At 41.0% G+C, this 67,313-nt stretch overlaps 1 long non-coding RNA gene across 1 annotated transcript; it reads right to left on the bottom strand.

The window, feature by feature from the left end:
* Positions 1-6,593: 6,593 nt before the first annotated feature.
* LOC127533693 (uncharacterized) lies at positions 6,594-10,538 on the bottom strand. The gene is made up of 4 exons (XR_007941451.1): positions 10,280-10,538; positions 8,873-9,069; positions 8,726-8,753; positions 6,594-6,622 (listed from the first exon to the last, which is right to left on the bottom strand). It is a non-coding gene; the product is annotated as an uncharacterized LOC127533693 (long non-coding RNA).
* Positions 10,539-67,313: the final 56,775 nt, after the last annotated feature.

Here is a 67,313-nt window from a genome sequence, read left to right as displayed (position 1 = left end):
AACATTATTTTTGGCTGACTCTGTATGATGGGTTTCTGACAGGTCACCAGTCAACATCTTTTTATAATAATGACAAACATACCTGCATTCTACAGGAGGGATTTTCCTCACGTGCAGGTAAAGATGTGTGAGGAGCTTAGAGATGACAGGAGCAGGAGTCATCCTCACTAATTCAGCTTCCACCTAGAAACAGAAAGACCACAAACAAACACACTGATAGACTCTCAAATGTCCAACCTCACAGCCTTAAAATATCTGTTTAGGAAGTGTTGTGTTTCTAAATTCTGCTGAAAGCACTGACAGACAAAGTGAACAAAGTTTCGACGTGTAAATCGGTTCAACAAAAACTAAAGCCTCAGTCAGAGATAACAGGTATCGCAAATTATAAACAATTTCTTTGTTAACTCAAACTATTTGCTTCAACCTCACATAAAAAGGGGAAGTTTAACTCGTCAGTGCCTGAATATGAACGGCTTGTGCAGTTCGAGATCACAAGTAGGATGCTTCAACTCATGTTTCACTACAAATACATGCAATAATTGTTAAATACAATGGCTGGCTGTTAGTTATTCGCTATTAATGTCACTTTATATACTGGATTGAACTTGAGCAGTGGAAGAGAGAAGGAATTTAATTGAAATTATGAGATCAGTAAGGTAATGTTGCGCAATGTTTCGTTAACCGTGGTTAATTCAAACCAGCTGAATGTTAAACTTCAATTCGTTCAATCAATGTATATAGAACCAATTACAGTCAAATATCTCAAGATGCTTTACAGAACCCATATGCCTGACCCCAGAGCAAGCCCCAAGGCGACAGTGGCAAGGAAAACACCCTTTAAACAGGGAAAAAATCTTGCCAGAACCCGGCTCTTTATGTGCGGGGGAGCTATCTGCCTACTGCCCGGGCGGGTTGAAAAAAGGGGCAGAACTTTAGTACAGCTGAACGGGTTAAAGCACAATAACCTTTTTTAAAAGCTAAAATACACAGCAGAGAAATACAGGTGAGAAGTTCATTTTATAATGACGGACAGCTGAGGCAGCAACTAACACAGGTGTTCAGCGGTAAGTTAGCCACCCGTGCTAATTAGCCCGCTAGCTAACTTAGCCGCTTAGCTAGCTAACGCGTCTGGACCAACTACTGAAAGTTGGTTAGAAGTATTTATCTCTTACCGTGTCTTACTCCAAAAACAAGGTCAACAGCAGCCAGAGATGCTACCAGACAAGCGGCTGTCTTCCATACATATCTATGGCCTGACCATAGGACCGTGGTCTATGCTAACGTTCCATCCACCTGGAGACTCGGATCAAAACGTAACAATTATTACCCACAATTCCAAGCGTCGGCCTCAGACTAAATTAATCCAGCTGCTCACACGAAAACTAAAGCAATAAAAATGTCAAAACCACCGTGGGTGGTCAGGTTTTCCTGGGGAGATTGTGTTCACACGTGGAAATGCCTCCACAAAATTAGTCAACACCACTGAGTGAGACAAACATCCGGTTCAGTTGACTATATATATAGCTGGAATGCCCTCATAAAATTTGGTAGCAGGTTTGACTTATTGCAGGGGAAGTTCTGTACCACACCAGCACGATTATCACTGAAATAAAGTGCCAGTGGGACACTTCACGCTTGAAGTGGAGGAAGATTGGCCAACTCCCAAGGCCGACGGGAGGAGTAGGTGGCTTGGTGCACCGGGGAACAGAACCTGTAATAAGTCAAACCTGTGAGGTAGGTTACCTCCTTTTTTCTAAATACATCATTTAATTTTTTTTAATAATTTATTTATTCGTTATTTTAGTTATTTTTTAAAATCTATATTTATGTATCTGGAAACATCCAGCGGTTCTGACTGTTTCTGAAATGGAGCTCAATCACTTTTTGAAAATGCTTCAATCACGATTGCAGCTTGAGAGCTTTTTCTATTTCTGCAGTTTAATGGATCTCATCACGCATCAGTCACGTAAACTAACCACGCTTTTGGAAGCACACGAATTTTGCTCATTCTGTAGGTGACGGTAGATCACACACTGACACTTCAGCTCCACCTGAAGACCAGTGTCTTCCACAATCCCACGTCCTGCCATCAATAGCTCCACTCATGTTTGTCTTTAACTGGGTGCAGATTTACCTTTGTTACAGTGCAAATTATCTGCTGATGATAATTTTCACTGAAACAAAAGTAAATCTGTGAAATAAATGCAGCTCGAAACACGGGGAAACGTGAAGTCAAATGACAGACACAGACTGTGACGTAATAGCTCACGCACTCCCTTTGTGTCCTCTCACGGCTTTTTCTTGTCGGTGGCCGAGTGGTTAAAACTGCCGCTTAGACTCGAAGGTCGGCGAATCGAATCCTGTCGCGTCCAATTTTAGATGACAACGGTAGTCTGTGACCTCCTGCGAGGCTCAGCTTTGCTCAACTGACTTGTCGTTAATGACAGCATTTCGATGGTATGTGTCACAGTTTTGCACCAAAGCACCATGTCAAATTCCTCCTTAGTGTAATGAGTTACATTGAGTTAATGCAACTGTCAGTGGAGGGCTGCACAGTGATGTAGTGGTTAGCACCTTTGCCTTGCAGCAAGAAGATTCCCGGTTGAAATCCCGGCCTGAGGCCTGGGATCTTTCTGCATGGAGTTTGCATGTTCTCCCTGTGCATGCGTGGGTTTTCTCCAGGCCCTCTGGCTTCCTCCCATATGCTGAGGTTAATTGATTACTCTAAATTGGGCCTGCATGTGAATGTGAGTGTGATAGTTTGTCTGTATATGTAGCCCTGTGATAGACTGGCGATCTGTCCAGGGGTGGCCCCCCCACAACCCCAGTGAGGACAAAGTGGTGTACAGAGAATGGGTGGATGATCTGAATGTGCATTATAAACAATGATAGCTGACAAGGCCTGAAGGTGGATTTTGTTCAATTGATTCAGAGGTTTGATTTTGGAAAGTAAGTCACAATTTACTTTTATGATGAAACTAAACTGTCATTGACTCTGGAGTCTCACTTGGGTAACTTGTAATGATTGTCCAGTCTGGGCATTTTCACAGTCTTCATGGTAATAGAGCAGAGTCAGAACTTGCAATTTGATAGTTTTACTTGAACTATAGATTATTGTAGACGTTGATTGAATTAAATGACTCTGTAAACCAGCAAATACAGTGGGTATGGAAAGTATTCAGACCGCTTAAAATTTTTCACTCTGTGTCATTGCAGCCATTTGCCAAAATCAAAAAGTTCATTTATTTCTCATCAATGTACACTCAGCACCCCATCTTGACAGAAAAAAAACAGAAATGTAGAATTTTTTGCAAATGTATTTAAAAATAAAAACTGAAATATCACATGGTCATAAGTATTCAGACCCTTTGCAGCGACATTCATATTTAACTCACTTGCTGTCCATTTCTTCTGATCCTCCTCGAGATGGTTCTGCTTCTTTATTGGAGTCCAGCTGTGTTTAATTATTCTGATTGGACTTGATTAGGAAAGGCACACACCTGTCTATATAAGACCTTACAGCTCACAGTGCGTGTCAGAGCAAATGAGATCATGAGGTGCTTTTGTTTTCTCTGCCATTCCACCAAACTATAAACCTTTACTTTTCACTTGAGAGGCTCAGTTTGTTTCCTATTAATAGCACCAATAGGAGCTTTAAAAAAGTAGAGTAAGATGCCAAGTCATACTTTATGAGAGAAAAATGATTGAAATTAACATGTTTGCATTTGCGGCCATTATTTGAGCTTGTATTGAGCAGGTCTGATTGGTGAAACCACTCCAATAGTGTCCAAATGAAGGACTTATATAATACTGTTACTGCGCTACAAGAAAAATCATGGTTTTCACACTCATAGTGTTTCAAATACTTTTCGGAAAAGCGGTAACATGAGCAATCATGTTCATATTCAATTAGATTTATTTCATTCATGTACTATCAAGGGCTGCACAGTGGGTTAGTGGTTAGCACGTTGCCTTGCAGCAAGAAGATCCCGGTTTGAATCCTGGGGTGTATATGTAGCCCGACAACAGACTGGTGACCTGTCCAGGGTGTCCCTGCCTTCGCCCGAGTCAGCTGGGATATGCTCCAGCACCCTCCGCGACCCTTGTGAGGAGGATAAAGCGGTGTATAGAGGATGGATGTAGTATCAAGTGAAAGATTCCTTGTTCAAAGCATGATCATGGTTGTTGTACAATTAGCATTACAGATCAATGTTTACAATATTACTTCCTCTGCTTAAACCATTTTGTCTAATGACAGGTATCTACAAATGATACACCCATATCATATAACATCTGTGTGTTTTGCTGAAAACTCTCTTGTCACAGTAGAGTAAAAGGTTCAAATAACTTGGAAGTGGATCACCTGGAAAACTCTAAAACATGGTGGAGACTCAGCAGTTCATGTAACTCACAGAGATGACTTAAAACATTTAAGACGATTACTTACGACATAGATTGATTCTTGGTGTCTCCGGCGTGTTCCTTCCACACAGTGCAGACTGACAGCTCCTCACTATCGGTGAAACACTTTCACTTTTGGACTTCTTCAAGGAAACTGCCAAAGCAATGTTCAACCTTTTTTCTTTGGTTTTTTTATACCAAGGACCGGTTTCAAGGACCAGTTTTCTTCTGTCTCAGCCTCTCACTCTTTTTAAGAAACTCTCCAGAGAAGTTTGTTTTCAGGCATTTTAGCTAATATATCAGCCAATTTAATCTATTATTATTAAATTATCATTTGTCAGTGAGTGAAAGTACAAAGAGGTCGGGAAGTACATCATGCCTGATCAGCATCCAGAATAATACCTCCTGACACTCTGCTGCCAGACCACTTCAGCCACCGTGGTCAGACGTCTCTTGTCAGAGGACACCTTGTGTCAGAAGAAAGCATTTTCAAAACAGTACAATGATATCACCGCCTGACAAGGATGTTGGAAACGTCCTCTCCCAGGGAGACCCCCACGGCAAGGATCTCCATCCCTGTACCTTCCTCTCCTGCCAGCTCCAGGTAGATTTTAATGTCTTTGTGTCTTTTTCCAGCTTTAGCAGCTCCATCAGAATCAATCCGGTTTTCATTTCAGTTCAACTCTGGATCTCAGCTTGTCTTGTCCTGGCACTACTCTCCTAATATTTACCGGGCTGCATGTTTCATTGTTGTCTTGCACAAATCTGAAACTTTATTCAGGTCACTTCAGAGAAGATTTTTTAAGGATCTCTCTTAATTTGACTTTGTTCATCCTTCAGTCTGACCAGACTCCTATTCTCAGTCATCAAAAAACATTCATACACCATGATGGTGCTATCATTCTCTATTGAGTTGGTGCTGACCAGAGATTAACTGTATCCTTAGCTTAAAAAGAGCAGTGAGATAAAATGGAAACTGAGGTTTTTTTGTTTTACTTTAACCTCATTTAATAATGAAATCATTGAGTTTGTTATCAGTGATGAGACAAAGTTACAGAGACAAGCAACACAAATAAAACCATTTGGATTCATTTGTATTTATTCTTTACACAAAATGTAATCTTAATATTATATTCTGCACAAAACAGCATACTTATTTCTCTGAGCTGTTTTGTTTTATTTAATCTGCATATCTAATCTTATAATGTAATCACACATTTAAACACATACTGTCATGAAACATGTATCTCAAAGCACAGTTACTGTCAGATGACGGGTATCTTGCATTTACATCTCATCAAACAACACATGAACATTTTTTCAGTATTAAAACAATACTAACAGACATATTACTGCACAAGGGCTATCGTTTCTGTAACTACTTTCCACAAAGAAAAACATTTCATAGTAAGTGATAAGGGACAACATATACAGCCTGGATGCTGTGTAAATATTAATGGATAATGTGAGGCTTCAGCTGTCTGAATTCCAGCATTACAAAATCAAATGTTCAGTTCAGCAGCAAAGGAAAAAAAAGATTCCAATTTTAAATCAAGCTTTATAGCAATGAGAAAGATTTTCTCAAGCATCCCATCTCAATACCTCTTTAAATATGAGCTATTCCCACCATACTATTGTCTCTGTCACTTCTGTTTTCCCACATTGTCAAAACCACTTCAATCACTTTAACTGTCATCACTCATGTCTTTCAATTCACTGCAGTTCCGTTGCTCTTTCTCCCATGCTGGTGAGCGTACACCTTCCTCCTCCGCATCTCCACCACATCCAGATGTTCCAAGGACCATGACCAGTCACCTGCCATCTCCTCTTCACCACCAACAGGAGGAGCAATTACACAAACAAATACCCTTTAAAGTTATGTTCTTCTTCAGAACATAATAAACAGGTCTGCAATTTTGTAAAGAATGATGCTAGAAAAGGTGAATCTCCTTTAAAGCAACTCACTTCTCAACTGACCATTTCCCTCTGTTATGTTCCAGATATATCACTGATTTAAAGCCTCACAACCATAATACAGTCACACTAATAATAACACAAGACTGTAGCTACATGTTTACACATTATAACAAGTTTATGCACGTTCATTTCAAGAAAAAAGTATTGTGATATAGCTTACCATCGGTTTGTAGGCTTTCCAAATTCCATACGAAAAAACACCATCACCAACGGTGAAAAATACGCATATACTTATTTTTCATGCCTACAAAAAAGAAAAACAAAGCAATGAGCCATTTAAACCAAACCAACATGACAATAATATTAGTAGCATCAATATTAATAACACATGATCGTTTTGGTCATCAGTCCTGCACTGTTTGTTTATTGTAATCTGATGGAGACAGTAACATCAGTTATATTGATTTTATATTGAATAACATAAGAAGTTAATTATCAGAAGGACTTAAGCCACTTTTTGTCCACTTAAGTCTTATCTTATAAAAACTTATCAATGCAGAATGTTTAAATGATAGACTATACTGTTGATGTTGTTTTGTAGATAAAAGTTTACAAATGGTAAAATAAAATATCATACAATAATACTGACTTTTAATGGACTTTTTACGAAATATTGTGACCCTCACTCATATCATTAAAGTGTCTGCTCCAGTTTTAGAAGTCATTTCCATGAAACCTGGGATTTCAGTGGACATTTTGAATACGGTCACTTTTATTCCTCTGGGGCATTCGACCTCAGTTCAACAAATCTGAAAAAGGTTCCTGACCGACCATCTCATATTTGTCCCATTTTATTCTGAGCACACACATGCTATTATGTAAAACGCTTGCAAAAATCTGGGGTCATAGATAACTTTAGTTTTTGCGTTAACAATTATTGAAGAAGGTGGGGTCATGTTGATTTTTACATTGTTTTATTTGCTTCAATCTGTAGAGAAATGTTTGAAGAGCCACAACTTGAGAAATAATGGAGCTAGAGTCCTGAAAATTTGGACACTCATTGATATGTACACATGGTTCAATGGTAGAACCCTACTTTGTGGAATAATACAAACCGGTTATATGATGGTGCAAATTTGGCCAAATAGAGCTTTCGTTTACTCTGCCATTCCACCAACTATAAAACCTTTACTTTTCACTTGAAGAGGCTCGGTTTGTTTCCTGTTAATAGCACCAATAGGAGCTTTAAAAAAGTAGAGTGAGATGCCAAGTTATACTTTATGAGAGAAAAATGATTGAAATTACATGTTTTGCATTTGCGGCCATTATTTGAGCTTGTATTGAGCAGGTCTGATTGGTGAAACCACTCCAATAGTGTCCCAAATGAAGGACTTGTATAATACTGTTACTGCACTACAAGAAAAATCATGGTTTTACACTCATAGTGTTTCAAATACTTTTAGGAAAAGCGGTAACATGAGCAATCATGTTCATATTCAATTAGATTTATTTCATTCATGTAGTATCAAGTGAAAACATTCCTTGTTTAAAGCATGATCATGGTGGTTGTACAATTAGCATTACAGATCAATGTTTACAAATTACTTCCTCTGCTTAAACCATTTTGTCTAATGACAGGTATCTACAAATGATACACCCATATCATATAACATCTGTGTGTTTTGTAAGAGCCAAGAAGGTCCATCCACATGGTCAACAACGTGAACTTAATTTTGCATCAAAGGTGAATGTACTGGGGAAACCATTTTCCACAAATAATTGGACAAGGAGTACTTTAAATAGGGATTTAATGCTGACATCAGTACACCGTGTATTACTGCAACTAACTTTCTCTACACCACTTTCTGTGTGACTAATTCTTTTCTAACAAGGTTATAATGAAATAAAATCTATGTTTCCTTAAATTTGTTTTTTTTATTATGATTGCGGGGGAATATCAGATAGACAGAAACATTGACATTTTTTGACCAAATTTGCACCATCATATAACTGGTTTGTATTTTTCTACAATGTAGGATTTTACCATTGAATCATATGTACAAATCAATGAATCTCCAAAATTTCTAGCTACATTATTTCTCAAGTTATGGCTTTTCAAACATTCCTCTACAGATCTGTGTGAAGAAAACAATGAAAAAAACTGACATGATCTCACCTTCTTGAAGAATTATTAACTCACTGTTAATGTTACTATTACAGTTGAGTTTTCAAAGTTGATCAGAAAACAAAGGCGATTCTTCTGCACACAAGGGAGGTTTTAATTTAACTTCACAGCAACTATGAACAGGAGCTAAAACAAACCTAAAGCTAATAACTGAGATAAATGTTACAGATTTGAGGAAAATCTCATCTGTAACCTGAAGTTCATCATTACTGTCACACTTACATCTTGAGAAGATTCGGCAGAGAAAGTACTGAAAAGAAAGAAAAAAAAAATAAAACAAAAAGTTGTAATGATTAGTAACAGATTCCAACATGTGCATCATTTCAGATGTGGAGCACAGTGACCTGTTTTCAGTAATCTAGTCTTTACCTGAGAAACTCCAAGAAAGTTGTAGAATTCATGCCACATCTGATCATTGAGGTCACAACTGAGGAGTTTGTTCTCGTGAAACAGACAGTCCACAGTGAGGAGAATGTTTGGATTCTGCACCAGTCTGCTGCTTGGAGCTATAACATGGTGACGATTGAAGGTGTGATGCATCACCACCAGAACTGCTGGTTTACCAGCTGTAAGCACAGACAGAACATGAAGAAATGAGTCAGGAACCAGATGAAACACACAGGTTTGGTTACTCTACCTGTAGCTCATGATGCAGGGCTTTAAAATCCATGTGTGGCTCTTTCCTCTATGCTGTATGTGTCTCTGTTCAGCTCCTGGTGAGTTTCTGAAATATTTATTTCCTGTATATTATTTCTCATATTACATCTCTAAATCATTGCGTTTATTGAACAGCATCTTTATCTAAATAAGACATAAGTAAACACCAAATGCAGGATCAGTCACTTACAGATACGTTTTAATTACTGTGGTATTTTTCAACATACTTTCTCCTGATCATTTTTAGGCATGGACCAGTTCACTATAATGGCAGACACTAGAAAAGCTCATCTAAACTTCAATTCAATTCAATTTAGTTTATATAGCACCAATTACAGTCAAATTGTCTCAAGATGCTTTACAGAACACCCTTTTAACAGGGGAAAAAACCTTGGCCAGAACCCGGCTCTTGATGTGGGGAGGATCCATCTGCCTGCTGCCGGGCGGGTTGTAAGGGGCAGAACTTCAGTGCAGCTGAACGGGTTTGCTGCTAACCTTGAAGTAAAAAACTACAACTAAATGAACATGGACTGAATTTAACACTCATGTATCCTTGGCAATGCTAAAGTTTCAGCTTTTTACCAAAGTTCACAACACAAGTAAAGATTTTTTCATGAAAACTTCAGGGATGACGGCTAACCACAAGTATTCTGATCAATTCTTCTTCATGATCAATATCAGGACAGATGTTACACTCCAGCTGTTCTACCCAGACTGCAGTTATTCACAGAGAAATTAAAAACATCACATTCCTCATAAAACTAAATGGGACTTTTATTAAATAAAGTGTTGGTGAATAAACAGTGTATTTAAATGAGGAGACGTGACACTTCCACAGCATGGATCACCATCATCTGGATCTGCTGTTGATTCAGAGCTGAATGTCAGAATGAAGTGAGATAGAAAATCAAAACAGGGATTCTATTTCCAACCAAGACTGGAATAAAAATTAGAACGTTATGAGGTTATTAATGCAACTAGATCCTTTCAGATGGAAGGATTTACTTCTAAGTTCTAATTCAAGTTTCAGTTGGAGCACTTTGCATTCACAAAGAAAAACAGCGATACCTTCGTAGCAACATTTAATAATCGGCTCAGTTTGTTCCTGAGCATCTGAACCTTAAATCCAGTGAGAGGACCATCCACAGAGAACTTCAAGACCTTCCATCGGCTGGATCAGATGTGGCATCATCTCCCTCTGAACATCTGGATGACAGGAGAAAAGACAGAAATCAAACACAGATCACGGAAATACAATTTATTCACTTTCATCATTTTATAAAAGTAGCATGAACTTTTTAAAAACTGGACAACATCAGTAATGAAAGTAAATGTTTTGATCTCGTGTTGAAGTGAAATTTAAAGTCAATTTTAATGACAGTTCATCCTGAGAGGAGTGAGAACGGAGCTTTTCTTCCTTTTTAGAATATTCCCTCAAAATATTCTGCTTGTTATTGGCTTTAGAAGCATTTTTCTTGACTTATTTATTTTAGATACCTCAGATTGATGCACTTTGCTGGTTTGCAGATAATTTCATGTACAATAACAATCACGATTTCTAACATATTCTGCTAAAAAAACTGCAAACCTTCTCAACCATCTCTCAGTCTGCAAAATTCCAGCTGCGACAAAGAATTATCTGATGTAGTCATTATTAGAATCTTTACTGAACCAGACCTGGAATTAATACAAATCTGTATATGGATATTGTGGAGCCTATTTCTATTAATTGATGATATATCAAATTATTATTTAGATGATGATGATGATTATTTGAATTATTTTGATCATTTTGCTAATTGTGATTATGATTAACTGCTCACCTGCCTCCTACTTGTTGAGTCATCCCACTCCCTTGATTAAGGAGGAGCAATCAGCTGTCCCTTGAAGGGCTCTGCTTTTTGTGTTGAAGGAGTGAGGAGTGAGACAGTTTATCAGCCACTAAATTACGTTATTCTTATATTTCTGGAAAGTCAACAACGGAGAATACCTAACTTGTGTTTACGAAAATAAATCTCAAACTTGTTTTTTGAATCATACTAGATCTCCGTGTGTGCTTTTTAAATTAGTGAGTCGTAAACCTCCTCCTCAAAGACGAATCAGACTGTTTTGGACGTCTTTTGTTTTTTGAAACAACAACAGCCACAACAAGTTGATAAACTTCACTAATGACGGAAGGAATTGGAAACGTTAGTGAGTCCAGACGATCGCTCATCAGGAAATGAACCCGGCGAGTCGTGAGTAAAATCAGCTGATCAAATGTATGAATGGATGCGCAGCTGCGCGCTAAAGAAACAGTTGAAGACAGCGGAAAGCAAAGCTGTGAATTATGGATTGTGGACATGGATGGTTTGATGCTGGATGTTTGAGATTTGAAGGACTATAAGGGCATTAGAGGAAACTGTGTAGTTATTGCAATGATGTTTGGCACGAAAGAGACCGCAGCTGAGGCGGAGGATGTGTTGAGAACGCGCATGGCTTCGCGCAGAGCCAAACTGGGCGCGTGCACGAGGAAACTGAATGAAATAAAAGCTTTGTTGACTGACAATGGAAATGTTGATGAAGTAAATGACACATTTGAAGTGTTTAAAAGAGCTGTGGATGAATTCAAAGGTGCTCATAAATTGGTGCAAGAACTCTTATCCGAAGAGGAAAGAGAAAATGATTTTAATGACTGGTATGAACCCAGAATAACAAATTTTGATTATTTTAAGAAAGATTTTGAAACATGGAAAAAAGAAATTGCACAATCAAGAGTTGGACCTTTGGATAGCATATCAAATGTATCACAGAAATCAGAATCCTCCTCCACTGGATCAAAGGCCTCCAGATCTTCCTCAATCTCCCTGGAGTTAAAAAAGGCCAAAGCCGAACAAGCTGCTGCACTGGCACGAGCTGCTGCACTCAAAGAAAAGCACAATTTACAACTGGAAGAAACAAAACTGAAAACACAAATGGAGCAAATAGAGCTGGAAGCAGATCTTGCAGCATCAACTGCTAAAATTAAAGCCCTTCAGTGTGTGGACGCTGCTCAGGAGGGTGATGACATGAATGCAGACTACGACTCTCACCAAGAACCTAAAACTGTGGAAAGCAGTGTGGATTTTGCACAGTTAGGAGCCATACCAAAAACCCCACTTCATCAAACTATCTGGCAGTTTCACAGGTCTGCACCTGCTACTGGCACCAACACACAAGAGGATCCGAATAAACCTCAGAGCAGGAATAGAACTGTGGATCATCATCAAACTAGAGACCACGCTGGACAATGTGACATGGATGCAGTCCTTCATACTGACAGCATGAATGCAGTTGTTCAAAGACAAAGTGACATTGCAGAACTCATTGTTTCACAGCAAAAGCTATCTCTGTTACCTTCCAGAGAGATTTCTGTGTTTGATGGCAATCCACTAGAATATCAGTCTTTTATTCATGCATTTGAACACTTAATTGAAGACAAGACTAAAAACAATCAAGACAGACTCTACTATCTCGAGCAATATACATCTGGTTTGCCAAGAGACTTGGTTCGCAGCTGTCTACATTTGGATGTTAATAGGGGCTATAGAGAAGCAAGACACCTCTTAAAAGAACACTATGGAAATGAAATGAAAATATCTGAAGCATATCTGGAAAAAGCCTTGAACTGGACAGCTATTAAAGCTGAAGATGGAAAAATGCTGCAGGAATAGGCATTGTATTTGCGAGGATGTTGCAACGTAATGCAAGATTTACAGTATTTGGAGGAACTCGATATCTTGTCAAACTTAAGACTAATTGCTTCCAAACTACCCTATAAACTGAGGGAAAGATGGCGAACTACAGCTTATGAGACACAACAACAGACTGGCAGGAGAATCAGATTTCAGCACTTTGTGGAGTTTGTGGAGAAAAATGCTAAGATGCTTTTAGATCCATTGTTTGGAGACATTCAAGAACAAATTACAACGAGGAAGTTTATTCCAAGAAGCAAAACAGAACAAAAATCCTTAAGAAGTAAAAATAGCAGTTTTGCAACATCAGTAGGAGTGAATACAGAGAGGTCAGGGATCACCATGAAGCACTCATTAGTTCACAGCATCAATCTGCACCCAATGCTATCATGGCTACATGTGGATTCTGCCAGGGGAAACATGCTCTAACTGACTGCTCACAATTTAAGAAACAGTCACATGACAAAAAGGTTGAATTCTTGAGAGGTCACGGTTATTGTTTCGGTTGTCTACTGCGAGGTCATCACAGCAAAAACTGTAAACGACGACTAACATGTCAGGTTTGTCAAATGACACATCCTACTGTGCTTCACATTGTAAAAAATCCAAAGCAGGAAAATCAGCCAAAAGCTACTACTGACTCGGAAGAAACACCAATAAGCAGTGCTCTTGTGTCAGCAGGGGGCGCAACTGGGGCCGGAAGAGACTGTGCACTTGCAATTATTCCGGTCAGAGTCAAGGTAGCAAAAGGGAGCAAGTATATCCAGACGTACGCTTTCCTTGATCCAGGAAGTACAGCAACTTTCTGCACTGAAAAACTCATGAACCAATTAAATATAAAAGGACGCAAAACAGAGATTCTCTTGGGAACCATGGGGCAGGAAAATCCATCAGCCACCTATGAAGTCAGAGGACTGGAGGTGGGAGATTTGGAGGGCAATACTTACCTAGATCTGCCGAAAGTTTACACCCAAAATAAAATCCTTGTTTCAAAAGAAAACATAATCACAAAAGCTGATGTGAGACGGTGGCCTTACCTCAGTAGCATCCAGCTGAAGGAAATTGAAGCAGGCATTGAGCTCCTCATTGGGACTGATGTTCCAAACGGCAATGGAGCCCTGGAATATTATCAATAGTCAGGAAAATGGACCTTATGCAGTTCAAACATTATTGGGATGGGTGGTAACTGGACCACTTGGTGTCGATGGTACTGCTGGGCATGCAGGACCCATTGCAGTTTCCATGAACAGAATCTCAGTTGTGGAGCTGAAGGATCTACTCATCAGACAGTATAATCAGGATTTCTCTGAGAACATGTATGAAGAGAAAAATGAGATGTCAGTTGAAGATAAACAGTTCATGAAGATTGCGTCAAGCTCAGCATCCCTTAAAGAGGGCCACTATCATCTGCCACTGCCCTTCAGGGATAAAGACAAGGTTATGCCTGAGAACTATGAACTGGTTAGAGAACGTACACTGCACCTTCTGAAAAAATTTAGGGAGGATAAAGTGTATGCTGAGGAGTATACAGCATTCATGGAGGACATTCTGAAGAAGGGCTATGCAGAAAAAGTTCCACCTCAACAACTTCACAGGAAAGATGGGCAGGTGTGGTATATCCCTCATCACGGGGTTTACCACAAACGAAAGCGCAAACTGAGAGTGGTGTTTGACTGTACATCCTCATTCAAAGGGACGTCTCTAAACAAGGAGCTCCTCCAAGGACCAGATTTAACGAACACACTTATTGGAGTCCGACTAAGGTTTCGACAGGGGCAAATCGCAATTATGGCAGACATTGAGGCAATGTTTTATCAAGTTCATGTTGATGAGAGGGACAGAGATTTTTGAGGTTTTTATGGTGGCCACAGGGTAATATCAGCAAACCACTTGAAGTTTACAGAATGAAAGTCCACCTGTTTGGAGCTCTATCATCCCCGAGCATTGCTAATTTTGCCCTCCATCAAACTGCTCATGACAACCAGAAGCATTACTCAGATGAGGTCATAAAAACAATCAAAACCAACTTTTATGTGGATGACTGCCTCAGATCTGTGCCAACGAAGGACAAAGCAATTAAACTCATAAAAGATCTGACGGAAGCCTGCTACCAGGGAGGTTTCACATTAACAAAATGGGTCAGTAACAACTGTGAAGTTTTAGCATGCATTCCTGAGCCACACAGAGCGAAGACAGTCAAAGAGCTGGACCTGGATGGTGGTGCAATAAAGGGTCAAGCCTCAGTCGAGCCAGCACTTGGAATCCAGTGGAACATTCATAGTGACACCTTCAGCTTTAAAGTAGCTGTCAAGAGCCGTCCTACAGCAAGAAGAGGTATACTCTTGACAGTAAGTTTGATTTATGACCCATTAGGTTTTCTCTCTCCATTCATCCTAACAGCCAAACAGATACTCCAAGAGCTCTACAGATCCTGGTGTGGATGGGATCAAGTTATTCCCCAGGCCTACTTACCTTCAAATAGGAAGATGCATCAAGCCGAAAAACTTCGATCCAGTAGAGGCTGTAGAACTACATCACTTCTGTGGCGCAAGTGAGTCAGGTTATGGCACAGCAAGCTACCTCAGACTCACAAACCACCAAGGAAAAATCCACATCGCCTTTATATTTGGAAAAGCCAGGGTGTCACCTCTCAAGCAGATCACAATACCCAGGCTTGAACTCACTGCAGCAACACTAGCTGTTAAAGTGGATCGTATGTTGAGAAAGGAGTTACAGCTTCCACTTACTGATTCCACTTTTTGGACAGACAGCACATCTGTGTTAAAATATATCCACAATCAAGCCAAGAGATTCCATACATTTGTATCAAACAGAGTTGCAGCAATCCATGATCTATCTCAAACAAGTCAGTGGAGATGTGTTCATTCAAGAGATAACCCGGCCAACGATGCATCACGAGGGTTACATGTGGAATCTTTTTTAAGATCAAGATGGCTGAAAGGTCCTGAATTCCTGGGTCAAGAGAAGAAGAAATGGCCAAAGAGCTCACAAGACCTGGGAGAAATATCTGCACAAGACCCTGAAGTGAGAAAGGAAGTCACAGTTCATAGTGTGAATACTGATAACCAAGACAACCCTGTATGTAAACTGATCAAACATTACTCATCATGGAAACGACTTCAGAGAGCTGTTGCCTGGATATTAAAGGTGAAAAAATTACTCCAACTTCTGAATCAGCAGCGAAAGGATCAGACACATGTTTCCACAGAGAAGAAGGGAAAACTCAAAAGCGATCATGGGCTACAAAATCTATCGGTAGAGGATATGCAAGAGGCAGAAAACGCTCTCATTTGTTTTGAACAAAGGCGCTATTATAACAGTGAGTTTACGAGTCTGGCAAACTACAAAAGGATCAGTGCAAGAAGTACTCTTATCAAGCTGGATCCAATCATTGATCATGGCATCTTGAGAGTAGGCGGCAGAGTAAACAAAAGTGCCATGCCAGTGCACCAGAAGAATCCAATCATTCTTCCTAAAGGTTCTCGCATATCCCATCTGATTCTGCAGCATATCCATCACCAAGTTGGACATTCAGGAAGAAGCCATATGCTTTCCAAGTTACATCAGAGGTATTGGCTCCCTCATGCAAACTCCTCAGCCAGAAAAAATTATCAGAAGCTGTGTTTTTTGCAGACGCATGCAGGCAAAACTTGGAGAACAAAAAATGGCGGATCTTCCTGAGGAGCGTTTGTATCCAGATCTAACACCTTTTAGTCACGTTGGTATTGACTACTTCGGTCCCACTGAACTGAAGAGAGGCCGGGCCATGGTGAAACGCTGGGGTGTCATCTTCACCTGCATGGTGAGTCGAGCTGTCCACCTGGAGATGGCAAACTTCCTAACCACAGACTCATGCATAAATGCAATACGCAGATTTGTATCCAGAAGAGGACCAGTTCTAAGTATCAGAACAGACTGTGGAACCAACTTTATTGGAGCTCAGAAAGAACTAAAAGAAGCATTGAAAGAGCTGAATCATGAGAAGATTCAAAACGCATTTTTAACCGAAGGAGTGAAATGGATCTTTAACCCACCTTTTGGAGCCCACCATGGCGGAGTCTGGGAAAGATTAATCAGGTTAATTAAAAAAATTCTCACATCTGTTCTAAAAGAACAAACACTGGATGATGAAACACTGTCAACTGCACTATGTGAAGTCGAATCCATCCTAAATGACAGACCTATAACCACCGTGTCAAATGACCCCAATGAGTTAGAGCCATTAACCCCAAACCATCTGCTCCAGCTTAAGGCGAAGACAATCATGCCACCAGGAGTATTTGAGAAAAGATCTGGTCATCATTGCTGACAACACGGCACCAAGAAACTCGTGGATTATGGGACGTGTGGTGAAGACATTTCCTGATGTCAAAGGCTTTGTGAGAAGTGTTTTGGTTAAAACCAAATACAACATGGTTCAACGACCAATAGATAAACTCTGTCTCCTAATGGAGGCGGCATGATGAACTGAACATGAGGCTGTGATTCTACAGCTTCCACCATAGACTGCTTACACAATCATGGACTGTGAAAAGAAAGATGGTCATCAAGTGAATGGACTTTGAACATAAAGAGTTTATATATTGTTATTGTTTGTTTGGCTCCTTTTAGAATTTTGTTTGTGTAATTGTTTTGCTAAGGCCAACAATTAGGGGCCGGAGTGTTGGAGCCTATTTCTATTAATTGATGATATATCAAATTATTATTTAGATGATGATGATTATTTGAATTATTTTGATCATTTTGCTAATTGCGATTATGATTAACTGCTCACCTGCCTCCTACTTGTTGAGCCATCCCACTCCCTTGATTAAGGGGGAGCAATCAGCTGTCCCTTGAAGGGCTCTGCTTTTTGTGTTGAAGGAGTGAGACAGTTTATCAACCACTAAATTGCGTTATTTTTGTATTTCTGGAAAGTCAACAACGGAGAATACCTAACTTGTGTTTACGAAAATAAATTTCAAACTTGTTTTTTGAATCATACTAGATCTCCGTGTGTGCTTTTTAAATTAGTGAGTCGTAAACCTCCTCCTCAAAGACAAATCGGACTGTTTTGGACGTCTTTTGTTTTTTGAAAGCAACAACAGCCACAACAACTGTCATTAGTTGTGTGCATTTGTTCAGGTATGTTTTTTAAAAACTTGTTGATTCACATATTGGGTCACTTTCCAAAGTGAATCATTTTGGTTATACATTAACTCAGTCATTCTGTGTCTAGTCGGTGAGTTGTCAGTCATCCTGTTACACAGAGTGTTCCTGCAGTCTTTTGTCTTTGTCCCAGCAGCAGTGTGGGCAGCTTGTAGCCACATTCAAGAACAGCTAGCTGTCATCAGACACTGCAGAACCTAAACACTAGCAGCCACAGACCCTATTCCCTCTTACCCTGTTACAACACTCCTATCGGCTTCCCACACCAACATTAAACAAGCACACATGTTTTCGCTCCTTCAGTATTACTCTCAGAAATATTTTTTCATATCTTCCCACCCAGCTCTGTCTCTCATGCCGTCCACACCCCTCTTTGATCTCCTGATTCTTTTGTTTCACGTGTTGTCTCTCGAGCAGTTATTTCTGTCAAACGCACACATGGTAAGTAGGCCCGCATGCGTTAAACATCAGAAGTCAGGAGTGCAGCATTGTAAATTTATCAGGCTTTGATCCAGGGGGTTCAAGTGTGACAAACTGTGTGTTTGGGAGGAGGGAAATCCAAACCTGGCAGGAGTAAGGGGATGGATCAACAAGATCAAGCGATGTGGGGCGAGAACATTCATTTCAGATGGCCTGGGCCGTGACAGAATTGGTCCTGCATGCTGTTTTCCACCCAGTGCCGGTGTCATGTTCGCAGGTTCCATGTGTTGTAAACTCGGAGTGGTTTTGGCACGGGCGGTGACGCCAGCTCCTGTTCTGAGGGCGAACCCCATCCTGCCCAACACATGGTGGGCTGCACAGCGACGCAGAGCCAGGCGAAGGAGTGAGAGTGTTGACAACGCTGAAGCTGGAAACCTAACCTTGCCTTGACACTGAATCCTCAGTCTGCCACTTCATGTTCCCCTTCACAAACATCCACCCCCTCTTCTACATGTCTGTCTTTCTCTCTGGCTGTCACTCTCTCTTTGCCTTTTTTGTCTCTCACTCTCTTTCTTGTTATTTTTTTGCGTCTTCTGGCTCAGTTTCCAGTTCCGAAAAAAGAAATGTCAGTCACAATGTACGTAGATGTCTTTTTCATGCCTCTTCTGTCGTGTTTTTTTTTTTTTTTGTCGATTACGGTCTGCTTCACTCAGCACTTTGTGTTATCATAAAACTGCACAAATGCTGCATAACCTTGAATCATTGAAACCATAAAAACTCAAGTGCCATAATATTTGCACTTGGAAGCAAAGTGCTTCTTCTATGGATCACTTGAGTCGGTGATGCCCATTCTGATTTCAGTTTAGCATTACTAACTGGCCTAAGTCATCACAAGATACATAGATAGAAAGACGAACGGATTCCAGTGTGAGAGCGAAAGATGACTCCAGGGTCATCAATTCGGACGCTCCTCCTCCCTGTCCACACGGAATTATTCTCCCTCAGAGCGAAAGGAGACAGGTGGCTACATGGATATGACACCCAGAGAAATTTATGTAGTGAACATACTGTCAGATGACCTAAGAATGGAGCAAAAGGGCAGCTGGAGGGAGACTCTTTCAGTGGAAGACACCGAAGAAAACAGTGCATCCCAACTAGCTGCAGTGGGCGCTGTTCTGTCACTGACAGTCAGCTCAGACCCCCTAATGTGACACCTGCACACCTTTTGAAAGTGGCTATAAGTACCGATGGTGATGATGGTTGTGAAGACAGAAATAGTGGCAAGGATTTATGTTTACTGGCACTGTAACCGGCTGATAAGGAGCAGCCAGGGTTGGCATCTTATTCTGCAGTAGCTGCAAATTGCTATCAGTTTCAAAAACTGATAAGGTGTGAAATATAACACCGTCTATCATGGCTACGTGTTACTGTGTGCGTCTCTGTGCAGGTGCATTGGCCTTATTTTGCAAGCTGAGAGATGGAGAACGGGGCACAAGAAGAGAGTAATTAGGATGGAGGATAAAGGGAGAAACAAGTGGGGATTTTTTAAAAAGATGCCAAGAAAGTAGGATAGTGTGAAAAGTTTAAAAAAAAAAAAAAGGAGGGTAGACAGAGGGAATTACAGAGCAAAAGAAAGGCGGTCAAAAGGAATTTGGTACCTTTTAAAGCTCGGTAGTTAAACCAAAGAGCTGGGGCATGAGTTAATGTTTAATCAGAAATACAGGAGACATGCTGTTTCTTATATGCTCCCTCATCATTACAACTACTGCAGATGATGAAATTATGATACACAGCAAAAACATCCTGCATAACATTTACTTTTTATACGATCAACAGTAACTCTGCTCTCCCTGGTCAGAGTTATGATATAATCAGTAATATTTGTTCTCTCTTAAAATAACCCTGTCGTTTTGCTGTACAGCTGCTCAAGCTGCCCACTTTCTCAGCTAGAAAGAACTGTTATGCTCATGTAGTGTCTAAAAACCTGATACAAACACTTGAGACTCTCCATTATGTGGCTGTACTTTCATGCTTTAGCACACAAGTGGATAAAACATTGGTCATTAATGTGCACCAGCCCTCTCAAATTCATACCCATAACAAAGCCGACCCCTGACATACTCCAACCTGTTCCTGCTCTTCTATCCTCACAGACTTGCAAAAGCTGTTTCTACACTCTTATTTATCATTAAAGATCGTTAACAGATCTTTAATGATAAATCCTGAGCAAGTTTAATGTGTAGAAAAACAATTTTTTTCAACAAATTCAGCTTTCTATGAATTAATGTGGGAGGGAAAAACATACAAACCACTGATTTAGACATTAGTGTTTCTATGAATCACTTTTAAATCAGAACTGTGCCCTCCAGCAAATCTGAGACTTTTATAAATGAGGATCCTGATCATGATTGAGTTTGTGTGAGAAAGAAGAAGCGGCTTAAGATGGTCTCCGAGATGGCTCTTCTCTCATTTTATCGCCTCCTCTTCTGCTTAATGAGACATCTTTACTTGTATATCTGAGATTCGTTTGATTAGCTAATAAGGTGGCGTTACGTGTGCACTTGTGGCTCATGATTTAATGTCATACACAAACACTCAGAGGCAGCCTGAAGAAAAGCTACTTTGGTTTATAAAAATACAGATAATAAAAGAATCCAGGTAGGAGATTTAGAATTGGGATTAAGTAGACTTTCTAACATAACGGGCTATTTTAATGGTGAGAAACCTTCATTGTGTTTTCTGCAATCATAACCTTGCCAGCAAGTTGATTTCTCGCGATATTTGTGAGTTCACAAATCTCTCAAGAAACCATCTTGCTCCACTCCCGCATTCACTGTTCGTACAGAGCCAAGTTGGTTCGGGCCAATCACGCAGCAGTATTCGTGTGTGGGGCGGGATATCCGGGTGTGAAGACGACACCAAGCGCCAGTAGATCAAAACAAACACGGCAACGGAGGACAACGATCGTGTAGATGCTGCTATTAAGTCAGTTTTAGCTGAATCCCCTATCGCTTCTTTGAAGGAAGAATGACGAGAGGCGCTTTGCGCATTTCTGGATGGTAAAGATGTTTGTGCTTTTTTACCTACGGGTTTTGGTAAGAGTTTAATCTACCAATCGGCTCCGCTCGTTGTGAAGATCCCTCGATTGGCTAAAAACAAACCTGTCAGAGGCGGGACATACTGTTGCATTGTCCAATCCATGCCTCTTTCCTCCGAACGGATTTACATGGAGCGGTCCCAGATTGATATTGTGGAGTACTATCAAGTACTACACAATTATTAATCTGGCTATTGCCAGGTTACTGCAATCATGTTGTCATCTTAAGCTACACTATAATGAAAAGAACAAACACTGCATTTACAGGATTTGGTGTGAATAACAAAGAAATGGCTAGGCTAAAACAGTCAGGTCATTCAACTCAGTGGCGTCTTGCTCAAAGCGGTGATTATCTGTGATAGGATCCCCCTGTCTCTCTATCACAGTGCAAATCTCAGCCATGGGTTCAGCTAAGAGCAGGTCAAGCTTTCTGTGCTGCAGTGCTGTACTTCACAGCTGGTTCAGTGGTCCTTTGTCAGTTCAATAACACATCATATATATATATATATATATATATATATATACACAATTCAGTCGGGCTGTAATCGTCCCTCGCATAGCCTGCACCAAAACATATGTTACACTAATCTATGATTCTGCATGAAAGAATGAGAAAATCTGAGCTGAACTTTCTGTTTTTCAATGGATTAAATGATGCGCAAACTGCAAGATGTTTAACATGTCAACTTACAAGATATTTAATCACACAGTTGCAATTTCATTTCATTTCGCAGGCGCTTTTATCCAAATTAGGAATTATGTGTTTACTGATAAAGTCCCTGAAACCTGGATAGTTTTATTCACATAATGCAGAATGAGCCTAAAACAAAGGGAAGAACACTTGATGCACCAAATGTTGAGCGGTACGTGTTTGCTCAGCAGACTGGTCGCAATTATGTATTTGCAGATGTTTGCAGGCATGTGTGGGTGTTTTGTGGAGACTGCTGCAAGAGCCATGTAGCCAAAACTTCCGTGGGCTTCTACTAAACTGTTGGAAATGCTGGCCTGTGCAACAGCTCAGGAATTCTGAGCTTTCAGAAGGAAACTTAGCCTTTTTACACAAATGATGTCGTATTTAATCTGTACATTTCATAATCAGCAGCAAGATCATGTCCGATCAAGCCCCACAATGCAGTTTCCATAGATTGCTTCCATTCCCATCGTTACAATAGTCATTTTTAATCATGCTTAATTTAAACTGTCACTTCTTTTTCTTTGGATTGAACAAACTAAAGTGTCACTCCGCTGACTTGAAAACAATCTCTCCTTTCCTTTCCTTCAGACTCTTTTGGAAATATAGAAAATACTTTCAAAAGCAACTGAAAATTTCAGGCAGCCTTGACCTCCACCTTGGATTTCTGTGCTTCCTCTTGTGTTGCACACACACATGCACACTTGTACAGTTACAGAGCAAGAACGACAGCTTACGGTGGAAGTAGGCTGACAGGGGGAAGAACAGAGTTTTACTGCTCTGACTAAAATAAAACATGAGGACTTTGTGGTCCACAGTGCAGCTGGAAAGACAAATATTATTTTTTTTACGAGCAGGAGAAGTCTGGGGACAGACTGTATAAAACGCTTAATGATTGAATGGCTGAAGTATTAAGGCTTGTAACTTGTGCTGTCGGGTCCTGACCTGGATGGAGGCGGGGGAGAGAGGAATCCTTACAGAGCAGACTGATAGGCTGAAATCAACTTGTACAAACATTTTCAGACGCAAACACATCAATAAGGAAATATGGTGACATACACGCCTCTTACACTCACCTTGGCAGAGGAGCTGCCACAGTAAATCTTTCTGATGGAGGATACTGAAGTTTAATGATTACATTGCAAAAAAAACAGGAAAAAAGAAGAAAAAATCTTGTAAAAAAAACCCCTGAAAATCTAGCAGCAAGGATGCCAGAAAAAATACATTAAAAATTGTGGCATACTGTAATGTTCAAAAGGTGTAAAGGAATTTGAAAATAACTGCGAATATCCATAAAATGATTATATTGTTGGCACATTTACACACGTGGACAAAATTGTTGGTACCCCTCAGTTAAAGAAGGAAAAACACACAATTCTCACTGAAATCACTTGAAACTCACAAAAGTAACAATAAATAAAAATGTATTGAAAATTAAATAATCAAAAACAGCCATTACTTTTGAATTGTTGATTAACATAATTATTTTAAAAAACAAACTAATGAAACAGGCCTGGACAAAAATGATGGTACCTCTATAAAAGATTGAAAACTATTTGACCAGAGTGACATGATTAACTCAGGTGTGTCATTTAATTGACATCACAGGTGTTTCCAAACTCATAATCAGTCAGTCTGCCTATTTAAAGGGAGACAAGTAGTCACCCTGCTGTTTGGTGAAAAGGTGTGTACCACACTGAACATGGACAACAGAAAGCGAAGGAGAGAATTGTCCCAGGACATCCGAAAAAAAATGATAGACAAACATCTTAAAGGTAAAGGCTATAAGACCATCTCTAAACAGCTTGAAGTTCCTGTGACAACAGTGGCTCATATTATTCAGAAGTTCAAGACCCACGGGACAGTAGCCAACCTCCCTGGACGTGGCCGCAAGAGGAAAATTGATGACAAATTGAAGAAACGGATCGTTGGAATTGTATCCAAAGAGCCCAGAGCAACCTCCAAAGAAATTAAAGGTGAACTCCAAGGCCAAGGTACATCAGTGTCAGATCGCACCATTCGTCGTTGTTTGAGCCAAAGTGGACTTCATGGGAGACGACCAAGGAGGACACCACTGCTGAAAAAAACTCATAAAAAAGCCAGACTGGAATTTGCAAAAATGCATGTTGACAAGCCACAAAGCTTCTGGGAGAATGTCCTTTGGACAGATGAGACCAAACTGGAGCTTTTTGGTAAGGCACATCAACTCTATGTTCATAGACTCAAAAACCAAGCATACGAAGAAAAGAACACTGTCCCTACGGTGAAACATGGAGGAGGCTCAGTAATGTTTTGGGGCTGCTTTGCTGCATCTGGCACAGGGTGTCTTGAAAGTGTGCAAGGTACGATGAAATCTGAAGACTATCAAGGCATTCTGGAGAGAAATGTGCTGCCTAGTGTCAGAAAGCTTGGTCTCAGTCGCAGGTCATGGGTCTTCCAACAGGACAACGATCCAAAACACACAGCCAAAAACACCCAAGAATGGCTGAGAGAAAAGCGTTGGACTATTCTAAAGTGGCCTTCTATGAGCCCAGATCTGAATCCCATTGAACATATGTGGAAGGAGCTGAAACATGCCATTTGGAGAAGACACCCATCAAACCTGAGACAACTGGAGCTGTTTGCTCATGAGGAGTGGGCCAAAATACCTGTTGACAGCTGCAGAACGCTCATTGACAAATACAGAAATCGTTTAATTGCAGTGATTGCCTCAAAAGGTTGTGCAACAAAATATTAAGTTATGGGTACCATCATTTTTGTCCAGCCCTATTTCATTAGTTTGTTTTTTTTAAATAATTATGTTAATCAACAATTCAAAAGTGATGGCTGATTTTGATTATTTAATTTTCAATAAATTTTTATTTATTGTTACTTTTGTGAGTTTCAAGTGATTTCAGTGAGAATTGTGGGTTTTTCCTTCTTTAACTGAGGGGTACCAACAATTTTGTCCACGTGTGTAAATACAGCAAAACTGTAATTTTACACATTGTGAAAGAAGAAATTGCGATTACACATATACCGATTTTTATTTTTTGTTTTTTTATATTATTACATACAATTTTGGCCTTGTTAGTTGTGTCAACATGGAAATTAATACCTTCTATATGATTTTTACAAGATATTTTCTGTAACTTAAAAAAGAGAGTCTGTGTAGCATCCATCCATTATTTATACACTGTTTAATCCTCTGTAGGGTCATGGTGGGCCTGGAGTCTATCCCAGCTGACCATCACTGACAAGACAGACAACCAAGCACACTCACATTCACACCTACAGATGACTTTGAATTACCAATTAACCTCGGTGTGTTTTTAGACTGTGGGAGGAAGCCGGAGAACCCGATGAAGACCCACGCTGCATTGGGAGAACATGTAAACTTCTTGCAGAAAGATCCCAGGCCAGGACGCGATCCAGGGATGTTCTAGTTGTGAGGTGACAGTACTGCCCACTGAGCACCAGTCTGTTTAACGGTTCAGAAAATATTAACCACTTTTCAGTCCTGAATATACACATTTTTCCCTTACATAATAGCAAACATCTGTAAAACACTGAAATCTTTTGCCTTATTTATTCAAATTAAAAAAAGTGGAAATTCACAGTCAGACATTGTGAAAAATGCATATTAACATTTGTAAAAAATGCAAATTTTTTTGATGTGGTTATTACCTCCGCCAGGAGGTTATGTAATCACCGGAGTTTGTTTGTCTGTCTGTTTGTCTGTTAACAGCATAACTCAAAAAGTCATGGACGGATTTTCACCACATTTTTACAGGATGTCCGGAAGAGCAAAAGTAACAATCGATTAGATTTTGGAGGTGATCCGGATCACAGATGGCATGGCGGAGGTCTGTGACCTGTTTTTTTAGTTTTGCCATTCGATTCATGCTTTTTCTTTTTTGATCTATATTTCAACGAAACAGAAAATGTGTACAATAACACTGAATGTTTTTTTTTTTTTTAAAGAAGTATTTAACTATTTACTGAATTTCCCTTCGGGGATGAATAAAGTGATTCTGATTAAAAACAAACTTAATTTTTTACAGTGTAGATCTGAACAAAAAAAAACTTTATTCTCCTCTTACACAACAAACTGTATTGAGGCTTTGTTTACATTCTTTTTGGCTTTGACTCTTGATCATTTTCTTCATGTTTCTGCAGACTCACATTAACATTTAGTTTCACTGCAATATTTGACTGAGTTGTCGGACAGTTTTTAAAAAGAAATGTTAATATCTCTAATGAGTTATTTACTTTTTCCATAAGCAGATATTTAAATATATTATTGATATCATTTTATAACAACTGTAAATAATTATCTTCTTCTACCAAAGCATACACATCTTTGAAGTCCAGCCACTGTGGGGCACCATCAGGTTTTCTGAAATCATCACACGTACAGTCAAACCTGACACTTCCTCCTTTGTTCAGGTACTTGGAATTCATTTTGCTATTGTTCTTGTGTCAGATCAGCAGCTCTGTGTCATGAGACTCTTTATCTATCTGCCACTCTATCGGATGATCGCCATCACTGCTCCGGCAAAGCTCACACATTCATTAATGGTGCTGCTCAGGATTTCAGGAAGGGCTGAGATTCCAGACGGGTTTTTCTCATGCATCCCTTTTGGAGGGGCAGTTGTGGGGTGGAAGGATGGGTGGATGGTTGGTATGAGTAGTACGAAGGCAGGAGGCAGATGAGCCTGGAGGCATCTCAGACATTCCAGGGCTAAGGCTGCTACAATACCAGCAAAGTCACAGATTTTCCATGATTCTTTGAACCAGTTCTGATATTTCTTATTAATTATTTTTGGCAAACATTTCATGCTAACCTTTTCTGCATATTGTATTTCAAGTGGTTTAAGAGGAATCTAGACCGCTGCACCATGTCTTAACTCCATTTATCGGCTTTAGAAAGCATAGCCAGCAATGGAAAATTTTAGTCAATCAGAGCTCTTTTCACTAAGAACAGGTGAAAAGGTACAAAGAGCAACAAAATACCTTGATGGGAGTGTAGGATGTGGAGGACTTTGTATAGGATGTGGAGAACTTTCACGACCAGAGTTGAATCCCTCGAAGTCTGACTGATCGGATGTAGGATGCAGGCCGGCCATAGGTAAAGATTAGATAAAACTTGGTCTTTTATACCTGGCAAAAGGTAATTCTTATTCTAGATACGAGTCAGAAAACAAAATCACATAATGTGAGACATGCAGTGCATAGTAGAAAACAATAAGGTACAAGTATGATACATTATTGAAAATAAAAATAATTAGGCTAAAATAAGACTAGAATAGAAAAAATAACAATGGCAATGAATCTGAGGTCGTAAACTAAATGTGTTCTGCTGAGGGGAACGGCAAAATGAGGCTAAATCCCAGGTGAAGCCACATATGAATGTTCAATTTTAGATTGACTATCTTTGCATGTTTTCATGCTTTCTCAAGTGGTGGCAGGGCCATTTTTTAAAAATTTGCCTTCTTCAGATTTCTGCCTACTCCAGCTTTAATGAAGACCCGCTACACACATAGTGTCCTAACACACAAATAATTTATTTGGACAGACTGAACAGTATTAGTGGTTGCATTTTAACTAACCTTGAGAAACACTCACCTCAAGTTATGGGCAATGACTGCATTCGCCTGAACAAGCTAGCATTAGCCTTTGTGAATGATGTTTGTGTGTAGCATTCCTACTACAACAGTTGCAGCTTTTGCAATTCACAAAGAATTCTGACAGATTTTTAAAATTTTTTTACAATGTGCATACATAAACAAATAGTTGTCTTTGCATCTTATTGCTGTTTTACTCAGCACTGCCTTTACTTTCATGTGCTACTTGTTTCTCATCAATACATGGCACAAAACATTTCTGTGGGAACAAAGTTAAAGTTCCATCTTATCTAATCTAATCTTAGACTCATTCAACAATCTGTCTCTGTCTCTTGCTCTCTAAACAGCCTCAAATGTCTGCATCTATCTAAACCACAGGCGCTGGAGACCCACAGGTGGTTGTGTCAGACACACAAACACATATTCAACATTAACATAAATGCAAATGTCACAGTTTCGTCCCCTCCGAATTTAGACGAGACTGTCTCAAGAAAAACACCTGAAATTAAATAAATAAACTGCCACATGTGTCTGACATTTGAATGAAAGACTGGACTGTCCTTTTTTTTTTTTTTTCTTCATTTTGTTTGCACATGCGCCCCACTTCAGTGCATGCAGTTTGTGTCATTCTGTGTGCAGCGTGATGTGTTTGTGAATGTCCCTCTCCTTTTCCAGCTGCAGCTCTCATGCTGGGGCCTCCTCCTGGTAGCCATTATGAGTGTGTGTGTGTGTATGTGTATGTGTGTCTGGGTGGTCTAGTCCCGTCTCTCTCCTTTTAATAGTTTTATACTGTTCTGCCCTGGCGGTGCCCGAGGGCAGGGGAGGGTTGAGGCAGGGGAGGAGGGTAAGGTAAAGGCGGCGGGTGTTGCAGGGGGCTGTGAGCGGCCCTGTTGAGAAGAGCAGACGACAGGCCTAATAAAGCTTCACAGGGTCTAGGCCCATCGCTCTCAGCACTTCCTCCCCGCTGCCCTCTCTGCTCCCTCCTGCCCCCTTGGTCCACCACCGCCTCCGCACCCCCCCTCCAGGAACACATGTGGTCCAGTCCTAATGGGACCCAGCTGGACTCCCACCTTCCTTCTCTTACGGACCCCAGCTCCGGCTCTCGTCTCTCTGTTCTTTCAGCGTTCAGCCCCAGATGGCACTCCTTTGGGCGGGATATTCACTGCTGGGGGACGTGCTTATCCGTTTCTTTTTGTTTTCGTCCTTTTTCAATTTTTTTTTTATTCAGCTCTCCTCTTCCTCACTTCTTCTTCTTCTTGTCTTGTCACAGTGATTTGGGGCTCCTCTCCACTTCCTGCCAGGCGCCTGAGTGATGTGGCTGAAGGTCATTCAGCTTCCCCAGGAGGAGCAGCGGAGGACGGAGGATGAGAGATGAAGTCGTCTTGTCGTGCAGCTCAACCTCGCTAATGCCTGCCATCCCTCTGTTACCTCTCCCCAGTCCCACCACCACCACCAGTCGTTCACACGTCAGACTCCCCACGGCTGCCCTAATCAGTGCCCCTCTGCGGTGAGTTAGCGTGGGGAAACATTTGCTCTCCAGACCTCACTCTGCTCCAAGTATCTGGAGTCGCTGCCTCGGCGTGTACAGTAAACAGGGGCGGTGTCAATTGCCCGTCCTTGAGTTTTTATGGTACCAAGGCAGAGCAAACAAACAAACTGGAGAATTTTATGCAACAGCCCTGCGAAACATTCTCACAGTGCTGCAGGGGACAAGTGCTGCCAAGTCCCCTCTGCTGCAGTTCAAGCACATACACATGGAAGCATGCTGACATGAAAGCAATCGCATGTGCACAAATTTGCACACACACACATTGTACTTTCTTGCAACATATGCGACATAACTGCCATACTTGGAGATTAAGGATGCATGTTTCTTTTCATGCATGGCTTAATAAGTGTGGTCATGGCAGCCTATTTGGGTTTTTATAGACTATTATTGACAGTAAATATTTAAAACTTCAGAAAGAGCGAAGCGGTGACAACTGGGATGCGACGTTTTCGTGGTTGCCTTCGAACCCCCAACTGGATGGCAAACAATAAATTTTTAAAACACTTCCTCTTTGCAGCAGTACGTGCAGTAAGAGCGGGGTATTATCGTAATCACACTGAGGACAGACAGCCCATAGCGCGCAGTTACCATAACATCTTATCATTCCCAGACCATAACTAGATGTTGACACTGATGAATGACTGAGCTCCTGCTGTGTGGTCCCTCTGTGGCCCCCGCACATGGTGTCATAGTGGTTCCCCTCCTGGTTAGAGATGAGAAGGAGTTGGGTGCGGCAGCGCTGCGTTTGTACTCTTGAATTCATTATCTCTGACCAAATCCGTCCCTGTGATCAGAGCAGTGCGAATGGTAGCAGAACAGGACAGGCAACCGTTCTTCCTGTTCATCTTTTTAAACTTGGTCTGCGGCCCCCTCATGCATGCACACACGTACGTACCCCATCCAGGATGGAAACGCTTCCCTTTTTGAACTTCTCTACCCTAATCATGTTTCATATGATTGATGCTGTTAAGGTGCAGTAACTGAAAACAACATGAACATTTGCTTGTGTGTTGATTGCTGTGTAAATATCACAATAAGAAGGAACCAAAAAGCAGAGGACAACAGAATAACAAAGCTGAACGGTACTTTGTCGAGTTCTTTTTTGCTTGCTTTTCTGAAGAGTGATTTGGTTGTATCTTGTGCTTCACTAGTAACTAACAGTAACACTGAGTGTGCAGGTGATCTACTGCATGCAAGACTTAAAAGATAACTAATTTCAAAATATAGCCCTCTTTTCTTTGTCACTTCCTACCGATTGTGTCTGGTAATCATCTGTCCGTCTCATTTTGCTGTTGCATTAATGTCACTAATATTCTATTGTCATTTAACTTTATTTGATGTCTCCCTTATGTCTTTTTTTTTTTTGTGAGCACCGACTGCCGTTTGTGTTTTTGTATGTTCATAAATATAAAAGCAACAAGACAACATGGTCATCCATATCCCCCGCCACGTGATGTCTGTGAGTCTATATCCAAAATAGTGATCAAGGGCCATAACTCTGTTAAATATTATCGCACAGGTCTCATTTTCGAACTTCATCAAGGTGTCCATGGTGTGAAGCTACACACTAAATTTCGTAATCCTAGCTGTAATAGTTTCCCAGAAAAGCTGTCCCCTTCATCTCGGAGGCACGGACGGACGAACGGAGGCCAAACCTATATCCCCCTTTTCCACTTCGTGGAGGCGGGGGATAATAAAAAGATTTGAATAATAAGACTTAAAAGATGGATAAGGGGAAGACTAGAGTGATAACATACATCTATTGAAAGACTGTGTTGTAAAGAACTTCGGCAAAATTACTACCTGTTACGCTTTTAGGTATTAAAAGAGGAGAGAAATCTATTCAGTGCATTTTTTTTAAAGGATAAATCGAGGGATGCACATTCTTAGTAAAACTGTGTAGGTCTCCTTTTTGCTGCCAGAAACGGTTCAGATCCACTAGGCAGTGGATACAGAACCTGTGGAGGTGTTCTGTGGTGTTTGGCACCAACACATTGGCAGCAGCTACTTTGCGTCCTGTGGGTCACATTGTGGGTCAGTTTTTATACAGTGCATCCCACAAATGCTTGATTGAATTAAAATCTACTGAGTCTGGAGGGTTGGTGTTGGATCAACGCCTTGGGCTCTCAGTTGTGCTCCTTCCAAAGGGTATAAACTCAATGTGTAGATCTGTTTTTTCAGGACTGATACTAATAATTAATAGAGAAAGACCGATGACCAATATTTGGAGCAAAATGTTGGACCTGATTTAGAAAGTCGGTGCAATAAAGGTGAACGCAGCAGTGATCACTGACACAAAACTGATTGATGTGATTTCTTGTAGCATAGCTGCATAAGCATGTTTTAAAATGACCTGAACTTTCTTAATTTTGGAATCCTATTCTATGTCCTTATGCTCCATGTGGAAAATAATTACTAGACGAACTGAAAAATGTGTGTCTGTATATAGATGCACACAAGGTAGATGACTCATGTTTTATTCTTACTCCTCACCAAATGTAGCCTAGCCGCGATAGACAACCCACGGCAACGAATTTAATTCTCTGCCAGGGTGGGTCTAGTTACCCTCGGTAAGCCTCGAGGTTGGACGCTCCTAAAACTGGCTGACGAATCACCATGAAGTGTAGAGTCAGAAGGCGGGCGTAACTAAGTGACGACAGAGGAGCGACGATTCTGACAGAAACAACTGGAAACAACTAGCCTAGCCATGCTAGACAACCCACGGCAACGAATTTAATTCTCTGCCAAGGTCGACAACAAAAACGACAACAGTCGTTGAGCTCCATTACCACGGACTCTGAATAGTCTGTGTGTCAACATGTCTGTAATATACTTGAGCTTCACCCATTGACTGTATAAATAAGGCTTCACTGAACTCCCGCATCCTCTGATTTCTGGTGCTCTAGAAACTACGTCAGCCTATTCGTTGCGCCAGTTGGTTGTATACCTACCCAATTGCTGCAGAGTGATTTGAAAGACAACCTTTTAGCCTGCCTCCCTCCCTGTCGAGAGTTCCTAGACCCTTGTGTCTTCAGACCTGGGTCTAGCGTGGCTAGGCTACACAAAATTTGAATTGGTCCCAGATTATGTTCTGACTAATCTACCCCGCCCGTTCCATTCTTTCCTCTATTGAATGTCCAATATTTATAGTTTTATCTTTAAAAATAAAAAGGCTAAATCATTTTCTAACAGCTGAGCACTGAAGTTCTCAGGACAAAATTGTTAAGTTGTTGGACTATTTTCAGCTGCAGATTTGGTCTACTAGTGAGTATTTACAGCAGAAGAACCGTGTATTTGGAATTGTTTCAAAGTAAACTACAGTGCCCAAGTTCAACATAATGAACACGTCACGTAGCACACAGTGTGGCTCATTGTTTGACAACAATGGAGGTCTACGGCGATGTGGAATAAGCTCCATCACATTACTTATTACGCAGACAATACTTCTTAGTGGGATCAAATCATTGTTAGGTTCTGTCTTTTCGTGGGATTTCCTGACAACATGAAAAATGTAGGATATTACCGGAGAAATCCTTTGAATCTGGAGGATACACACAATATGTTTGGGTGAGAAAAGCTGAAGATAAACACACTGTAACTGTGTTTGTTTATAAGAAAATTCCACAGGGTGTCTTTAAGCGCAGAGGAAAAGGCGAGTTTAGTTTTGGGGTGAGTTTAGGTTAAGGATCAGTGCTTCACAATGGCCCACCCTGTCCCACTTCCAGTCGGTTAGTACACTCAGGTCTGTTACACTCTCTAAGGTGGCTCTTCCAGGGGGATTGAAGCCATGACTCCTGCCCCTCACGTTCATGCGTCCACAAATCCTGGGGCAGACCAGGCCCCGGAGTGTTTATGTGCAGCAGACGCCCAGGCTAAACAGGAAGGGACAGGAGACCGTCACATGGGATTTAGAATGCAGACCTGCATCCACATTCCCTCTCGGTGTGTATCAGCCTTACCATCAGTCACTTAAATGAATATCACAAACATGAACGCAGCCCAAACACCTGTAAGTGACCACACATTGGCCAGAGCTTTGTAGTTGGAAAATGTGTGCGTCAGTACCCGGCTGTGAATGAATTTGTGCTCACACCTGCAGCATTGAAATCTGTGTTTGCGTGTGTTCTTGGATCCGGTGTGCGGTAACACTCGTGACAGTCCTGGCAGCAGGCGGACGCTACACTGTCCATGCAGAGGCTTGTGTGAGCCGTTCAGACAGAAAAATAAATACTGTCGGAGAAGGAGAGGAAAGCGAGTATGTTTGAAGTCAGGGAGCTGCTGAGTGGACCTGAGAGACAGATGAATCATCCTATTTGAGAAACCTGAACGCAGCCTTGTTAAGGAGCAGTAATATGCGTTTGTGTGTGGCAGCAATAACACAGTTCCAAGACTTGGCTCTGTGTGTACACATAAGCCAGTGTAACCCTACACACTCCTCTGATGATGTCAGATTAGCATTAAGCGTAAGTTTGGGCCTGTGTTTATACGTGTGTGTGTGTGTGTTCAGTGCGGTGAACAAGATGTCTGGTATTGTTTTTTGGGTAGTAAGAGAAATGTAAACAGCGGAAGGTAGTGGCTAAGGGAGAGTGGAGGAGCAGAGACGTTCCATGCGTGGGTTTTTGTATGCGTGCATGTGTGTGCGGCGGAGGGATAATGACATCAGCGGCTGGGCAGGGAAAGCGCGAAGGGGCTCTGGTCAGTGTGAAAGTCGAGTCTGTCACACAGACGTCGTCCGACTGCACGCCACGCTCACAACAGAGCACTCAGCCACTGGCAGGGGCTCGAGGACTGGCTGACGGTGGTCTGCCAAAAGCTGTCAGCTCTGTGGCAGCTTAAATGTTTCAGTGCAGCAGTCTGGATTGAGAAAAGCAACAGTCACAGCAAACGTTGGCATTGGGTTTCTACAATAAAAGGTTTCCATCTCAACTTCTTGGCCGTTCTGAGAGTAAATGGTGTGTACTTTTCTACGGTAAATTGAACATTTTCAGGTCAATTAGAATGCAGCTGATTGGATTTTTTTTTTTTTTTAAATCTTTAAATGAGTTTAATTCAATTTTAAACAAACCCGCTCTCAAATGGAAACAGAAATTAAGTTGAGTAGAGAATCCCTGTAATTCTCGTTCTCTTTTGACTCTGGAACAGCAGCCTACCTCTGGCAGAGTGCCAGCCAAGCGTGAATGCTGCCAATTCCAGCAGTGAGACAGTGTGCAGAAATGCCCACCTGTTTCCTTTCCTTCAGTTTTTATATTCATTTATACTAGACGCTACCGTGATGAGTGCTCATTTTGCACGGCTATCAATTTTTGGGAATATAACCTTCATTTAAATCACGGCACAGACAGCCTGTCGTGTCTCTTCAGCGCCGCATTTCTTTTCCAGCAGCTCAGCTTCTCCACAAGCTGTCTGCTTGTGCAGTATTTGCATTATTTGCAGGGTGGCCTAGCAAGTAGAGCCCAAAGTGTCCTAGAGAACCCATCAGCCCCGGAGGTGTTGCTCTGCAGCTGAACCGGTACCCTGACCTCCCTGGATACGGGTAAGTGTAAAGAATATTCCCAACATGCATCAATGAAGTATCACTTTTACAGTAGTGTTTCATTAAGTATTTTGGTAAGGACCACCGTCGAGGAACGAGGTCCAAATGGGGAGCAAGGAATGATGAAACTTCTCCCAGGCCAACGCTCATTGGTTCTCTTTCTCCCTCCATCAGAGGAGGTGGTCCTTGCTTTTTCTGTAGCCTGTCTTTGATCCCTCTCTCTCCTCTTTTCCCTGTGATTCATTCTCCCGGCGCAGACAAAGACTGTCCTTCCAACAAACGCAGCCGCTGCCTTTCAGGGCCAAGCGTCAGGCTGTTGAGGGAGGCAGACAACAGGAGAGGAGCAGGGAAGCAGTGAGGACAGAGAGGAGAGGAGAAGAGAAGAAGAAGAAAGAGGAGAGGTGAAGAGAGGAGAGTAGAAGAGCATGCAGTTTCACCCACCCCGGAGGTCCCCCGGCAGCCCCCTGCTCTACCTCCAGAAGGCCTTATTCAGAGACTCACCTAATGAACACTCCTGCCCTCATTCAGCCCCACAATGGAGCCCTCCACAGCCATTGAACCCGCTCACAATGGAGAACATCGCCCCAATTAAACCCCAGAGACAATGAGCTGGGGTAGGTGAAGGCGTGGAGGTGTGTGCGTAATATGTGTGCGTATGAGGGGGGTCAAGCTGGGGGGCAGCAGGGTAATGAACGGGCCCGACGTTCCACTGGAGGTCCACTGAAGTGCCGTTGCCTCTGATGTACTATTTGGATCAGTAAGAAGCAATTAGGTGCCCATTGCCAGCACATCACAAACTTTTGTCCTCTCCCAGAAGCGCACCTAGTGTGTGTGTGTGTGTGTGTTTGATGAACGGAAAGGCAAGAACAGAGTGCAGTCATGAGCTGGGGTTGACCAACAGAGCCGATTGGGAAATGATGAAAATACTGCGACCAGCCTTGATTGCTTTAAAACCAAATTAAATGTCACAGAAGTGTTTCGGTGTCGTGATAATATTTTTCAAACTGCTGCGCGGCTGTCAAATAGTTTTGTAACTGCCCAAAAAAATGCTACCTAATGCACTGCTCTTACATTCAACCTATATACGACTTAAACAACGTAAACATGCCGTAGATATTTTACAGGCGTAGCTGAAAAATGAAGAAAGGACTGAAAAGAACGGGATGGAGTGAGAAAAAATAAGCCACTGGGGAAGAACGTGAGGAAAAGGAGATGATCAATACACCAAGAGAAAGCAGAAGAAAATGGGAAAACAAGTTTTTAAATAACAAATTTGAAGGCAAACCAAAAAAAAAAAAACTTTTTTTTTTTCCTTTTAAAAATACAGCAGGTTAGATTTAAATGTGTGTGTTTAGGGATTCACTGAGGGGAAGGTAGAAACAAAGCCCAAAACCACACACATAAAAAATGTATTAATGTGTCCTGTGCAGCCGGGTCTACGCTCTTCCATAATGTTGTATGTCTGATTATTGACATTGATGCTCAAAATACAGAGTCTGCAGAGACATGACATTTGACAGAGGCAGAGGCAGGCAGGAAAGCCAACAAAGGCCAGAACAAAGGCAGGAGCCGGGCCATGATAATGCAGCTCAGTGTAGATCCCACTCATGAATATGGCAGCTGCGGTGGTGACAGCAGCAAAGGTGTGAGAGTGTGAGATGCATGCGTATACTGTATCTTACTGCGTGCTGCATGCGTTTGCTTGTATGCAAATCTAACTTGAGACACAATGCGTGTGGTCGCATGCATTTGACGAGTGCAGGCATTAGAATATCAGGGACACAGATGTTAAGGCATTTATGTGTCTCTATCTGCATGTGTTGTTTCCCCATGAGGACGAAAAGTCAATCAACTAGTCTGTCAGGGGAGCAGGATGCAGATTCTGCCAAGGGATCAATACCCTTCACCCCCGGGACTCTCGCTCAGTCAGTGGAGGCATCGTAAAGCTCCTTAAATCCCTCGTACTGCTCTGACAGATGCCTGCAGGGGACGCTTTTAATGTGAGTGTGAATGTGGGTGCAGGTGTCCTTTTGGACTTTGGTGAACAGAAACACATTCAGGGCAATGTTGCTGCTTTTATGTGTTTGATGTAGCATTGTCAGCATTTATCTAAATTAAAGCTGGGTTCGGATGTGCGTGACGCCATGTTTTAGGATGTGTGTGCATTTGTTTAGCCTGTGCTTTTCTACTTCTTTATATTTATTATGACATAAAATTTATTTGCATTTTTAAAAAGTCAATTGGCTTATACAGGGTCTTAAAGAAAACTGTGAATATCTTGCTGCAAGGGAGCCAGATAAAAAAATGCATTAAAAATAATAGAATCCTGTAATGTTAACAATAAAACAAAACAATGAAGATACAAAATATCTGTAAAATATTTTTTGGCCTGTTTTTACAGTCAACATGTAAATGAATATTTTTTCAGTGATTTTACTAGATATTGTCTGTAATAAAACAGGCAGAACCTGTAAAGTAACTTTTTTTTTTTAAACTGGCATTTTTCAGTTCTTACAATACATATTTTTTTGTTTAAATAATGGCAAACATCTGTAATTTTTTTTCCTATTTAAATGCAATAAAAATAGCGTAATATTATGGTCAAACACTATAAAAGAATGAATTACTGTTTGTATGTGAATGTTATTCACAATTTTTGCCCAATTTTTGCCCTTTAACTTTTTCTGTGATTTTACTATTTATTATCTGTAATTCAACAAAAAGGGATGTTAAGTTTTGTTTTTTGTTTTTTACAGTGTACAGCAAGATTTTGGACCCATCTTGCAACTAAAGGCTTGTAAAAAGCAGAATTATTTGTTGTGTGGTTCCCTGGAAGATTTGTGTTGGATTTCTCTGTGAAAACCTCATCTGTCAGACAGTTGTCTAATAGCTTTGGCTGTCTGTATGCATAACCTTCCTTCAAGCTGTTCAGCAGCAGCAGCAGCCTCTATTCTCCGCTCAGGCAGTTTTTGTCGGAGCGAGCTTCACTTTGTTCAGGATCTCATCTGCCCCCAATTTACTCTCCCAGTGACCTCCCAACCCTGACCTATCAGTGCAGCGTTCCTTTCTTTATTGCTGAAAGCCATATTGTTTTCAAATGAGAAAGGACATAAATACTTGCTAATATTCTAGAGTCTCACTCGAGTGGAACTGAGAGTTGTAGTAAATCAAAGGCCAAGAAGAGGAGTCCCACCACTGTGTCCATGTGTGCTGTGTGTGTGTTTCTAAGCTCCCTTTTTTGTGTACTAGAGTGTGTTTTTCTTTGACTGTCTGAGAGTGCACGTCTACATGCAGCTCTAGGAGGGTGTTCTCTCCTCTCTTTTTTTTTTTTCCTCATTTCTTAATCTCTGTTGTCTTCCTCACTAGTGTTGCCACAGACCTCCTTCCCTCTTCCTCCCTGGTTCCTGTGGCCTCCCAGGGCTTCCTCCAGCCATCAAGACGTAGGACTGCTGAGGGACTTGGTCGATGGCGGTGGGGGTGAAGGTTTGGAGGAGCAGGGTGGGTATCATGTTCTCTCTCTCTCTCCTACTACAGATTTATGGGGGCTCAGTCCTTCTCTAAATATTTGCCTTTCCCCCTGTACTGTGGGAGATTGATGGCCTTTGATGTGGGGGGGGTGATGGAGGGTGGAGATGCAGAGGCTCAGGGTGTTGGGATGGAGGGCGGGAGGAGTGTACGGATAGGTGAAGTCCTGGTTTAAGGCCACTGTGGAGCCTGGTGGGTCTGCTGAGCAGTGCAGCTGCAGCGGCGGTGATGTGAGTCACTACATATGATATGTTGATGTTAGGAAACGCTGCACATCATGAGACGAATCCTCACCTATATCAGTTTTCTCCACTGTACCGGGTCGACATAAACACGCTTAATATGTCTCGAATTCTGGTACATAATGAAACCAATGATCCGATGATTTTAACATAAATGTTTTGCAGTAATGGAACGAGGTCGGCCAATTACCTGTTCCGCTGAGGATTATGTTGGATAAACCTGAGGGGAGCTGCTAATAATAATCCTATCCAGAGTCAATCATAAGTTACAAAAACATCTGTTATAAAGCTAACTCTCAATCTCTCCCCCAAATCTCCTTTTGTAAATAATTGGTTTCAGATTCCCAAATCTATTTCCAGATCCAGCAAATGTTGCATCATCTGGAGTTAAATTTGTCAACGTCCGTTTGCTTTTTGAATGCTATCCTCTCTTTCACCCCCACCCCCCACCCCCCACTTCACGGGACTAATTGCACACTCCCCACAGCAAAGGCCAACTTATCCCAGACAATCATGTTTATATGTATGTAATTTTCGTAACTGCACGGCATAACAGTCCCATTCTCTTTCTGTGTGTGTGTGTCTTATTGTCTAATCAATCCAAATAAATCTTATTTGGACACACAGCCAAAGTAGTAACTGCGCTGTGAAAGCAAATAATTGCTTCGGTTATTAGAGCTGAAAGGAACATAAACAAGTGATTTCAGCTATCACGGTGGTGGTGGTGACACAAACTTTCTTTCTCTTTTCTGGCTGCATATCTACACACACACACACACACACACACACACACACACACATGTTTGTTTTTCTATACCGGTGGGGACTTACCATTGACTCCCATTCATATCTAACTCCTTACCCTAACCTTAACCTTAACCATCACCAAATCAATGCCTAACCCTAAACAAACATTTTTGCACTTTTACATTTTTTATTAACAACAATATGGCCAAGAAAACGATGTTGCCACCCGTGGGGACCTCATTTTAGGTCCCCACCGTAAGACAAGTCCCCACCTTTATAGCAAATAGTCAGGTCAAAGTCCCCACCGGTATAGCAGAAACAAGTACACACACACACACACACACACACACACACACACACACACACACACACACACATATAGATTCCCTCCACCCACTCCACTCCAGCCTGCACATCTCTTCTACTTTTCCCAGTTAACAGCTCAGTGTCAGGGGGTAAGTACTGGGGCCCTGCACCCCACTGAGTGGGGGGAGTTTCCACCACACACACACACACACACACACACACACACACTCTCACACACACTCTCAAGCAATTACACTGCGATTTTCATACTCACAAACATTCACACAGACGCTGAAAACACAACATGCTTCGTTCACCTCTGGTTCCTATTTGCCTCCCTCCTCCCCAGGCAGCCGTTGCTCTGAAGCAGTGCTGCCTTAGCGACACGGAACCGAAAGGGGAGGAACAGGGAGGTCATTCGGATGACTAATGGCAGAATTCACAGGAAACTCCGGGAACATTCTTCCTCAAATTATGCTATTAGCTGCTTTGGGGAGCAGAGAGAATGAGGGGAGAGAGAGATGGAGAGAGAGAGAGAGAGAGCGATGGAGGGGGGGAGAGGAGGTAAAAAAAAAAAAAACAGCCATGGATGATATGTGTGTGTGTGGGTAGGAGGAGGGGGGAGGCCTTAAAACAACAGAAACAGAAAGAGAAAGGAACTTGTAGCCGTTTGGCCTCCTGTTCTTTAGCGGAATGCGGTGCAGTGGCATTTACACGTTCACTGTGATTTATTGGCGCTGGCGTCCCCCCTCTGTCTCTGTCAATACAGACCTCTCAGAGCCAGGAAAAGGCCCTAAGCCCGAGGAGACAGTGGGCTTGAGCTGTTCTCCGTCTCCCCCTGCACCTGTTCCCTCGGCGGGGGAAATAAGAGCCTGTAATTATGTGTGAAAGGGGCTCCGCCGGATAGCCGGTGTGATAGTGTCAATCCGCTAATGTTTTGTATCGGAGTCTATATGATCCCATGAGCACGAGGGGGAGAGCTCTTTGAGGATTTGTCTCAATAAAGTGTCACATGCAGGCATCTACATGTGGCTGGGTGTGTGTGCATTCTATCTTGGATTTTTCTTGCTTTGCGTTTTTGCTGATAACTTTCCCTTACATTAGAACTCACAACCGACCTGAGAATGACTTTATTCCTTTGCGCTCGCAGTGCCAGACCAGTAACTGTGGTACTACTGACAGGATCTGCTTTGTGGTTGAGAGGTGGATCAGGCTCCCAGCAGATAGAAATAAATGCCTGTAGAGGGCTCTTAAAAGGTAAAGGCTGTGCTCAGCTTTTGTTCTGTCAGCATTGCTTAAACCCCGCTCCTCTGTTCGATACGAACAATGTATGTATGAGTGTAGTCACAAAAACAAGCTTCCAGGGATAGCCACAACAACCTGCTCTGGCCACATTACGAAGATGAAATGGAATCATTGTGAATATTAAGATTTCAACTGTGCCAAACGACAGCTTAAGTATCATGCAGGACAACATAATTTTCTTGTATTATTTTATTCTATTAATCCTCATGTTTGGTGACAGTGAACTGTGTCTCAAGAAAAATAAGCATTTTTTCGATACAGAAACTTCCGTGTTTCTTTTTATGTTCAGTGGCGCTATTTACTACATCTACTGGCCACCAGGAGCAGAACTGTAACATTTGCTTTTTTAGAGCAGTATAGTCTTTTTTTATGTCCTGAATTTATTTTTATTTAAAGCAGGGGTGTCAAACTCCGTTCCTGGAGGGCCACTATCCTGCATGTTTTACATGTTTCCCTCTTCCAACACACCTGATTCAAATGATCAGGCTCGTTATCAGGCTTCTGCTGAGCTTGATGATAAGCTGATCATTTGAATCAGGTGTGTTGGAAGAGGGAAACATCTAAAACATGCAGGATAGTGGACCTCCAGGAACTGAGTTTGACACCCCTGATTTAAAGTATTGTACTTGACTATACTTTTAATTTCTACAAGTACAAAAATGCTCACATTCAGGAAGTTGTGCATGGTTAAAATTGTAATACTGTGTCTCTGCTATGGTGCTTGTGTCAATCACTGGACCAGTTACTCTCAGTAATTCCCGGATGTAGACTGGTTTTATTTTTTTGTGTAGTTCATCATGCAAACGTCCGGTTCACCGTTGTTGTGTTGGTCAAATTTTTTTTAATGGTTATATTTGTCTGATGTTGTGCAGAACTTTTGTCAACATTTTGTCATTTTCAAATCTACAGATTGTGCTTATGTTTACGAAAAAGTTGCTCGTCATCCAGCCAGCAAACTAAGTGACCTAAATCAAGCTGTTGTGTAATCAACAGGTGCAGGCTGAGTTTGGCTAAATGCTAAAATACTCATTTGTGACCTCTACCTCAAGTAAGTTGTGATCCACCTTTTTTTCCCGTTGTGGCTGCAAAACATTTAGCTCAGGTTTAGGAAACTCGGAGCACACTGAGACAGAGAGGCTGAACAGACTTAATGTAAGCTATTATGCACTGAAAATAACCACATAAATTGTACAGATTCAGAGAACTTTATTGACACAAGTCACACGGAATTATGTTGTTCAGACAGTTGAGTAAAACAACAAACTTGCTGGTTTTGTAATTTACTGTGCAGAAAACATCGCCAACCACTGCATTATCTAGACACATGGTGTTTTGCGTGTCCACTACACTCTGTGTAAAAACTGTGTGGACTCTCTTTTTGCTTTAATGCGTGTTTTAGGCCCTTTTGATGGTAACATTGCTGCATAAGGAGAATGCATATAAATGAGGGAGGCAGATATGTTTTTGAAATGAATCATTTCTGTGCACAGGCTGTGAAGAAATTGCCTCTAGAGATGGAATTTATGCTTGGTGTGGGTTTGGGTTTGTTTTTCTACCCTGAACAGCGTGAGGATGTTCCGTTGGACTGCATGCCGATAATTTAATGCACTTTATTTTGGCGCCTTATGTGTTTTTAATTTAATATTTGTCATGATCATCGCTATGTAACTTTCTTTTTTTTTTTGTATCTTTCCCCTCTCCTTCTTTAAAATGTAATGCAGGGGCATTCGGAGGACATTTCTACACAGCTATTTTTACTTCTATTTATAAGTACAAACAGTAAATCCACTTAAGTACACTTTTTAGGGTTGGACACCTACAGAACCTGATAAAACACCACACTGCAAACAGTCACTGCATGTCTTTAAAAGGAGGTGGACTCTAGTTTGCTACTTAAAAGCCAAATGTGCTACCTCTCCATCCACTATTTTGTCCTTTATTTTCTCTGCAACATATAGTACATGGTATTTTTAGTATTAAACTAAAAGTTGGGGTTTTGTATAAATTGGTATTTGCTGACTTATTTAATATGAAAATAAAATCCCACAGGTGGTCTGCAGATTTATAGATGGTGATTTAAAAAACAATTAAAAACAACTAATTCTACAAATATAGCAAATAATTTAAAAAAAAGCTTTCTACATTAAAATGTGTGCTGAATCAAAGTGAGAAATAAATTACAGAACATCCTGCAGGTCTGACTCTCCTGGAAGATGTTTACTGAACTTGTTTTCATTTGACCAGGGATGAGAGAACTATATCACACGTAAATGATGTTGGGATCACGCAACACTACAAGCTGGATCTGCACATTATCAGCCTGACTGATTATCGGATTCAATATTGAGAGTTTTCTGATTATTGGTATCGCTATTAACTGATTCCAGATAAAGCAGATTAATTAAAATACGCATTGCTTTGGCTCTGACGCAGTCGCTTCTCTCCATCTGCAGTTACTCAGCAATCATCCACGTCACTATCTGATTGGTTACATGCCACGAGTAATAGCTTCTCATCAGTGAAGGATAAATGTTGACAAGTTCTCTTTTCCTAAAACATGTGGAAAACACAAATAAACAACGGCGTTTCAACAAAGTTTTGTGTTGGACACCAGGGTTTCTACTGCAGATATATATCTGTTCCAAATATTGAGTAACAGTCTCTTTGATCACTAAAAATCAGTGCTGGTATCAACCCATGTCAGTCGACCCCACTGTACAGGCGGTGATGAATATCCGTCTGTCACATACAGCCAAAACCTCTTTTGATCTGTTTGACATATTGGGTTCACTGCCTGCTTATATCTGTCATCTCAGATTTAGGTTTTGGCCTGAGAGGTATTTTTATAAGAGCTTGTGTCATAGCTTTCCATCGCTTGCAAAAGTTGCAAAGCTACATATAAAGCAAACTTTAACCCTGGGATTTTGATTTTCTTTCTAATGTCTAGATCTGTTAGATAACGTACTAGTAAGATAGTTACGGTAATGTAAATTTCACAGGTGTTGATAATGATGTGAAATTTAGTCGACAAAAAATGAGCAATGATACATTCTCAGGTCTCTTTCTCTGTCTTCCACTCAAAACATGTGTTTCAGCTGTAAATGAATGACCTGTGCTCAGAATTTGATGCCAGGAGGGTGAAACTGGAAAATTTCTCACCTAGAATCTGAGGCGTGGGCCCGTGAGCAGAATTAATAACATCACAGCTGGCACAGAAGCCAGTTCTTGTCCAACCGGGATCTTACTTGACTTAAATGTGATGTGGAAACTTGCAGTTTGCATATTTTTGTGTGCCTAGAGAACAATTTTCATCCATGATATTGGCATTTTTACGGAGATTATGTTCATTATAGTAATTAGAAATTCCAGCAGTTCTTAAAAAGCTTTTATTGTTTGAGAACTCGGGGAAACACTGTGAGCAAGAGATCATTTTGTAACCACGAGCTACGTGTCCCAACCACCAGGGTCTGTGTAACTTTTGAACTAAAACCTACGCTTGACTTCACAAATGGAAAGAACATCTATTATTTTATGCATTCTCCACTAAAATTTTGATGTATAGCTGTCGAAACAAATGGTTTACTGCTGTCAGCATGGCTGGGTAATTTAATAACGGGTAAATCTTTGTGAAATTTTCTGCTGTAATGCTGGTTTTACTTGTGGCTCGGGTTTCCCTGCCTGAGTGTGACTTAAGTTGAAAATGGCTGCAGTGGGAATACAGGCAGTTATTAAATACCAATTTCTGTCCTCCAGGTAGCAGCCCTCGATGTTCAGCGGGCAGAGGAAAGTTGTTCTAACTATAGAGCTCTTGATGTCTTTGCCTGGGAAAATAAAACCCTCCTCAGCTGCAGTGAAGAAGGCAAACAGGAGGAAAGGAAGTGTATGCGAGGCCTGCTGTGGCAGCCATAGTGGGAAAAGGCTGCGTTCTCTCACTCATCCGTGAGACAGACAGAGGAAAGAGGAAAGGTTATTTCAGTTTTGCCAGAGAATGTGTCTGTCTTGTATATGTGTGTGGGTGTGTGGGCGTGTGTGTGTCTTGACAGCAGTCAGCATATACAGGAAACCACAGAAAACTAACATTTATCTCCATAAAATGAGGGAAAGGTTTTGCTCCACCTGCCTGATACAGGGGAAATCACAAAGCACGGCGGTCGGGCGAAATAACCAATGATTTCTGCAGCTACCGCTAACTCTGTAAGCCATCTGACCATGTGTGTGTGAGTCTGTGTGTGATTGCAGAGCGACATTGTGTGAGTCATAGCGCGGCTGCAGGTGATTGGTCAGGAAGTGGTCATGTTATTATCTCTAATTGAGGGGTAATTGTGGGGCTGAGTTTACCGTACTGTATGTGTTGGTGTCTACGTGTATGTGTATCTTTCTATGTGTCTGTGTTTGTGTTTAGGTGTATGAAGAGTGGAAAATTACATCTAGAGTTTAGGCTTGCTGTGATTAAAAACAAAACAGAGTAAACAGTGGACTTTAGTGGGCACCGGTGGGAATGGCTGGATGTTGTGTATCCTGTGTGTGTGTGTGTGTGTGATGGTGAGCTGCAGTTGTCGCCTGCAGATTGTTGGTAAAAACAGGCAGCCAACTGTAATGGGTGTTTTTATTTTTGAACAGATTTTCAGCTAAATTATTAGTCCTACATGTCCACTGACACATGAAGTACTATAAAAGCCACACAGACTGAATTTGTCGGTCATTTGGAGGAAGATCACTCATTTATTACTCATTATTGTAAATTGGCACCTTAATCTTTTTTCCATGAAGTAGTTGTCTGTATAAAAGGAATTTTTCTGGTGTACTGGTTAAAACGATGTTGGATACATCATGGATCACTTCAAGCACCTTTTAAAAAATGTTGTGGAAACACAAGCAGCCAGAGCTGATCTGCATCAGTTGTTATGGGTCTTTACGTGGTCTGTTTGTAGAGTTAATGTGTAGTTCAGGCTTTGTTTTTGAGTTGTCTGTCCATCCAACTCCTAAATGCATGGAGTCGTCTTCTTCAAATTTTGCTCAAACATTCGCTCAGATTCAGCAGATAAAATGTTGGTTAGAGGTCACTGTGAGTTTGCAAAACACATTATTGACCATGTTTCAAATATTAATTTGCTAATTTTGACAAAATTTTCAAACAAAACTCTAACAGGATATACTGTCTGGAAGGTCAAAGGTCGAATCTAGACACACATGGATATTAACTGCAACTTGACTGGTTGGCAGGGAGGGAGGGATGGATGGAGGGATGGATGGATGGATACTTTATTACTCCCGAGGGAAGTTCAAATTCAATATTTTTTAATATTGGTTCAGAAAGCCATGATGCAAGCAGTTTCAGTTCTCTGACAATATGCATTTGCTAACTGGAAAATAGTTGTAAATAAATGGGTTACTCCTTCTAAATTCATCTTTCCTTGAAGCTTTTTTTTTTAAATCATAAACTACTGATGTATAAATAGTATCTGAAATCTTAAATTGATATACCAAATACTTCCCAAGCTTTGAACAAAAAAAATAATTGACAGTCGACCCACTTCCAGCACGTTTATTCTGACACTGAAATTTCTGAATTTTTTTTTTTTCCACCTGGTGAAACTGAGCACACATTCTCTGCAGAAAAACTGCCTAGAAGAATATTTTAATAACAGTTTGGTTGTGGACCATATATATATATATACACACACACACTCATTTTGTACCTCGACTCATCGTCACAAACACTTTCCTTTTTCTCCACTCAGTGCGAGCAGAGAGGGCTCTCCTCGGTGTTTGATTCCCCACCTCTCCTCTCCTCGCTTTCCACCAGGTTGAACCCCCTCCAACCCTCCCCTCTGCAGATAGCTGTCTGTTCTCACCTACTCCGAGCAGAGATCTAATTGAGGGCAATCATTCAGATAAAAAGCCCCCTATGATGCAGCAGTGTATGCATGTTTGTGTGTGTGGTTTTGCTCTACTTCTATCCAACCCCACCACCTCCACCTCCTCTCCTCTCTCGCTCTCTCCACCGCCATTAAAATGCCATGCCGCTCTCTCAGCCCGTCTACCCGACTGTCCCCCCCCCCCCCCCCCCCCCGACATGCTTTTTGTGTGTGACACGGAGAAGAGGCACTGAGGCTGAGAGAGAGATGAAAAAGAGGCAGGCCAGCTCCTGTTGTTGACTGGTGCCATTGTGCTGGACCTCTGAGAGCACCTCCTTAACATCAGGAGAACCAGGGTGCTTCCAAAAGCGCTCTACTTTTAACTCCTCTTAGTCCGCCCATCCTACCTACCTACCCACCCCCAAAGCCCACGAATGATGACCCCACTCCGGTTCCAACCTATATCAATGGCTTTTGTTGATTTTTGTTACCATTCTGGAGTTATACGTTATTCTTTACTCATTTATTGCGTTTTTTTTCCCCATCATGTTGCTCTCAATAGAGTACAGTGTGTGCTGGGATCACATTCTGGTCTATTGAGGCTACTCGTCGTAAACTTATTGGTGTTTCTGCCTCTTCTGCAATAGGTTTTTTCATAGTATGATTGTTGAATGTTTGTGCCAAAAAAAAATTCGATTAAAGAGTCTCTGAATTGTGATTTTGACCAATAATCTGAGGTGTAAATGGGACCATTATTAATATAAATAACATGTCAGTGCAGCATGTTTGGTGACGTTTTGTGAAAGGCATCATAAATGTCCTCTGACCCCACTTTGCTTCCAACCTATATCTCTGACTTTAGTAGATTTTTGTGACCATTTAGGAGTTATGTTATTCTTTACCCCATTTGTCATGCTTTTTTTTTTTTGCCGATTTCATTTCACATTCCCACTACGTTACTCTCTATCGAGCACAGTGTGTGCTGGGATTGCATTCTGGTCTATTGAGGCTATTAGTGGCTAAGTTGTTGGTGTTTCTGCCTCTTCTGCGATAGGTTGTCTCTCAGTATGAATATTGAGTGTTTGTGCCAAAAAAACATCAGTCCATTCGGCAGTCTTTCATTTGTGGATTCATTTGTGATTTTGATGCACAGTTCTGCCTCTCCAACCATTAATTAGAGGTAAAAATTTGACCATTATTAATACAAATGACATGTCAGTGCATCATGTTTGGTGACTTACCATCAAAGGCATCAGCAAATGTCCTACAGCCCCACTCTGATTCCAACCTATTTTGGCAACTGTCGTTTCCTTTCTGGAGTTATACGTTGTTCTTTGCTCGTTTATTGTGCTTGACATTTCCACCATGTTGCTCTCAATAGAGTGTTGGGATTGGATTCTGGTCCGTCAAGGCTATTAGTTGCAAAGTTATTGGTGCCTGTCTGTATGAATGTTTAATTTGTGTGCCAAAAAAATAAGTCATTAAGGAGTTTTACATGGACTCATTTGTGATTTTTACCTGCAGCTCCCACCAGTAATTACAGGTGAAAATGGGACTGTTATTAATAAAAATGACATGTCAGTGCATCATGTTCAGTGACCTGCATCAAAATGTATCACAAAATGTTCTCCTCCTGGTCCCTTTTACCTACATTATAGCAAATTTTGCAATCAGACCTGTCACATACCGAGATGTAATGCATTTGGTATTCCTGTTACTGTAGTAATAACTTAATTTTTACAGTACCTTTCAAAAGCAGCGTTACAAAGTGCATTATAATAAAATCAATGCCAGCTGAAGTGAAAACTAACTCAACAAATAAGCAGACAATATTACAACCAGGATCAGAATCACTTTTATTTGCCAAGTATGTGAGCACATACAAGGAATTTGACTCCGGTTATTTTACAGTACCCTCTTGTACAAAACAAATAGAAAATTAAATAATAAACGTAAATTATCTAACAAAAAAATATAAAAATACTAACATAACTTTAACCTTACGTAATAAGAAAAATTAACATAACGTAACATAACATGACATGACATAACAACATAAATAACTTAGTTTAAGGTGATCAGTGGGAATGGCGCATTTCTGGAGCTTATGTACATGATATGCAGATATGCAGAATGTGTTTAGTTATAATTTTATTGTTTATAGGACTGTTTGTTGAGGTTATGGATGTTTATGTTCATGATTCACACTGTGACTGGTTTCAAATGTTCATCAGATCAACAGCCTGTGGAAAGAAACTGTTCATGTGTCTTACAAGATGTAATAGTGAAGTCAATATTGAAGTTTCATGATTGGGTTAGGGTAGGACCCCACAATGTTACCCATGATGTGAGTCCACCAGAGAAATCTTCATATCGGGGACCAAACCCTACAAAAATTGCATGAAACCCCACCAGACCACAATATACACTGAGACTGAGACCCCCAGAGCCACCAGTTATAGAGAAAAACCTTACCATTGTAATAAAACTAAGACCCTTTGGCACCATGAACTACTGAACTTAACATAGCTGACACCCCCCAGTTTTACTGCATTATTTCACCACATTTTTAATTCAACTTTTCCCTCAGGTCACCTCTGCTCAGGTGATTTTTAAACTTTCATAAACCCAAGCGTTACTAAAAACCTGCTACGGCGCTGAATATTTCGTTCTCTTGGCAACTTTGCAAATGATTTTCAGAGAGCTGTAAACTTTCCCGTTACGAAACCAGTTTTTCTTTGCTTAAACATCAGCCACTCCGGAAAGAAAAAAGGAGATGCAATACAGGAAATGCAATCTAATAAACATGTTTTGTCAGGGTTTTTTTTTAATTAAAGCATGATCCTATTAGAAAGCTGTGACAATGACACCAGCACCCATAAAATATGCGGCGTGATTGCGAAGCCCTCCATGTGAAGAGCGCCCCACCGAACCCTCTCACTCTTTCCATCAGTCTCTCTCTCCATTCACTCAATAAGAGCCGATGATGGTGTCATTGTGGTGTGACTGGTGGTGTGACCTCGCAGAGCAGGATGGGGTGAGACAGAGTGGGGGTGAGACGCTCGGAGGGTAATAGGGTGAGACAGGCTGTTGTCGAGTGCTCCAACCCCACTTGGCACCACTCTGCTCCCCACAGTGTTCACATCCCCGGGTTCAGGGTTTTTCCAGCTCCTGAGACGCTCCTTTTCTGTTCGCTTTCAATTTTGTTCAAGACGTTTTATCAGCGTGAGATCATTATGACATATCTCCCATTAGTTCCGCTGAGTTTGAGTTCCACCATCGCTGCAGCACCGTGACGTGTGTGTAAAATGACTGACAAGAACGTACACATCGCTGACTGCTTTAATAAACATTTCTTTTGGTAGTCATTATGATGAACTATAGCCCAAAACGCAAACATCGTGTGGTCAAAAAGATTTGGATATGACTGGAAATGTGAGGATATTTCCCCTACATTATACATGTCCTCACCTGAAAATCCAACTTAGCACCTGTGTTCAGAAACGCATTAGTTTTTATGAGGTTCTCCTTCTCAGTCCAACATCTCTGTCATATGTGTGTGAAGGTGTAATCTTTAATCTTGCTGCAAAAGCAAGGGATTTGCATTTGCTTAATTCGGTTTCCGGTTTAGTGTCAACGCTTTGACCCAAACAAACGCCGGTGAACACACATGTGAGGAGAAACTGTTCAGACTGCTGTGTTTCGTGTCTATTTACATGTCGTCGTACAGAGACACCGAGCCCGGGAGCTAACCGGTTAGCTAGCGATGCTATACCCCACAGGATGTGCGTCTCTTCGTTAGCAAACATTATAACTCATTTGTTTTGGCGTCATGTCGCCGTGGTTTAAGTCTTGTCAGCGGTGTTTCAGCAATATCCAGTTTCTCTACAGCAAATTCAGTGTTTTTAAATTCAGTGCTTGTGATTCTTGGTGATAGTGATAGGATCAGTGGTGGCTCAATGGTTGAGGGTCTGAGTTACTAGTCAGAAGGTTGAAGGTTCAAGATGCCCCTGTTGGCCCTTGAGGAAAGCCCTTGACCCTATCTGCCCTACAGCTCCCTTATCACGACTGACCCTGTATTCTGACCCCAACTGCCTAACAAGCTTAGATATACAAAGAATAGAATTTTAATTGCAGAATTCAAATTTTATTGTTTGTTTTGTGGCAAAGTATAATTCTTCTCCACATAGTATAGTATCCAGCAGTTATGACTGAAAAGTTCTGGGGCTGCTTGTTGTGCATGGAGCATGTCATGGTCACATTCGTCCAGACCCCATGATGCTTTGCTGTCAACGACAGGACCCGTGTTACTGATGTTTTTGTGGTCGTTGATAGATGCACATTTACGAGTTCTTCACAGAGAACAAACTGGAGTGAAGTTTAAGTCAAGTTCTATGTCAGTCAGCAACCAGAATGATTAGAATCCTCATAAGGATCATTACTGGTGACGAGAAGAGGGTCTGTGGCTACCATCAAGAGAAGAAACAGCAGTTTTCACAGTCAAATAACCCACAGTTTCCAAGACAGAACAAGGCACATCAGGTCAGGACATTCATGTGGTTATGCACTGTGACTCAATCCCACAGGGTTGAACTGTACAGACAGAGTTCTACTATAACGTACAACGTGAACGGTTGCACAATAGTGAATGAGTGTTCCAATGCCTAGTCACAGTGGGAGTGATTACATATTGGTTTTATAGCCATGACAACACAGTCATCACTCCTCACTCACCCTGCTAGCTAGATCTGGCTCCCTGTGACTTCTTCCTCCTCCTCAAAATGAAGTTGTAGTTGAAGGGTCACATTTTGACAGTTTAGGAGAAGCGGTGGACATCGGATGGTGCTTGACATGTTACATAATGAGAATTCTGGAGAGCATTACAAGCACTGAAGAAGTGCTGGGACTGCTGTGTCACTGCACAATAACACTACTTCAATAAGGATGTTGGTCAGATTTACATGGGGTAAAGTTTGTTTGGGATTTTTACTGACAGAGTCTTGGAACTTTTTGATTGCACCTTGAGAAGTTCAAATTGTTTCATGTGCATGGGGAATTGACAGACAATGATGCTGCTTGTAATGCTGTGTTGTTGTCATTTAGTAGTAGTATTAATTTATGCTTCACTGTTTTGTGTTCATTCTCAGGCAACCATATATTTAAAAAAATCTAGTCTTCTGCTAATTCACATTTTAAAAAATCCCATTGAAAGCGTTCAACTGGTGAACATCATGGCAGTTTTTAGTGAAACAGTCACAAGAGTTAATAATTGAGTACAGTTGTCAGTTCATCAGAAAGGCATCTGCAAAACAAGAAAATGGTCAATTTGCACTTGCCAATACTGGAAATAACTGAGTCTTGAGTTTCATGAAACTAACCAGGACTGAAATCTTAAAGACAAGAACTTTAAATGTCTTTGTGCCTTTTCTTCCTCTAACCGAACTCCCTGCCTGCCTGTCTGTCTGTTTCTTCAAACTTCCTGCTGATGTTTAGTGTCTCTCAGAGGTATTGTGGCATTCCCTGCATCTCACTTCTCACAGCTCCTTGTACGTTTGACATTTCTAGGAGTTCAAAGTTCCTCATGTGACCTTAGACCCGAGAACTTTGGTCTTCCTATGTCCCACAAGAGCTCCTTTTCAGATACCATGAAGTTATTCCCAGGCGACTATTAAGTTCACTTTATTTTGTGTGTTTGCTCAGTCATGTGCAAGTGAGAGAAGAGGAGGATAAAAGGGAAGAATGTACATCAGTGTGAGGTAAAAGGGCCACTTTGGGAACCTTATTCTGCATTTCACTCACAGTGTAGTTGGCAGATGTACGAGCCACGAAGTAGAGCTGAATGAAACCTCTGCTTTGCCTGTGATGTGATTTGGAGCTTTGGCTTGCGTTCTGTGGGTGGCTACTGTACTTGGTGTCGTGTGGTTTTTATGTGTGGCGGTGGTGTTTGGCACCGTGGGCTGTCGAGCAATCCAGCCAGGAGACCCCCCTCTCCAGTATCAATTAAATCCGCCAGCTCACTCCACTTGCGGCTGTCACCCAGGTTTAGCCGACTCTCTGCTGCAGCCAAACACACCAGCAGCGAAAACATTAACATAAGTAAGCCCTCTACTGACAACTCTCTCCCTCTCTGTTTCTCTCTCTTCTTATTTTACCCTCTTTTTCCGCATTTTCTTTTTGCCTTTTCCTCTTTTGCAGTCCCTCTCTGACTCTCCACGCTTCTCTCCACCAGGGAAAACATCATTGTCATGGAGAGAGGGATGACAACAATGAAGCGGCTGCAAATCACACTGATTGTTAGTGCTGGACCCGGTGGAATGGGAGAGGGCTAATGTAATTGTCCAGGCCCTTGTCACTGTTGATACAGGCTCTTCAGAAGGCGGGGTGATTTAGCTAAAAGCTATCTGTAGGCCAAGTAATTAGACACACCATTCAGGGTGGCATTAGCTCGGCGCTGCTGCCGCCGCGTCCCTCGCACTGTGTGTGAACGCAAACACACAGCACACACAAACACGTCTCACTAAGGCATTATCAGGCCACTCTGGGTGTTATTCAAACCATTAGCAGGGAGCATGATGTTCTAGGTTGGGAACAAGTGTGTATGAATTTCCGCGTGAGAGGAGGAATTCGTGTGTGCGTCTGTTTCTGTTTGTGCCTGTTGTGTTTACCGTCATGTATCATCGCCGTCGGCTGTTTCTGCCAGATGACACAGGCAGTCTAAGATCGAGTTGAGGTAGCGCAACACACTTGACTCCCCTAAAGCATCCCGTGTTCCCCATCTCCCACTATGACTCCATGCTCCCCCATTAAATCAATTAAACCAATCCAACACTCAGCTCAAAACAGACGGGGCAGAGCAGAGCAGGCACTGTGCCCCCCTGTTCAACGTGTACTTCAGTGGCATTCTAACCTAAAACCTGCGGAAATTGGACTGAAGTGTGCTGGATTGTTTAGCTATACTCACTCCAGGATAATGCCTTCTGTAGAGGCCCGTTTACATTTGAGACCTTGAGATGAATAACAATATGTCCATTCTGATTTCTATTTTTTTTTTTTTTTTTTTTTTACAGCTGTATGGTCAATCCACATTGTTTGAAGCATGAATGACATATATCGCCTGAATCTCATGGTGAGAAAGACTCCGCATGCTTTACTTTAGTGATCAGTATTTTCTGAGATAATCATCTCCAACAAATAGTGCCAAGTAGTGTAAGTCAATCAGAAATGTCCTTATTGAACTGGAGTTGTTCTTGATCTTGTAACATTGCATTGTTTTGGTCTTCTATCTTTTTGGTGGTGTTGTCTAATGCTGTTGTATTTTAGGCCATATTGTACCTAAATGTGTTTTAAATACCGGTATAGCAAGTGATTTGGGGTATTTTCCAGTTGAAACCAGGTAGTGTGTTGATTTATAGTTACACTTCTTTGGCACAAACACAATAAAACGCTAGTGCGTCGTTATGTGGCAGTAACATAAGCGACACGTGTTTATTTTAGAGCACGCCTTTTACTGCTAAGTTAAAAGTAGGATCTGCACCTCTGGAAAAAATGTTGATATTTAGCTCCTATTTGGCATATTGAGATAGTTAAAATGTGAGACATTTACAAACATACTCGTGCACAGGACACACTGGTGCATAGTTTTGTGTTGGCTTTATTTGTTGCTGATCCACAGCTGTTGGAGAGTGAGGATATTTTCACTGAATTTAGCAAAAAGTGCATTGAAGTAAAACAGCTTAGTCGACCTGTGAGATGTACCTAAAGCTACTGATGATGAGGAATTTGCTTTTGTCCCATTTGTAAGCAAGACCAGAGTATGAAAATGGATGAAATACATTCTGAATTGCACAAAATGGGTCCAACTAGCGTTTCAAGATTAGACAGATACGCAGTGGTTATCTACATTTTTGCACTTCAGCCCTGCTGCTGTAAATACACAAGTGTTTCCCCGGGCCAATTTCAAACTCGGAAAATTAGAGGGATAACAAACATGTCAAAAACCTGCCAGGAAAAATTGAGGCTTCAGCTACTTCGTTTAAGAGTATTCTTTCAAATGCGGGTTCCTGTTACTTGTGTTCCGTCTGATACTACAAAACACAGGAAAGATTGTATTTATTTAATGCTGTCTCCAGTTACCACTTACTTTGTGCATTCAGAGATTTCATTGGAACCCAACAGTTTTCAGAGAGGTTAAAATGAGCAGGCAATTAACTGTTGTTTTACTAAAGTACAGGCTTAAATGTGTAAGTGTCTAATTTACTTGTATTTTAGTTTGTTTCTAATTCTTACACTGTGCGGCTGCCTCGAGGCATTGAGTTCTTTCATTGCACTAAACAGCCAAATGTGAACATGCATTCTGCACTGATGTCAGCCTGTTAAGATGCCAACTATGAAGACTTTCCCTTATTTGGCTGTCTCAGGTGTCAAGAGACTGTAAAACGGTGACAATCACTTTGTAATCCAAACGGCCCCACCAAGAAAAAAAAAAGCCTGGTAGCATTGCTGTTGCGTTAGCTTTACCCTGCAAGGATCCTGATGGCCTGAGGGAGGTTTGTGTCTGAGTAACGCAAGTGGAAAGCACTAAAACTCCCTCCTAAAAATCATTCCCTTTCCCTTTATTTTCCACCGTTCTCCCTTCTGTCTCCCCCCCGCCTCTCTCTGCTCCCTCTTTATGGGGACACCGGACTCCCTGACAGTTTGTTTTAAATTTGACCATGCAGATGTTTCTCTTGGTGACTGACTTTTATAGTTTAGAAAAGATTATATCAGCTTTCCCTAAGATTGTGTTACTGTATTTAAAAATGACTGGAGAGTGAAAAAGAGTGGCGGGGGAGCGGAGGGGACCGGGGAGAAGGGATTTGTGCAGTGGGAAAGGGAGGGGACATGGAGGGGTTTGTAGGTCTCTAAATCCTGGGTCTCCTTCTCAGCCTCTGCAGCTCAGACTGGACAGGGAGATGGTGGGAGGATGGGGGGGAGGAAGGAGAAGGGGGGGAGATGGAGATCAGTGGAAGGAGGTTAGAGTTCACAGCAGCCAGGTTTGGCTTACTGCATTAGACACAGATTCTTTCTAATTTCAAACGACAACACCAGCGTCAAATTTGAGGATATTGGTTTTTGATAGGCAGCTGGGGCGAAGCACACAGTGAGCGAGTGGGTGAGGAGGACGGGGGAGTCTCTTTTCCCATTACAGGCCACGTAACCCTCTTAAACAGTTCAAAATTATTTTTCTGCAGGGATCTTTTTCTCTCCCTCCGCAACGCTTTTTCCATTTTTCCTGCTAACTACTGCATAGTCAACCGCAAGCTAAACGGGTCTGAAGAAGGTGAAAACACAAGATTTGGGAGATTTCTAGCTTGACTGAACTCTACACTGTAAAAGAAAAAGGTGAAATGATGAAAATCTGGCAGCAAGGGTGCCAGAAAAAACACATTATAGACCTGTGGAATACTGTAACATTCAAAAACTGTAAAAACAGTGACAGTAGCGCCAAATATCTGTCAAACAGGGGTATTTTTAGCTGATTTAAACTCAGTAAAACAGTGTATTTTTTCAGCCATACATTGTAAAAGAGCAAACTGTGGACATTATGTATAGTTTAGGTCTATTTTTTAGAGTAGTGTAAATTAATACATTTTTCTGTGATTTTACTAGATATTATGTGTAATTTAAAACTGGGAAATCTGTAAAATATCGTTTACAAATTTACTATTTTTCGATCTGTAATATATATCACTTTTCTTTGAACAAATGTGACTAAAATAGCAATATTTTATGGGGATTTTTCTATAGATTTTACCTGGTTAATATGTAAATTGATACTTTAGTCAATGATTTTACTAGCTGATATCTGTAATTTAAGGAAACAGGTAAAATCTGTAATGTAGGTCTTTTATAATCTGTTTGTTTAAATAAAGAATCCTGTAATTTCACAGTCAAATGCTGTCAAAGAACAAAGTACATTATTATCATTATAATCAGATTTTTGACAGTCGACATTATTTACTGTTGTGGAATATTTTTGTTACACTTAACGTGCAGATCAGTACTTTTTTCTGTGATTTTGCTTGATATTATCTTAATTTCAACAAAAATAAGAAAAATCAGTAAATGAACAGTTTTAAAACCTATTTACCATTTTTCAATCCTTAATATACTGAATTTTTCTTTCAAATAACAGCAAATATCTGTTAAATTTTGATATTTTTGCTGTTTTAAATGCAGTGAAAAAGTTTAGTTTTACAGTCAAACATTGTAAAAGAACCAATATGTGAATATTGTTTATTGTTTTCACCTGATTTCTTTGGCTTAGCATAGAATTTAAGACTTTTTTTTCTGTGATTTTAATAGATTTTACACATATTGTATGATGAAACTGGGGAAATAACCGTACATTGTTAAAAACTCTATTTACATGCTTTGCAACTGGACTTAAAGTAATTGAAATGCTTCACTGCTGCCTAAAAAAAATCTAAGATGTAGAAAGGAACAATGATCAAACGTGCTAGTTATGCTTGAAAAAGGGCATAAAAACACTGACTGATGAGGTGATAAGAGGTAGAATAGAGAGGGGTTACAGGGCGCAGCAGACAGACATAAAATAAGAAAACGCATATCATTTATCTGTAATCTTTGTATCAGACAGGCTTTTCCTTCCGTATCTGTGTCAAGATTAATCAATTAAGCCATTCATCCACATTCTCAAAAAGGGCAAACCCCATCAGCAGCGGCTTCTAATGTTTCCTTACAAAAATATGCAGAGTAGTAACAGTAACTGTAATTGAAAGATTAAAGAAGTGGACGTCAGCCACTGAGTCTGGCTCGCGCTGCAGGTCTAACAAACTTTAATGAGAGATGAAGAACGGATGATGTGGAGGTTTTCTTCACAGGTTGGGCCTGTTTGTTTAACAAGGAGCTCCGGTTACATTCATTAAACCGTGGGCTTCTGCTCCACTGTAACGCTGTAATGCATAAGTTATCAGACTACGTGGCAGGAACAGAACTCTGAGTCCCATCCGACTCCTGCCTCCCAGTATTGAGCAAATTATCACACGAGGATGACTGAAAGATCAAAAAGCAGGATATGAAACGGCAAAAACAAAATCTCCATCCAGGGTTAATGAATGAGCAGCATAAGATGAGTAACGCAGGAAACAATACGTCTCCGATGACGACCCAGCAGCAGCAGCAGCAGCAGCAGCACTGACTGGGGTTAATTACAGTTAAAGTTAATTGTCCATCAGTTCCAGTTGTGGTTCTGCTGCATGTAGCAGCATCAAAACAAGCTCTTAACATTGGACCTATACTTACTTGCAGTATGAGGGGAAATTGGGCTTAGCGGTCGTAATTTTCTTGCTGCGGTCGCCCACCAGTGAGGAGGAAATGCATAGGAAATGCTGAAGGACAGGACAATGACTGCACAGACTGTGGTGGACTCGCTGGCTTCCTGACTGACCTGCTGTCTGACTAATCCATGTTGCTGAATCACCACTAACCTCCGCTCTGTCTCTCTGCTTGTGAGGTATTAGGGTGAAAAGTGTGGATTACTTCACTGTGCTTGACTTAAGATATGTGATATGTACATAAGGGCTGTGTGACAGAGTCATAAGTGCAGCTGGAGGTATTTCATACGATACCTATGTCTAAAATACACAGACTGTGTGAAATCTGCCCCTGTGGACCTGGAGCCTGCAACACCATCTTTCTTTGTTCTTTCTCTTTTTTAATGCATAAGAGGAATCGGCGTCACCACAAGCGATGGAGACAGAACAGACAAATGACTTTGATCGCTATAAATCAAATTTTGAATGTGTAGCAACTAAAGCACCGTGGTTAAGGTTGGAGCAAGATCTCGGTTCCAGTACATAAACACGTCCCGCCTCATACAACAAGTCACTTTTGACTGCTTTAATATTTGACCAAGACCTCTGTTCTTACTTTTAATCTTGTTGCTTGAGTCCTTGATCACAACCGCAAAGAATCTTTAATTGCAGTGAATGGATATGATGTTAAAAAGTGGATGTTCTACGCTGTAAAAAGTGCATTTGAGTTGTAGTTGAAGTTTGGTTTTGAAAGACTCTTTCAGTTTTGGTGATGTCAGTTTATTTTTTGGACTCTATGAACTTAAAATTACTCACTAACTCTTTAAACTGGTGTTCTAGCTTCTGCAAAAATGCAACAATCAATTTTACTACTCCTTTTGCATTACAAGTTTTCTGTGGCAGCCCATCCATCTCCTTTTTTTAAGGATTACAGCGTAAACAACAGTAAAGAAAAGAAAATCTAATAGCAAAATCACTTCTTGTGTTACACATTTGGGTAAAGCAAATACTTAAGCTGGAAAAAAAATACAAACTTAAAGTTCACTTCTTAAAATTAGATTGCAAAAAATGCAAACTGGTCATTTGAAAGGACGATGGATTCAGTTTGCTTGTCCTTTAGCCTTCGTGACGTCTCAACGTTTCTTCAGAATTTTGCTCCAGCAGCTCTATCTACCTTTTCTTTGAGCAGGATTACAGGGTAAAGAAAAGGAAAGAAAGGGCATCTAATTGCCAAATTATGTCTTAGACTTTACATTTTGGTAAAGCAAGTACTTTGCTGGAAACTGCAAGTTTCCTTTCCTTAAAATTAGGTTGCAAAAAATGCAAACTGTTCATTTCAGAGGAAGATTTTAGTAAATCTACCTTAAACCCGTGGTATTACCTTGATTGTTAAGCTAACTTGGATGGACTTAATCCAGTAGTATGTTACCCAGTGAAGCATTTTGTTTCAGCTGGAACAACACTTTTTTTTCCAGAGTAGGGAAAACCAAAAATACTGGTTTTCAGTGTCTTTATAATGTTTCCTCATTATGTTGCTTCAGAACTGACCTCAGGTGGTTTCAGTGTATTTACTGTGGCTGTATTTAAACATAAATGAGTCAGGATGTTGTCAGACTTCTATTTCAACTTTTTCTTTTCCCACAGCCAGAGGCACCAAAGTAACAAAAGGCAAAAGTATTATGCAGGAGTTAGTTGTGCCACCACCTCTTCACTTCTTGCTGCCTCGGGCTCCTTCTGTAGGAAGCCGAGATTGGTAGTTTAGAGTAATGTACATGTAGAACCCAACATGATTGTCTTGAAATAGATGAAAGGGGCACGTCTGCCTTGAACTTTGAGTGGCTTCCATCTTTTTATCATCTCCTGTTCTTTTCGTCGCCCCTCCAGGCTACTCAGAGACGAGGAAGATGGCAGGGGAGACAAAAAACCTGTACCTCCACCATCTCGCCTTGCCTTTGTAGCGCTCTCTCCATCGCTGTTAGTCTCACATGATTATGCCCTGTCGACGGCCGACCAAGTGTTGCTATTTGCCTGTAATAGCATGACAATCAGTGTCAATCTGTTCCACGGCTCCAAATGCTGTTCACACTGTGTGTCCTTTGACTGTGCGTTTTACATATGGTTAGCATACACTGATTTTTAGCCTCTAAACTCGGTTGAACCTGTTTTTTTTCCCATCTGTTCAGCGCATGAGAAGATGTACTCTACAGAATACATACACACGGCTCATAATGATGTGCATTTTTCTATGTAAATGCAGCTAACCTACATCTAAAGGATAAACAATGGAGCACACTCGTCACATCAGTTATGTTTCATTGGCGAGTATGCGCTTTTAAATTGTTTGTTATGATCGAAGATGGAATAAGAGACCGACGGGGGAGGAGACGATAGAAGAAGAGACAAGGCGAGTAAATGTTCATCTCGCTCAAGTGTCTCTGCTTCACCTTTAATCTATGGAAATGTATGGAGCAGATGAAGTATAATTGTAAGGTGGACTTCTGTCATTAAAATCTCTCGAGTGCTCGTTCCAGGAGGAGACTGGGCAGTAATCACTGCGGGGTTCACTCCGCTGATGATGGGGAGGGAATTAATTTACCCCGGAGAAAAACAAATTAAGGCTCTACTCAGCCCAGCGCTCCGTCACACAATAGCATATATAAATATTTTATCTTGGGCGATCCAGGTTAGCAAAGGTTTAGTACATCTCCATTTACACAAGGGCCGGCTCTCCACGCTGTGGCCTCCGCTCCCCTCTCAGCTCTCCTCCTGATGAGTGCCTGCTGCCCTCTCCTTCACCTCCCAGTCTTCCTCCTTTCCACTTTCCTCACCACCTCTCCATCTTCCAAGCAATATCCCTTCCTTGCTCATGCATTTTCTCCTCCACACAAGCCCCTCTGCACTTTCCCCTCCATCTCGCCCAGTTGTTAAAAAATCCAAATATCTCAAAGCGAACGTCTTAATCCCCTCCGACGCAGACGTATCGCTTGTTGACAGACAGCGTCGAGTATACCGTGAAAAACAGGATTCAGCTGACACCGTTGAAAATGCCACAGTGATTTATGGAGCTGTGCGTAAATCAAGTTCGGAGGGCTGCACTGTATTATAGAAACAACTTACTTTCCTATTTAAAAAAAAAACTAGAGCTCTGATCCTGTTGGATGTTTTGGATTGCTATAAATTTGCCCTGGCAAAAAAAAAAAAAAAAGTGGGGTTTGTTATTTTAGCTTCCCGTTTCACTCAGTTTCCAGCTGAACAATAAAAAATAAGAGTGTGTCATAGTATATTATAGGAAATAGAATAATATTGTAAAATGGCTTTCCACTGAATTGGACCTTGCTTTGCTGCTGCTCCTTGTAAAGAAATACCTTCAGTTTTAGGGCTCCTGGACGTGTTTTCTAGCCCACAGCTGGGTAGGCACAGCACTTATCAAATTAATAATAATAACTGCTGTGTTTTTCATAAAAGAAAGCTGACTTCTCTTTATATCTGTAAATGCTACCTCTTGTACTGTGTCTGTCTCCTTTCAAATGTATGCTAGGATTAAGTAAAGGCTGTGTAGATGTTTGCATTTTAAAAAGTTATGCCACTTCTTGTAGGTAGCACTGTTCTTTCTATGACCAGTGGTGGAATCTAAGTGCATTTAAGTACATGTTTGAGATAACTGTACGTGAATATTAGACACTTGTGCTGCATTAGAAGGAATATTTGAGCTCTGGCTTTTTACTGCTTGACAAATGCAGTCACTGTTAGATCAGAATTTCTGACAGAAGAAATTAAATTTAAAGTATAATACATTGCATTACCATGTAGGACATTTCAAATGTGTATCTGGAAATATATAAAGAGATAAGCTAAATGGGCTACACAGTGGCTTGGTGGTTAGCACTTTCGCCTTGCAGCTAGAAGATCCCTGGTTCGCGCCCCGGCCTTCCTGGGATCTTGCATGGAGTTTGCATGTTCTCCCTGTGCATGCGTAGGTTTTCTCCGGGTACTCCAGCTTCAAAGTGTGATTGTTTGTCTCCATATGTAGCCAGGTGATAGACTGGTGTCCAAGGTGTCAGCCAGGATAAACTCTAACCCCCTAATGAGGATGGATGCATGGATGGATAGATAAGCTAAATGTAAGATGCTATAATCCACGTGTGAACGTCATTTCAGCTGCTCTGAAAACCTTATACAAGTCCACAAGTTGAAAATCATTGGCACTGACTGCTAAAGTCAGAAGAATTCTCCGCTACAATACCTGCGTAAAACTACAGAACAATACAGTATAATTCAAATTATACCTACGGTAAAATGCTGCTTTCACATTACAATATCTGTAAGTATATTCTGATGATCTAATTGATAAGTGTCCAACACTTGGGCCTTCTCTATGCAGTGTAGTTTTCCTACTTTAATGCATTTAGTTGTAAAATAATTGTTTTTGCTGATTTCAATAGAAGGAGAAAAATTAAATATTTTAAAAGAAAAAAGTACAGTTTGTAAAAATACAGTTTTTGCCTGTTTTTAAAGAGTTCATATGTAGATATTTTGTGATTATATGAATTATCTGTTATGTAGCAAGAAGAAACTGTATAAAAACAGTTAAAATGATTTGCCATTTTCAAACCCTAATATAGATAATTTTCCTTTCAAATAGCAGCAGATATTTGTAAGATAGTTATAATTTTGTTGCCGTTCTTCAATTCTCAGTATTCCTACTTTTCTTTTTTCAAGTACTGGTAAGTGTCTGTAAAATAAATAGCTCACTTAAATAAAGTTTTACTATTTAAAAATACAGATTTCTTAATATGGACATTAGTTACAGTTTTGGCCTGTTGGTGGTCATTTTGGCAGTCAATAAATAGACTAATAATAAATACATTTTCTTTGTAGTTTTACTAGATATCATGTGTTATTTAACAAAACAGAAGCATTTGTAAAGTAAGTTAACTAGCCATTTTTTCGATTATTAATATACCTATTTTTTCTTGCAATGTTTCATTTTACAATTTGCTGATGGAAAAGCAACAAAAAATAAATTTATGATCAAAGGTGAAATAGAACAAATTACATTTTGTAAAAAAAAAAAACAACCCAAAAAACAGATTCTTGATGTAGATGTTATTTACAGTTTTTTTTTTTTTTTAAGGTTGCAGTCTAAGTTATTACCTTTTTCTGTGATTTTTACTAAATTTTAACTACAATTTATCACAACTGGGGAAATCTAGCAGTAAATTGCTCCAAAAATGTACAGTTACAACATTTTTTACTAACAGTGAGGGACCTGCATGCTGTTATATTCACAGCGAGTGAGCGTGGCGTGTGTTGCCGCCCTGACGTTGTGTTGTTGTTGTTGTGAACAAAGTGCAGTAATTAGATGTGCAGCAGCAGTAAAGAGTGCGGTGCAGGGTGGCAGCCTGACACCGGTGTGGAAGCAGCACGCGTCCTGCTCAGCGTCCCGCCTCGCAGCGACGGGGCTCGTGCTCTAATGAGAGGGATTTAATGGATTTATAGCGCTTGGAGGATTCCTGTGGGTCCGCAGCCTCTTGGCTTCACCGACTAGAAATGTCTGTAATAATTGGTGAGCCGCCTCCACATTAACACGAACCAAAGAGAGATAGAGAGAAGAGGGGGAGAAAAAAAAAAGCATCTGGACTACTTTCCCACGGCCATGATGAAAACAGGTAGCTCAGGCCAACACACAGGCTCTGCTGTAAGATAAGATAAGATAAGATTGACTTTATTGATCTCACAAAGGAGAAATTTACTGTTACTGGGCTCTTAGGAACAAAAAACAGAGGAGTGCAAAAGTCACGAAAGTGCAAGAACAAGATAATAAATATTGCACATAACAACTACACAGTAGTGTTATACAGTCTGATGGCAGTGGGGATGAAGGACCTGCGGTAGCGCTCCTTCTTGCACTGAGGGTGTCTGAGTCTCATGCTAAAGGAGCTGCTCAGCTCCACTACAGTCCGGTGCAGTGGGTGGGAGCTGTTGTCCATGATGGATGAGAGCTTGGTCAACATCCTCCTCTCACCCACATCCATCACAGAGTCCAGTGGGCAGCGCAGGACAGAGCTGGCCCTCTTGGTCAGCTTGTTCAGTCTCTTCATGTCCCGCTCTGTGCTGCCCGGGGCCCAGCAGACGACAGCGTAGAGGAAAGCAGAGGCTACCACGGTGTCATAGAAAGTGCTTAGTAGAGGTCTGCACACTCCGAAGGACCTCAGCCTCCTCAGAAGGTGGAGGCGACTCTAGCCCTTCTTGTACAGAGCATCAGTGTTGTGGGACCAGTCCAGTTTATTGTTGAGGTGAACACCCAGGTACTTGAAACTGTCCACTGTTTCAATGTCCTGCCCCTGGATGTTCACGTCATAAGAAGAGCATTATGTGAGTAAAATTTGTGTGAACATTTTTTGATGTGAAGTTTCCTACTGAAGGACATTTTCTTGGGAGTTTCAACTTTGGTCAACGTTTATGTAGGTTTGAAACTTGAAAAGAAGCATTCTAACATGGTGCTGTCAGAAAAATAGTGGTCCTTTAAAGCATCATCACCAGCTGAACAACTTCTTTATATAGAGGACAGCTCATCACCTGCTTTATGTGGTTCTTTAGTAAAAGGTGTATTTGAGTTGGAATTAAAAGATCTCAATTTTCTTTCTGCTTTTAGTGATGAGAGTTCACTTTCTGGGGATTCCATCAATGCGAAATTACATTTTGTTGCTTTAAACTAGTATTTGAATGTCAACAAAAGTGCGAAAACGAGGTATACCACTCCTAGTGTTGTGCGTTTGACGTCCATGTTTCTTTGAATTCTGCTGCATCTCAACCATCATTAAGGCTTTGAACAAAATTATGTTTTACATTTTAAGTTTGGGTAAATGAATACTTAGGTTAGAAAAACATAAAATTGACTTTCGTAAAACACAAGTTGCAGAAATGCCCATTTGAGAGGAATCAAATGATTTAAGTATAAGTTAAGCTGCACAGTGGAATGGTGGTTAGCACTTTCACCTTGCAGCTAGAAGATCCCCGATTTGCACCCTGGCCTTCCCTGGATCCTTCTGCATGGAGTTTGCATGTTCTCCCTGGGTACTCTCCTGGTACTCCAGCTTCCTCCCATGGTCCAGAAATCTGCTCAGGTTAATTGATCATTCTAAATTACCCGTAGGTGTGAATGTGAGTGTGATTGTCTGTCTGTATATGTAGCCCTGTGACAGACTGGAGAACTGTCCAGGTGTCTCCTGCCTTCACTCCAAGTCAGCTGGGATAGACTCCAGCACCCCCCCCCCCCCCCCCCCCCCCGTGACCTAACGAGGATTAAGCAGTGTATAGATGATGGATGGATGAAAATTAAATTTAAACCTGTTGCATTAATATTAGTTAATTTGGATAAACCCAACTGAAGCTGCACTTGGAGCTGCAAGTAATGATAATTTGATTATGGATAATTGGTCAGTCTTTTGGTCTGTAAGTCAGTGAAAAATGTCCATTATAATTTCCCATTCCAAGCTGGCACATTGTAATGTATTGTTCTCTCAGCCGTCCAGACCCTCCAAATAATAAATGTGTTATAATGGAAGAAAGTCCACAATTACAGGTCCTAGATGAAAGTTCTATAGCTGTCAAATACGATCAATGTTTCTTGATGTTTTAGTTTGGATCCACGAGTTAATTTAACGGTTTAAGAGTCTGTTCATCCTGATAGTGACTGACTTTGTGTTCAACAGTTGTCTTCATTTCCTTGTTTTCAGTCTACCTATTTAAATTCTAGAACCTTTATTTTTTTTTATAATGCTGAAGAACCATTTCAGTGAGATTCTTCACTGGACTAGGTGGCTGCAAAGATAGCTGTCTTGAATCTTATTTTTTGTCAAAGTCCTTTTAAACATCAATTTTGTCATAATAATCAGAATGGAACCATTTTTTGATCTTTCTTTGAGACTTCTTTGGAGATTTTTTTTTTGCCTAAATGCTGTTTGTGGAACTAAAAATGGTTCATCTCTGTTGTTTCATCACTGTAAAAAAACATTTTTGATTCTCGTTAGAACCTTTTTGTCTCTATGTGGCATAACCAAGAGCAATCTTCATGCAAAAAGCTCATATTTATTTACAAACAGTCAATTTGTCGACATCATTAGAGGTGTGAAACTGCGATGACGTATCATTTAACTGCTATTACACAATAATGTGGTAACGATGGACAAAAAAAAGTAAATTAAGGCCTTCTGAAAAATTAATTCACCTAAATGCAACTGATTTTTATTTCTGTTGAATATTGTGTGGGCTGCACCCACTGCTTTTATTTAGTGTCAGTTTAACCTGCGTTTCTGCCAATAAGGGTTTAAATATAGACCCAATTAATGCCTTTGGTTGCCTATAATTCTCCTCTGATCCATCCTTTTCTTACCAGCTGTCACAGAGTCACGGTGTCCTCTGCTCCGGTGATCAATAGGCCTAGTCTGCTAATTTGTTGTTAATATGTCTATTGATCAAGTGTCCTGTGGGAGCGGAAAGAGAAACGGCACCTAGGCCTCCTTAAGTAGCGTCACATCGCAGAAATACCCTCAAGTAAAAATGTCATGAATCTCAAATTGAAATGTGTTATTAAAGCTAAATATTACAAGAGAGGTTGTCGTTGCTCGTGCAAGAATTTATCAGCTTTTTAAATATCTTTTTCAATGTGTGCATGCATTCGTGAGGGATAGCAAACGGATCAGCATTTATATTCCGCCTAATCCAAATATCCTCTTTATAAATCCCATTAAAATGAAAACACCCTGAGCACTTACTGAGCTAAATTCCTCCTCGCAGCTCGTCACTCGCAGGACGAGGAGAATTTCAGAACAAAAGAAACATTTAGTGTCTGCTTGTTTATTCCTGCGCTCCCCTCTGTATTTATTCACCCCTGTCACTCATCTTTTTCCTTTTTTTTCTCCCTCCCTCTCCCCACCTCGCTCTCCCCTGCGGCTTTCTCTCACACACAGCCAGTGTGATGGCGCTGCAGCAGCACAGAGATGGATCAGGGTGACCATCTGAAACCAATTATGGCGGCGCTGCAGCCACCCAGAAACTCAGTGACGGATGGGGAT

This window comes from Acanthochromis polyacanthus, chromosome 4 (genome assembly GCF_021347895.1).
Source record: "Acanthochromis polyacanthus isolate Apoly-LR-REF ecotype Palm Island chromosome 4, KAUST_Apoly_ChrSc, whole genome shotgun sequence".
Taxonomy (NCBI): Eukaryota; Metazoa; Chordata; class Actinopteri; family Pomacentridae; genus Acanthochromis; species Acanthochromis polyacanthus.
The sequence above is the reverse complement of the archived record's forward strand: the minus strand, read 5'-3'. Positions and strand labels throughout refer to the sequence as shown.